The sequence below is a fragment of the Thalia democratica genome, chromosome 6 (assembly GCF_965202585.1).
Source record: "Thalia democratica chromosome 6, ktThaDemo2.hap1.1, whole genome shotgun sequence".
NCBI lineage: Eukaryota > Metazoa > Chordata > Thaliacea > Salpida > Salpidae > Thalia > Thalia democratica.
In genome coordinates, this window is record NC_139170.1 from 64,070,737 (window position 1) to 64,128,463 (window position 57,727).

At 23.6% G+C, this 57,727-nt stretch overlaps 3 protein-coding genes across 3 annotated transcripts; all 3 read left to right on the forward strand.

Moving 5' to 3' along the window:
- Nucleotides 1-23,238: 23,238 nt before the first annotated feature.
- On the forward strand, nt 23,239-24,079 carry LOC145839310 (uncharacterized). Its single transcript, XM_082946904.1, has 2 exons — nt 23,239-23,253; nt 23,318-24,079. The coding sequence occupies exons 1-2, from the start codon at nt 23,239-23,241 to the stop codon at nt 24,077-24,079; spliced, it is 777 nt and encodes a 258-aa protein (XP_082803030.1).
- Nucleotides 24,080-37,968: 13,889 nt separating this feature from the next.
- On the forward strand, nt 37,969-38,775 carry LOC145839311 (uncharacterized). The gene has a single exon (XM_082946905.1). The coding sequence runs from the start codon at nt 37,969-37,971 to the stop codon at nt 38,773-38,775; it is 807 nt and encodes a 268-aa protein (XP_082803031.1).
- Nucleotides 38,776-49,369: 10,594 nt separating this feature from the next.
- LOC145839312 (uncharacterized) lies at nt 49,370-50,176 on the forward strand. Its single transcript, XM_082946906.1, has one exon. The coding sequence runs from the start codon at nt 49,370-49,372 to the stop codon at nt 50,174-50,176; it is 807 nt and encodes a 268-aa protein (XP_082803032.1).
- The last annotated feature ends 7,551 nt before the right edge of the window (nt 50,177-57,727 follow it).

Sequence of the window (57,727 nt, forward strand, 5' to 3'; positions counted from 1 at the left end):
CTTAAAACTGGTACTAAACTTAATATTTTCATGTTATTTTAGGTTTAAAATCTAATTTGTTCGTATTAATCATAAGACTAATGATTTTTTCAAAGAAATATTTCAAACTTGAGAATCAAATTAATTATACATGGCAATAACTTACACAAGACTAAGGTATATAAACCTGAAAGATTTACGGTAGTTTTGCAGATATATCACGTGTGTTTGAGAAAATAAAATTCTTAACGAAATCAACGTACAATGAAGAATTCTGACAATTATATTTGTTTCCAAATCAGTATTAAAAGTTTTAAACCTAAATTGTTAGTATATATTTTAAGACTAATAATTTTTCAATGAAAAATTTCAAGTTTGGTAATTTAATTAAACTATACATGGCAATAACCTGAACAAGACTAAGGTATATAGACCTGAGAAGTTCACGGTAATTTTGAAACTACCTTTTATTACAGATATATCACGTTTGTTTGAGAAAAAAATAAAATTCTTAACGAGATCAACGTACAATGAAGAATTCATTGTATTTATAAAAAGAATAGCTCCTTTATAAAAAAAGCAATATCGGACAAACTTCCAAATAATTTAAAACTGGGAACGAATTTTCTTTACGAATTATTAAAAGTGAAACCTCAAATTAAGACAAACGCTTCTTTAAAATTCTGAATGGCTTCAAAATAATAAAAAAATAAACATTAAGCAAATAATTAGTGATATTTAGATTTAAAATTAATACTTCTTACAATATTTTTTTTTGACCTTGTCAAGTTAAAAGCTTTATCAAAATTAAAAAAAAAATCATAGTTCTCTATTATAGTTAAACTAACCATTTTGTTTCCTTTAATTTTATTTCAATTTTATTTATTGTTTACTTTATATGTTTTATCATTGTCATTTATCACTTAATTAGTTTATTTATTTTTTGTTTTGGAAAATAAATATTTATAATGTTTTGTTTTGCTTCTAGTATAAATTATTGACTCTAAGTAAGATAATATATTAATATTTCACAAACAAATTTATGATTTGTTACTTATTTGTACATCACTTAAAGTCAATAATGTTTAAGTTTCTATTTTCTTAATTTAGTGTCTATTTATTAACGATAACTTAAATTGTTTTTTGTTCCTGTTACAAACTTGTATGTTTTGTCTATACGTTTTGGCTAAAAACTATTTGAAACTAACATTATTTCCTAGTTAAAATAGCTGAATGTTTTTTTTTACATTTATACTAATTTGTTAATTATTACATTAATATAGAAATTACTTATACTTATAAAAATAAAGCATTATCGTAGATACTTACTTTAATTAATAAATATTTTAATAAATTATTATAAAAAGTAGTGCTCCTTCGTTTTAAAACGTTTGATTAAAGATATGAAAACATTTAGTTTAACTTAATTAAGAATTATTTTAGTCTGAAAATTTTGTGCGCAATTACCGAAAGCAAAATAATTAAGTTACACTAATAACTAACTTATTTTCTAAAACTAAGAAAATAAAATATCTAACTATAAATTGTTTATACATTTTAATTTAAGCAAAAAGCATCCTTGCTATATTCAATTATAAAATCTCGATGTATTTTTTATTATTACTTTATTAGATTCATAAGTTCTTATAGTTACAATAGTCAAACGAAAAACTAGTTATTAATTACTCTCGTAAATTTTGTAACTAGTGTTTTAAAATTACCTTATTTTTAGTTTTATAAATTTTTTATAAACATTAAAAGTATATTAATTCAAATTACTAAACAAACAATAATTAACGAGAACTAAAAATTTTACAAACGTTAAAGTTACTGCCACTAGTGCTTACGTACATTTTGAATTTAATTAAAAAATAACAACAAATATATAAATTAATGATTTTTATCGATTCCAAAGATTCTTTTTAGAATATGAACCTACAACATGGAACATATAAATTTACACACAAAAGTATAGCATTGTAGATCAGTATGATGTATATATATTTTGATACTTATTTACACATCACTAAACAAAAATTTTAAGTTTTTTTATATTAAATTATTAGATGAAAAAAAACCGCTTTCAAAAAAATATTTAGAATTGTGTTCAGATATTGTTGTAAGATACTTATAAACAATTGTTCTTTGAATTTGAGCTTAATTTTTAATTGCTGTTTCTTTATTTAACTCCTTACGATTGGTTCGTATATGTTAAACCAAATAAGTTATTATTAACCTAAAAGGAACAAACTTCAACACAAAAACACATACAATATATAAACATTTAATAAAAAGTTTCTATTTATGAGACTTCATGGCTTGTATTAACTTGAATACTTCTATTTAACAAAAAAGGTTATGAAAAAAGTATATATAAACAAAGTTTTAAGTTTTTATATTTTAAATGGATTTCTTTTTTTATAAGTGACTCTTTAAACATTTAAAAAGAAAAAAAAAAGCTAGTGCAACGTGGGATGATGCAAATCTGTAAACAGTATATAACACTATAGACTGTTTTTAAAGATCTTATAAACCGCAATCTAGCTTTTAGGAACAATGAGTCATTATTAGAGTACAAAATGCTAATAACAATAGTATTTAGAATTGTATTCAGATATTGACTTAAGATAGTCATGAACAATGCTTCTTTGTGTTTTACACTTTAGTTCTGATTGTTGTTCTTTACTTAACTCCTTATGATGAGTACGTACGTGATGATTACGACTAGCGGGATAAGTAAACCATTTTCCACATTCTGCACAACCATAAGGCTTTTCTCCTAAGTGAATTCTAAAGTGTTTGACTAAATCACTTTTCTGACTGAATTTTTTTTTTGCAAATATCACATTCATAAGCTTTTACTTTAGTATGGGTCAACATATGACGATTCAAATTAATTTTTTTTGAAAATTTCTTCTGACAGACTTCACACTGATGTTCTTTTATTCCAGTATGAACTAACATGTGTTTTTTTACATTACTTCTTAGTGTAAAACTTTTGTCACACAAGTCACATTTGAATGCTTTTTCTTTAGTATGAGTAACCATGTGGTTTTTCAAATGATGTTTATATGCAAATTCTTTTAAACAAACATGACATTGAAATTCTTTACTACCACTATGTACCAGCATATGTCTTGTTAAACTGCCTTTCTGAGCAAAACTTTTCTCACATTTTTCACACTTATAGGGCTTTTCTCCCGTATGAACTCATTGGTGAACTGTAAAGTTTGACTTACATTTAAAATTTTTCTTGCAAACATCATAATTGAAACACTTAGCATTAAAGTTACTTCCAGACGATCCATTATTAATCATAGTTGGTAATAAAATACTTATAAGAACTAAAGGTAAATATTTTTTATTTATTTATTGATATTTACTTTTAGTTGATAACATATGATAATGTCAACATAAAGATTAATCTAATTACATTTTAATTTTGTAACCTTTTAGAATTGAACATTAAAAAATAAGATGTTTTATTTTTTTTATAACTTTTTTATAATTTTTGCTCTAATTATGATTTGTAATATCTTTTGATGATTTATAAACATGTCATTTATCTAATTTTAAAATCACTAAATCTATAACTATATTCACTTCTTACAAACTCCACTTTGAATTTTTTTTTTACTAGTATAAACTAACATATGTTTTTTAACATATCCTTTTTGAGTAAAACTTCTGTCAAAAATGTCACATTTAAAGTTTTTATTTTTAGTATGAGTGACAATGTGCTGTTTCAATACTTGCTTATACGCAAATTTTTTCTAACAAACCATATACTTAAAGTCTTTTTTATCACAGTGTACCAACATTTGTTTTATTAAATTAATTTTGTAATTAAAAGTTTTATTGCAATCATCACAGTTGTATGGTATATCTTTACTATGAATTCTTTTGTGACTAATCAAATAGTACTTACTTTGGAAATTAACTTGCAAATACCACAACTAATGCTTTTAGCCACCATTTTACTATACAGTTGACCAAAATTGTCCATAGATTTAAATAATCTAGCTGAACTTTTGTTAAATTAATTAACCTTAAAACTTAAATTGTGAAATATAATGTTTGTAATAACTTAATATCTGTTGTTTTTTCAGAAGCAATAGGCTAATGGAAAATATTTTATAGATATTGCTGTTTGCTTGTTTTTTATATGATGAATTTCTTTTATAGCTTCTAAACATAACAAGTAAAGTAATTGAAATAAAATTTGTTCTCTAATTTTTCAAAAATGACATAAATAAAATCTTTATAAAAATTTTTAAACAATTAAACTTACATAGATGTAATAATATTTTTTACTCAAAACGTTACTAATTATGTTAACTTTTTATAAGTGACTTTATTATACTAATTATAGTTATGAATTAAACAAAAACATTATATAATCAAAGAATTCTAATAAAAATAAATAACCTGGATATAGTTTTGTCTATCATTAGTTTGTCAACTATAGGCTACATTTTTTTTAGTATTCTAATTTAAGTTTAATTTTAGTAAGGTTTGTTATAAACTTTTTAAATTTTTATAAAACTTAAAATACATTGATATAACCAAAGTGGCCACTGGTTTTTGATAAATTTATTTCAGTTTTATTTTAGAATTTATTTAAAGTCTTTTAAAGTACACGTTATTAGGTCTACTTTTAGTTTAATTTTAAGTTCAAAGTAAAAGACTGTGTTAATTGGTAATGCAACATTGAAAAGATACTGTAAAGCTACTTTAAATGTGCTTTTAGATATAAAAAGTTTTGATAAAGATAAAAAGTTTTTGTCGATATTATAGACATATATCGTATTAAATTGAAATTCTATTACTTAAGTTCTATAAATAGTATTAAATTTTAGGTATTTTAGTAATATTTCTCATAATTTCAGGTTTTAAACTTTCTTTTAGATTTCTCAAATTCTAAGATTCAGGTTTAGTAGCCAACCTGTTAGCAGTGTGAAGCTTTGCTAAAATTTTATTCTCGAATTAAAATTATTTATTGTTTAAAATCAAGCTAAAAAATTATGTATATCATCATAAAACTAAAGATAACCAAATTATTTTAAAATTACTACAAACTAGTAAAAAGTAACAACCATGTGTCTTAGTTATTAACTTGTATAAAGATGTTTCAAAAACTTTATTAATTTTGTGGTTTAATTTTGGGAAAAAACAAAGAGACTTCTTTTTATTACTATCAATCTAGGGTTGATTAATCTAGGGATGACATTTTTAAGTATTTTGGCTAAAAGCAAAGCAACAAACTGTTTAAACAGAACGTTGAAAACCGATTATAAGTTTCGCAGAAAATTGTTTGTTGAGGAAAAAAATACATTTATATGTAAGACAAGAAACTGTTTAGACTCGAGCAACCTCTGTAAAATATTAAGAAAATTAGTTTAAACAAAAAACGATGATTAGTAAGATATTATCACTTATTGCGCTAAAATTTGCTAATATATTATTTTTTTTAATTAAAAGAAAAAAATTTATCTATAAGAAACATTACTTTTTGATAATTAAAAATTGAGCTCTATTAAAACAGATTCTAGCACATATTTTAGATATTTGTTGTGTTTAAACTTTTTGGCTTTGATTTTTTAATTTTACAAAAACTGACCATATCTAGTTTGTTAGTAATTAATTATAAAACTAATGACTTTTTCAAATAGATATTTCAATTTTGGTAATCAAATTAAACTATACATGACACTAACCTAAACAAGACTAAGGTATACAGACCTGAGAAGTTCCTAGTAGTTTTGAAACTACCATATATTGCAGATATATCACGTGTGTTTGAGAAAAAAATAAAAATTTTAACGAAATAAACGTACAATAAAGAATTCTGAGAATTACGTTCGTTTCGAAATTAGTATTAAAAGTGCAGTTGAAAGACCTAATACCATAATTAAATAAAAGTTGTATAGTATACAAACTAAACTGTTTCTGTAAAAGAAGCTATATTGGAAAACTTCCAAATAATTTAAAACTAGGATAGATTTATTTATACCTAAATATGTGTTGAAATTTTAAAAAGTAAATCCTAAAGTTAAGACAAACGCTACTAAAAAAATCAGAATAGCCGAAAATTAAATAAATAATAATCATTAAGCAAAAAGTTTATAATACCTAGATTCAAAATATTTTTTTTCGCAATATTTTTTTGACCTTGTCATATTAGAAGGTTTATCAAAATTAATAAAAATAAATGTATTTAAAGTTCTCTAATTGGTTTAACTAACTATTTTGTTTCCTTTAAGTTTATTTCAGTTTCATTTGTTGAATACTTTATAGTTATTTATATTCTCATTCATCACTTAATTAGTTTATTTACTCGTTTGTTTTTGAAGAAAAATGTTTATATAGTTGTGTTCAGCTCCTAATATAAATTACTGACTACAAGTAATAGAATATAATAATATTTTACTAAATTTTGAATTGTTACTTATTTGCACATCATTTAAAGTCAATATTGTTAATTTTATTAATTTTCATTATATGGTAGATAGTAGTATCTATTTACTAACGATAACTTAAATATTTTTTTGTTTTTGTTTCAAATTATATTTTCTGGCTAAAAATTAATTAACACTAACAATATTTCCTAGCTAAAAGAGCTTAATATTTTTTTTATACACTTATACTAGTTGGTTAATTATAACATTATTATAAAAACTACTTTAACTTATAATAATCAAGCATTATCGTAGATGGTTACATCATTTATAAATATTTTAATAGATTATAAAAAGTAATGCTTCATCATTTTAGTACGCTTGATTAAAGATATGAAAATCTTTAGTAGAACTTAGTTAACGGATATTTTAAATGGAAAATTTTGTGCGCAATAATCGAGAACAAACATAATTGATCTACATTAATAACTAAATTATTTTCTAAAACTAAGAAAACAAATTATGAAAGTATAAATTGTTTAAACATTACATTTTAAGCAAAAAAGTATCCTTGCTATATTTAAGTATAACATCTTGATAATTTTTTTAGTATTACTTTATTTGTTTTACAAGTTCTTATAGTTACAATAATCTAACAAAAAACTAGTTATTAATTAATCTCGTAAATTTTGTAACTAGTCTTTTGAAAACACCTAATATTTAGTTTTATTTGTTAATAAAAACAAATTAAACTTCTTGGTAATTTTTTATAAACATTAAAAGTATATAAGTTCAAATAACTAAACTAACAAAAATAAATAAATAAGAATTAAATCTTTTATAAAAATAAAAGTTACTGTCACTAGTGCTTACGTACCTTTTAAATTATATTATATAGAAAAAATCAAGTATATAAATTAATGATTTTTATCAATTCCAAAAAATTTATTTTAGAATATGAAACTACGATATGGAACATATCAAATTACAAACAAAAGTATATCATTGTAGATCAATATAATTGTATATTTATTTTGATACTCATTTATACATCACTTAAAAAAACTCAGTTTTCTCATATTTTTTCATTAGATGAAAAACAAACCGCTGATATTAAAGATATTTAGATTTGTGTTCAGATGTTGTTGTAAGATAGTCATAAACAATTGTTCATTGAATTTTGCACTTTAGTTTAGATATCTGTTTTTTATTTAACTCCTTATGATGAGTTCGTATACATTAGACCAAAAATAGTTATTAAATTTACAAAATAGTATTATTAAATTAAAATGAACAAACTTCAACACCAGCAAAAAAGAAATATAAATATTATCAAAAAAGTATTTTTTATAACAAACTTTTAAAGTTTTTTTTTTTTTTTATATGGAATTGTTTAAATACAACTAGTTCATTAAACACTTAAAAAATAATCAAAGCTAGTGCAAAGTAGGCTGATGCAAGTTTGTAAACAGTAATATACAAAACAATACACTACGAACTGTATTAAAAGATTTTATAAACCGCAAACTAGCTGCTAAGAACAGTTAAGAATACTTAGAATTGTATTCAGATATTGACTTAATGTAGTCATGAACAATACTTCTTTGTATTTTACACTTCAGTTCTGATTGTTGTTCCTTACTTAGTTCCTTTTGACAAGTACGGATATGCCTACTTCGACCAGAAGGATGAGTAAACCATTTTCCACATTTTGCACATCCATAAGGTTTTTCACCTAAGTGAATTCTAAAGTGCTGAACTAAATCACTCTTACGACTGAATTTATTCTTGCAAATATCACATTCGTGAGCTTTAACTTTAGTATGAGTCAACATATGTCGTTTCAAATTACCTTTTAATGAAAACTTTTTCAGACAGACTTCACATTGATGTTCTTTTAAGTTTAGACTATGGTTGATTCTGGTCAAAACAAATGTAATTTAAAAGTATTACTTGTGATGTTTGCAAAAAAACTTTAAAATCATAATCCTACCTGAAAATTCAAAAAGAATACATGCAGAAGAAAAACCATACAAGTGTGATATTTGTGACAAAAGATTCACAATTAAAAGTAACTTAACAAGTCATATGATGGCGCATATTGGTAAAAAAGAGTTTCAATGTCATGTTTGTCATAAGAAGTTTCCTCGAAAAAGTAATATGAAACGGCATATAGTTACTCACACTAAAGACAAACTTTTCAAATGTGATATTTGTGACAAAAGTTTCACTCGATAAAGTAGTGTAAAAAGACATATGTTAGTTCATACTCGTATAAAAAAACATCAGTGTGAAGTTTGTGAAAAAAAAGTTTCGCGTAAAGGTAATTTGAAACAGCATATGTTGACCCATACCAAATTAAAAGAACATGAATGTGATATTTTCAAGAAGAAGTTTTCACATAAAAGCAATTTAGTCAGACACTTTAGAATTCACTTGGGAGAAAAGCCTTATGGTTATTCAGGATGTGGAAAATGGTATTCTCAAGCTTCAAGTCAATATTATCATATTAAAACTCATCATAAGGAACTTAGTAAAGAAAAGCAACTAGAACTGAAGTGTAAAATACAAAAAAGCATTGTACATGACTACCTTAAAACAATAGCTGAATACAATTCTAAGTATTAAAATCAAGTCGAAACAATTAAATAAATCAATTGATGTACAATTTGAAATAATATAATTTATTATGTCTTTTGTTTGTTTAACCATTTGATTTGATGGGGAGGTGTTAAATTATGTAAAAACTCTCTTTTAAACTATAAAATATAAACTTTTAACACTAATCAATCTGTGTATATCTAAAAGTGAATAGATAGATTTCATATAAAGTGCGTAAGTTATATAATCTTTAATTGTTTATATTATAATAAAATTTAAAAACAGTGTAAATTGATTTTATTATGAATTTGCAGATTAAATGTAATCTTTTGAAACAAGAAAACTATATTTGATTTTAAGGAAAGTAAGTTATATGAAACATAAAAATAACCAATTTTGAAAAAGTTCTGTTTTTGTTTAACTTAAAAAACTTCTTTAAATGCGTTGGGTTTGTAAAACAACAATTTAATAAATATTACAAAATTTTTAGAATATAGTGACTAAGAGTTTTGTGTGATAGCAGTTATCTACAAGCTTCTACTCAGTGTATTAATGTTTTAACTGTTATTAAAGAAATTATAGTACTTTTTGATTTTAATCCTATTTTTCACGCCATTGTCTGGTTAACTTTACTTAAGCTTTATCTTTTGTTTTTAATAAACTGCATTTTTAAGTAAATAGTCATACTTACGCGGTAAATATTCTATAAAAAAATAAGTATAAGTTGGAATAACAAAATAAACAACATATTATTGATACAATAAATTTCAAATTTGCGTCTTCTAACCTGTTTATTTTAAAACAATGTTTAAAACCACAATTTCATGCTTGATATTATTTAAAGCACATTTCACAACCTTTGCTTGACAAGCTATATTTTGTTAGTGGGAAAAAATTGCCAGATGTTTTAATTCCAACAAAATGTTTAATATGTTTTTAACATTTAATAGGTAGTAAAAAAGTTTAACTATTTATGAGAATTAAGATAAATATTTTTTGGTTTGCAGAGAAGTGATTTAATTAATTTATTTAAAAAAAAAATGCTTATAAAAGCCTTTAATTTTACTTAATTTACTTTACTTCAACTACAATTTATCTTATAAAAAACTAAAGCAAATTCTTTTGTACGGTAAATTACTGAAGTGTAAAATTTAAAAAAAAGTATTGTCTATGACTAACTTAAGACAACTTCCAAGTACTAAGTTTTTATATGTTATGTTGTTGCAATTAAAAACAAAGTGAACAAGTTCTTTTTTTTTTAATATGTAACTTGAGTTCCGTAAACTAATAAAAGCTTACAGACCCAAAAAATTTACAAGTAAACCAGCAGTATAATTTAAACTAATTGAAATAAGAGTTAAAGTCCTACTACCAGTGATTTTTAAACTAAGTTTATAGTACATGATTTAAAAATGAAATTAGTTCAAAACCTAAGAAAAAATTTTAAAACTGTTTAACTTGGAAGTAACTTCAAAAAATATTTTTTTTGAAATTGATGATTTTACAGTAGATTTTTTTACTTGGTTGAGAATTAAAATGTTGATTCCAAGTAAACTACTTTAAAAATAATTATCAGGAATTCAAACAGAATTAAATATACTAAATATTAGGCGAGGTTTATAGACAAATCAAGTATTTAAATAGAACAACGAACATTATAAGCTTAAAAATTTTCTTCATTTAAACTGATTACTAAGTGTTCTCACATTATAATTTTTATTTATCAGAACAGAAAACATGAAAAATGTGTAATTTTTAATTTAATAATTAAACTAATAAAGGTTAGATTTGTTTAAACTAAAGGTAAAAACTTTTCTAGTCGGTAGGTCAAATTCACACAAAATAGAAATTTTCGGTTAGGTAAACGAAAAGATTTAGTAAGCTAAATAATTAAAAAAAGATTATATTAGAAAACAGTTATCGAAATGAATTTTTTAGACATAACTTTGTTTAAATAAAATATTTTATAACTATATTTTGTACTGAAAATAATTTAAAAAGAAGTTTCAAAAATCTTATTAGTTAAATGCTGAGTATGTTTTTTGTTAAATAACTATTATTTAAAAAAAATTATCTTATCTTGTAGAAAAATTTTAATAACTTTTAATAAAATACAAGCAAAAAACTAAACTCTAAAAACGGCATATAGCTAATTAAAGTTTGTTCAAAAAACGATTGAGATATCTTTGAAAACAGCAAAAATGATTTTTCACGAGTTGGAGAATTTATTTTAAAGTATAATGTTTGTCTTTTTAGAGTCGGTGTGATGTTCATTAGTTGTCTTTTTAGAGAAAACATTTCGGACTGATGTATATAAGTTGTCTATTCAGAAAAAAATTTTCGGTATAGTGTTCGTTAGTTGTCTTTTTAGAGTAACATTTCGGACTGATGTATACAAGTTATCTTTTTAGAGTAAAATTTTCGTAATGATGTTTTTTAGTTGTATTTTAAGAGTAACATTTCGGACTGATGTATATTGTTTGTTTTTCAGAAATACATTTTTGGTTTAAGGTTCGTTAGTTGTCTTTTGAGAGTAACATTTCGGACTGATGTATATAAGTTATCTTTTTAGGGTAACTATTTCGTTCTGGTGTTCATGAGTGTCTTTTCAGAGTAACATTTTTCGTCTGATATTCATTAATTGTATTTTTAGAGTAACATTTCGGACTGATGTATATTAGTTGTCTTTTCAGAGTAACATTTTCGTTCTGGTGTTCATGAGTTGTCTTTTCAAAGTAGCATTTTCGGTCTGATGTTCGTTAGTTATCTGCTACCACGTCCAGAAATCCATGTTTTGCTAAAATCAGCCAAAGGAACTGTAATGACTTTTAAACATAATTTGATTTTTAAATTTTCTAATTTTGGACAGAAATACAAAAACCTTAAACATTATTTTTAACATAGTATTTATCTAAAATTAAAATTTATCATTTATTACGATATTGATAGAACAAAAGCAAAATGCAGGTATTCTAAACCATAAAATAGTTGCTTGTTTTTTTTTGTTAAGTTGTCTAGAATCTAGACAACTTAACAAAAAAAACAAGCAACTATTTATCACCACTAATTATAAATATCAATATATAATATATATTGCAATTTATAATATACAATATTTAAATTGATTACTATGTACGTTGGTGTTTTTAAATGTTTTTGTGCACATTTAGATATAACTTACTGTGATAAATTTTTTACATGTTAAACAAAATACCTGAATTGTTAAGAATGAAGTTTTAGTTAATTACTGTGCTTTACATATATACACTATGAAAATCATTTGCGTTTACTTTATTTACTAAATAAGTATTGTTTATAAACAACCTTTTGAATCCAAGCACTTCTTTTTTCAGCTGAAAATTTGCTGATGCAATAAGAAATTATTAGGAATCTGATAGAAAATCACTTGAAATATGATAACTTATCCTTTTAACAATTTTAAATCAAAGCAATAAAGTCTTTTAAATGTTTTAAAATGATAAACATGGACTTAAAACGATATTAATCTATTTAAACTAAATCACCGAAACAAAATTCACAAAAATTTATTTTTGCTCAGCGGGCCACATTTGGTAGCTCGCGGGCCGCAGAAATTTCTCTCGCGGGCCGCATTCCATTCAAAAAAAAACGTGCTCGCGGGCCGCAGATTTACCCTTCGCGGGCCGCATTTGGCCCGCGGGCCGCAGTTTGCCGACCCCTGGTCTAGATAAAAATCAGACAAAAAACAAATGTTTTAGTTCATCGTAATATTTTGAAATTAACTCATCTTTTTTTAAATTCTTTTTTTAAGTTAGATATTGTACTCAATACGCTTTAATCTAAAAAACATACTTAGACTTTGTTTATTGTTAGATACTTTATTTCAAAAAAAAAAAAATGAAATTTAGTTTTTTTTTAGCCAGTATTTATTATGGCCATCATCAACAAAGTTGAAATGTTTCATGCCATCGATAATAAACATTGAACTTCACCGCACGACCAACAACAACGGTATCTTAGACAATCCCACGACCGGTTACGTCCTTTTTAGGACTCATCGGGCAGGCATAATTGCGAGAAACCGCTTTGTGATCTAACCAATATAATATATATTAAAATTAAAATTTAAAACTAAGTAATATATTCAAGAAAGTATTTCTTAGTTGTTTAATTCTTAAAGTGGTGTTAATGAATTTTTAAAACATCTATATTTTATAACATAAACTTAATAATGTTATGTTGTGTTTAAAATATTTATTATCATTAAAAATATTTTATAATTGAAATTTCTTAAGTAGTGTATCTAATTCAAAGTTTACTCCAAAATTTTATTTTAATGTTTTTCTAATATATTGTAATTGTTACGTTTATACTTGGTACTTGTTTTAGTTTATATACTTTTTAGGGGAACAGGTCAAAATTGCATGTAGACAAAATTACACAAGGTTAATAAATTGCACGAGGGAACTAATATGCACGATTTCAAAACTGAACGAGGGCACAATTATTTGCACCAAATATCATAAATAAATTTGTACCAAAGGTCAATTTTACACGAGTTACAAATTTTCACAGAACATCATTTTTGCACGAGAGTAAAAAAATAAAAAATAATTAATACAAAAACAAAAAAAAATGTTACTGACCGAAAATAAAGGTTAGAGGTGACAGTGATAGTACAAATTAAAAATAATCTTACATAAAATTGAATTACAAAATAAAAGTTACCGTTTTATGGTTAAGGTTAGGGTTAACAGGGATAATTAGAATAAAAAATTAATAAAAAAAAATTAACCAGTGCATAATTGTCTGCTTGTTGTAAAGTGTATTTGTTCAATTTTATCTCGATGCAATTTTATAACCTTCTCATGCAAAAGTGCCCTCGTGCAATTTTGTCCTTTCGTGCAATTTTGTATGCTCGTTTAATTTGACAGCTACCCATTTTTATATAGCTTGATACCACCATATTTATCGAGTTTAATGCAAGTTAGAAAAATATGCTTGTTGTACAAAAAAAAACTTTTTACTAAGATACAATACTAATTAAATAAGTTTTTATAACTGTAATACTGACATTCTAAATGTTTATTCGTTTTTAATTGCGTTACTTTTAAGTTATTGCAATTTTGCAACTATGCTAACAAACAGTTAAATAGTTTACATAAGGGTTGATTATATTAATTCAATCTTCAGACCACACTCTGAAGTATTTTGACTTGTGGTCTGATGATCGAATTAGCATTATCAACCCTTGTGTGTATTTATTAACGTTAGCTTGTCTCACGGCGTTCGAAATTCCAGGCTTCTGCTCTGCTGACTTTCGCCGATGTTTTTCTTGATTGTATTAACGAGCGTGTCAGCTGTCTTGCATAGTGGACAATGTATTGACAATGGATAATGTGAGTACCGAAGATTATATTTACTAATTATAATCAAAGATAGCGTTATAAAATACATAAAATTTTTCTTCAATTATTTAAATTTATTGTTTAAACTTATAGTTTACAAATATTTCTAACTTAAATTTTAAAAAAATTTAGATCATTTTCTATTATTCTTTTTCATGTTGGTGAAAATAATTTCACAAATAGTTCTAACTTAAATTTTAAAAATATTTAGATCATTTTCTATTATTATTTGTTTTTTATGTTGATATAACTTGTAACTTAACACGATCAAAAACATTGAATAGAAGAAAAATTATTTTAAACCTGTATTTTTTATAATTGTTTGGACAACTTTATTATTTGCTTATTGTTCATCTATTTTATAAATTGAGATTGCTTTTGTGTCAATTTGAAATGATACTTCTAAAAAATTAAACACACATTTAGGTATAAGTTCGATGATCCTGCTTTTAAAATGCCTTGGAGTTTGTTCGATGCTTTTTAACGAAAGTAACAATTGATTTTGTTTAATACAAAGCTTTTGTTTAAATTTGGTATTGGATCTTTCCACTACCTTTTTAATACCGGTTTCAAAATAAACTACCCATATTTTCTTTATTTTACGTTTACTTTGGTAAGACTTTTGTTTTTGAAATTAAAACATAATATATATCTCAAATAGCAGTTTTAAAAATACTAGGAACTTCTAAGGTGTGTCTTCTTTAAGCTTGTTTAAATTATTATTATAAAAGTTTTTTTTGATTAACAAATTTGAAATATTTCTTTAAATAATCATAAATTTTAGTATCAATACTAACAAATTATTTTTGAAAGCAAAATAACATGAATGAGTTAATTTAGTACCAATTTCAAAAAAATTTAAAAAAATAATTTAAATATCAATGTCGTTTTAGATTAGATGAATTGACATGTTTAGTTTTTGTAAAATAAAAAAATCAAAGCCGCAAAATTAAAAACAACAAATATTTTAAATTACGTATTATATGCTAAAAAATGTGCTAGAATCTGTTTACATAGAACTCAGGAATTAATTATCAAAAAGAAGATAAATTTTTGTCATGGATAATTTTTTTTTAAATATATAAAATATTGATAATATTTTCAACTAAGTAATAAGAATAAAAGCTACAATGTATAGTTTAGATATAAATCATATACTACTTCAAAGTTTGATTTTACAAACAAACAGACTCTTAATATAAACAGACTTAGTTATAAACTTTTAATGCCATCAAAACCAAGTTTGATTATTTGTAAAGATTACACAAGCAGATTTATTAAAATAAGTAAGAATACCTGTTCAAACATCGTTTTATGTTGAAACTAGTTTTCTTAATATTTTACTGGGGTTGTACCAGAAACCACTCTAAACAGCGTCCCTGACTTAAAATATAAACGTATCTTTTTATAAAATATCAATTTTGATGTCAATAACCAAAAAGTCCCTAACAAGATTAGAAATAACAATAACGAGTGTCTATATCTTAATTTTAAATTGTTACACGAAATCAATAAATTTTTAAAAAAATCTATTATACAAATAAATAACTAAGACACATGAGGGTTACTATTTACTAATTTTGTAGTAATTTAAACTAACAGGGTTATCTTTAGTTTTATGATAGTAAACAAAAATAATCTTTTCGGCTTTATTTTGAGAATAAAACATTTGCAAAAATTTTAAAATTACTGACTAAGGTATTCAATTTATTTATTTTTAGTTTGTTATGTCTAACAAACTTAACAAAAAATTTTTAAAACAACTACTTTTTTTATTAAACAGTTTTTATAAATGGAACGTAATTATTCAACAACTAAATATTTTTGTTAATTTAAATTAAGTACTTCAATCTCAGTTTTTTTATATTGATAAACATGACTTTTAGAATTTAAATTTTAAACTATGTGTGATTCTAATCAAAACAAAAGTAATGTGGTTGTTAAACGTGTTTCTTGTGATGTTTGCAAGAAAAATTTCACAACTAAATCCTACCTGAAAATTCACAAAAGAATACATACTGGAGAAAAGTCATACAAATGTGAAATTTGTCATAAAAGTTTTACTCAAAAAAGTGATTTAACGAGACACATACTGGTACATAGTAAAATAAAAGACTTTCAATGTCATGTTTGTGGAAAGTATTTTTCTGTGAAAAATAACTTAAAAAGACACTTAGTTATTCAAACTAAAGATAAGAAATTTAAATGTGATTTGTGTGACAAAAGTTTTACACAAAAATGTAGTGTAAAGAAACATATGTTAGTTCATACTGGAATAAAAGAACATCAGTGTGAAGTCTGTCAATGGAAGTTTTCACTAAATGGTAATTTGAAACAACATATGTTGACTCATACTAAAATAAAAGATCATGAATGTGATATTTGCAAGAAAAAGTTCAGTAAGAAAAGTGATTTAGTCGGACACTTTAGAATTCACTTAGGAGAAAAACCCTATGGATGTGCGGAATGCGGAAAATGGTTTACTCATCCTTCTGGTAGAAGTCAGCATATACGTATTTGTCATAAGGACCTAAGTAAGAAACAACAATCAGAACTAAAGTGTAAAATACAAAGAAGTATTGTTCATGACTACCTTAAGTCAATATCTGAATACAATTCTAAGTATTCTTAACTGTTCTTAGCAGCTAGTTTGCGGTTTATAAAATCTTTGAATACAGTTTGTAGTCTATTGTTTTGTACACTATTGTTTACAGATTTTCATAAGCCTAAAATATTAAAAAAAATTAAAAACTTTAAAAGTTTGTTATTTTTTATTTTTTGTAACATTTTTTGTTATAGAAGTTTATAAATTTACAAAGCTATGAAGTGTCCTAAATAGAATTTTTTTATATATTTTATTTTTTTGTTGGTGTTGAATGTTTTTTCTTTTAAATTAATAATACTTTTTTGTAAATTATGATATTTTTTTTGGTGTGAGTATACGAACTCATCATAAGGAGTTAAATAAAAAACAGCAATCGAAACTGAAGTGCAAAATTCAAACAAAAATTGTTTATGATTATCTTACAACAATGTTTGAACACAAATCTAAATATCTTTAATTTAAGCGGTTTGTTTTTCGTCTAATGAAATAATGGAAGAAAACAGTTTTTTAAGTGATGTATTAATGAGTATCAAAATATATATACCATTATACTGATCTATAATGATATACTTTTGTGTGTAAATTTATATATTCATTTGTAGTTTCATATCCTAAAAAAATATTTGAATCGTATTAAATCATAAATTTATATATTTGTTGTTATTTTTACAATTAAATTTAAAAGGTACGTAAGCACTAGTGACAGTAATTTTTATTTTTATAATAAATTTAATTCTTATTTATTATTTTTGGTTAAGTTATTTAAATTTATATATTTTAAAATTAATAAAAAATTACTAAGAAGTTAAGTTAATTTTTAGTAACAAATAAAACTAAAAGATAGATATTTTTAAAACACTATTTACAAAACTTACGAGAGTAATTCATTACTAGTTTTTCGTTAGATTATTGTACTTATAAGAACTTATAAAACTAATAAAGTAATAATTAATCAAAATGTTATTATTGAATATAACAAGGAAAATTTTCTTGCTTAAATTAAAATGCTTAAACAATTCATACTTAAAAAATGTATTATCTTAGTTTTAGAATATAAGTAAGTTAATAGTGTCGATCAACTTCTTTTTGCTTTAGGTTATTGCGCACAAAATTTTCCAATTGAAATATTTTTTTAACGATTTTACTTAATGTTTTCATATCTTTAATCAAATGTTTTAAAATGATGAAGCACTACTTTTTATAATTTATTTATTAAAATAATTATTAAATGATTTAAATATCTTCGATAATGCTTGATTATTACAATTATAATGAGTTTCTATAAAATGTTATAATTAATCAATTAGTATAAATGTATAAAAAAAGCATTCAGCTCTTTTAGCTTGGAAATATTGTTAGTGTTTATTAGATTTTGGCCAAAACATATAAGTTTAAAACAAAACAAAAAACTATTTAAGTTATCGTTAGTAAATAGATACTATCTAGCATATAATAAAAATAAAAATCTTTAGCAATATTAAGTTTAAGTGATGTGCAAATAAGTAACAATTCATAATTTTTTTTTGTGAAATATTAATATTTTTTATTACTTGTAATCAGTAATTTATACCAGGAGCTAAACAAAACTTTATTAACATTTTTCTTCAAAAACAACGAGTAAATAAACTAATTAAGTGATAAATGAGAATATAAATAACTATAAAGTATTCAACAAATGAAACTTAAATAAACTTAAAGGAAACAAAATAGTTAGTTAAACCAATTAGAGAACTTTAAATACATTTTTTTAATTTTGATAAACCTTCTAACTTGACAAGGTCAAAAAAATATTGCGAAAAAAAAATAATTTGAATGTAGGTATTATAAATTTTTTGCTAAATGATTATTATTTATTTAATTTTCGGCTATTCTGAATTTTTTAGTAGCGTTTGTCTTAACTTTAAAATTTACTTTTTAAAATTTTAACACATATTTAGGCAAAAAAAATCAATCCTAATTTTAAATTACTTGGAAGCTTGTCCGATTTAGCTTTATTTATAGAAGCAGTTTAATTTGTATACTATATAAATTTTACTTAATTCTGGTATTAGGCCTTTTAACTGCACTTTTAATACTGATTTCAAAACAAATATAATTCTCAGAGTAATTCATTGTACGTTTATTTTGTTAAGACTTTTATTTTTTTTCTCAAACACACGTGACATATCTCCAATATATGGTAGTTTAAAAACTATCTTGAACTTATCAGGTCTATATACCTCAGTATTGTTTAGGTTATTGCCATGTATAATTCAATTTAACTACCAAACTTGAAATTTTTCATTGAAAAAATTATAAGTCTTAAAATATATACTGACAAATTAGATTTAAAACCTGAAATAAAATGAAATAATTTAAGTTTAATACCAGTTTTAAATTTTTTTTTAAATATAACTGTTTTTATTAATGTCTTTTTGAGTAGCTGAACTGACCTAGTCAGTCTTTTAAATAAAATTAAGATCACAAAAACTAAGAACATTATATATTTAAAAGAATTTTAATAATTTAATTTTTTTTTTTTAAATTTCAATACTTTGACCTTTTTATGACATCATAATTAAGTTCAAAGATTTGTATAGACTATAGAAGTGAATTTACTAATAAAAGTGAGAATACTTGATTAAACATCGTTTTCGTTAATTTTTTTTTTATCATACTTTTACAGGGATCGCTTTAAAAACCAATCTAAACACGCCTTTCTTCAATATAAACATATATTTTTCATAAATGATCAATTTTCCGCAAAACTTTTATTCGGTTCCGAACATTCAGTTTAAGATTTTTTTTGATGTGCTGTAAGGAAAACATCTTTTGAAAGTCCCATTAATATTAATAAAGACAATTGTCTTTATTTTATTCTAAAATTTAACACAATATTAGTCAAAATTTTTAAACATCTGTTATACTAGTTAATAACTAAGACACTTGAAGGTTATATCCGTTCATAGTTTACCTTTTTGCTTGAACTACGTTAGCACAATTTTGTATAATCATTTTACACTAAATAGAACTTTTTTAAACCTAATGATCAAGTGTTTTATGTGGTAGCTTTTATTTAAAGCAGACAAAAGTCTTATTTAAACTAAAATTTTTAAAGTATTTTTTAAATTTCAAAAAGGTGAAATAAAACAAACTTCGTTGTTCAAAAAATATTTAATTCAGTAAAAATCATTTATATGTGCACTAATTGTAAAGAAAAATGTAATATAAAAAATGTTAAGCTTCTATGTTATAGCAACTAAATGTAAGTAAAAAATTAAAACGATTATTCATTAAATTGCTTACATTTTTTTTCTAACATTGTAGAGTTTTACGAATTCTTAAGAGAACTAAAAACTAAAAAGCAAATAAATGTAAGTGATAAATTAAAACGATTTTTTATTATATTGCTTACAGTTTTTTTCTTACATTGTAGAGTTTTACGAATTCTTTAGAGAAATAAAAAGTAAAGTTTCTAGCCTGTTTAGAGTATGAGTATACATTTTTAGAAGAATAAATTAAAATTTATTAACTTGTATAAAAGCATAACTTTACGTTTTAAATTTTTACATGTTTAAAGCTTTGTTTTAAATACGTCTTAGTTAATTAGTATATTTGTAACATTTAAAACCTAATTTACTAATCTTAATATTAGCTTTATAAATATTAGTGTCTAATTAAATTGTTTTAAATATATTAATAAAAGTATTATTTCTTTCATTCTAAGTTTTATTGATCAAATATCATCAAAAAAAATGCATGTTATTTATTTTGTAGTAATTACTAATGTTTTATTCAATTCTTGATAAAAAACAAGTATAAAAAAACACAGTCAGTTATAAGGTAGTATTTTAGTAATACTTTAAGTAAAAACTACAATTAAATATTTATTATTTAAAATAATTGGTTAAACTAAACTAGTAAATAATCGCTTGTGACTATAACATTGTAAAATTAAATAGCTTTATTTTTACGATTGACTTAAGATATGCAGCAGCTTAAAAAAAATAAATAAACGAATCTAATAGTTTTTAAGTATTTTTCAGCACTTAGTGCTACAATTAAACAACACGTTCTTTTATAACAAACTTTATTATTTCACATGTTTTATTGTTTAAGTTAAAAAAGTTAACAAAACTTTAATTAGTTAAGGTATAGCTATGCATGGTAATAATTAAAGTAAAAAGGATGTACAAAAATAAAGTTTTACTTGTGATGTTTTAAAATAAACATTCATAAGAAAATCCAGTTAGTCACAATTTATATTGAAAACAAAAAAAATTATTTCTTAAGATAACAACCGAACAGATATACTTGTAGTATTTTATTAGTCGTGTTATTTTGTTAAGATAAAGTTTTGATTTTCATACGTTTTAGTTTTTTAAAAATTTAAATGTGTACATTGTTTGCACATTTTAAGTTTTATGTACAGGTACTTATATTTTATATTAAGTTATATTTTATATTGGTTACTAAACTAAATTTATTGTCATAGAAAAATTAATATCTCCTTCATAAATATACTTTAGCACTTATATAAAATAAAAATAAAAATTCATTTTGAATTATTAATAAATTTGTTAACTACAACTAGTATTTTGACTAAAAAAAATTCCTTATATTGAGAAATTAAGAATTGAATAAGTTATCAATAAATACTATTCTATTTTATTTATAGATTCTTGTTTTATAGAAAGAGTAAGATAAATCAAAATACATTTAATATATCATTTTTCTCACTACACAGTTATACAATTATTTAAATTCAGCATTGTGCATTTATGTAATACACTACTGTGACCACATCTTGGCATAAGAACTATTTTACTGTCCACACTAAGTTAAATAAAGTAAAATATTTGTTCCTTCATATTTATAGTAACTACTCATAATCAAAATATCTAGTCATAACATTATTTAATGTTATTAATGTTAAGATCCAAAAAAAGTGTAGTTTTTCAAAACTAAAACCACTTATTTAACTGTTAAAAATTAAATTTACCAGTGTCTTTGCAAAGTTTTTATTTTCCCTTTAAAAATTTCTGATTACTTGATATCACTCTATATATTTGTGTCCTTCTTGTCATTTTTATATATACTTAAGAAGGTCTGATAATTTAGGAGAAACTGTGTCAGTTAAAGTAATAATCGTTGAATAAAATTTTAATAATTAAGCTCATAAGTGTTTAGCACTCTAATTCATACAGTTTTAGAAATAGTGGGTTTTTTAACAAAATTTATAATTTAAAGTGTAATTGTAGCATATATTAGAAAATAACAAGATGTTTTCAAAAAATGATTTCAAACTTACACGTTCATATACAGTAACATCTCGCTTGTTTACGCACATTGTGTCCACAGAAAAAAATGCGTAAAGATACGAGAGATCGTAAAGATACGAGAAGTACCAAATAAACTTACTATAATAGCTGCTTTTTGATATTGCTTCTAGTTTAAAGCAGACTGGGGACTTTCACACGTTTAACAATTTCTTTACTTTATTTAAAAATATGAAGACAGAAAATTAAACTATACATATGTTAAGAAAAAAAGGATTAAAATTTATATAAAATAATAATACTTGTAGAAAAAGTTTACTTGTTTTAATAACAAGTAGGTTTTATCTTTAACTTTTTTAAATTTGATTTATTTGATAGTTAATATTTATATCCTATTCTACTTAGAAAATTCAATTTATAATTAAGCACTCGTAACGATTAATAAATGGTCTGGTGTTTATATTAAAATTTGTTTTTATAGCCTATTACAACAATATTCTGTGGTAGATTTCTCCTTTTGAAAAAAAGTACATAAAATATAGAAAAATGTTTAGGATAAGATATAGAAAACTTAAAAAAAAGATATAGAGAGGAGAATTAGATTTAAAAATATATTTTAAATTAAAAATAAAGAATATACCTAGTTTGTGCAAAAGTTTTTATATTTTGAATTCTAAAATGCGTAACTAAACAAGAGTGCGTAAAGATGCGAGAGGTTACTGTAATAAGAAATTGTTTAATTTAGTTAAGTGAACAAGTTTGTAAAAAATTAAAATACTTTCATGAATCATAGAACAAGGAAAAAATCAGCAAGTGTTGTTTAATAAATAAAACGTGTTGTTTTTTCATGCATTTATCTATTGGTTACAAAATTACTAGATAATTAGATTAATCTTTATGTTGAAAATATCATAAACTAAAAGCTAAGATTAAATATGTACCCTTGTTAAACATTGAATATTCACCAGCAATTCTTACTTGAAGGTTTTGTTTACTAACTATGGACAATAATGGACGTGCTAGAAGTAATTTAAGTGATTAAGTATAAATTGTGATGTTTGCAATAAAAGTTTCAAATATAAATCACAGCTTACAATTCATCAAAAAGCTCATACGGAAGATAAACCATACAAATGTGAAAATTGTAGTAAACATTTTGCTAGGAAAAGCAACTTGAAAAATCACATGTTGATACATAGTGGTATAAAAGATTTCCAATGTTCAATTTGTAGTAAACGTTTTGCTTTAAAAAGCAGTTTAACAAGGCACATGTTGGTGCATAGTGGTAAGAAAGACTTTCAGTGTGATCTTTGTAGCAAAAGATTTACTCAAAAGTCTACTTTAACTTGTCATATGTTAGTACATAGTGGAAAGAAAGAATTTCAATGTATAGTTTGTTTGAAAGAATTTGCATTTAAACATGCATTAAAACAGCACATGGTTACTCATACTAAAGAAAGAGCATTCAATTGTGATGTATGTGACAAACGTTTTACAAGTATAGGTAGTGTAAAGACACACATGTTAGTTCATACTGGAATAAAAGATTTTCAATGTGAAGTTTGTAGAAAGAATTTTGCACTAAAAAGTATTTTAAAACGTCATATGGTGACACATACTAAAGTAAAAGATCATGAGTGTGATATTTGCAAGAAGAAGTTTTCACAGAAAATTCATTTAGTTGAACACTTTAGAATTCACTTAGGAGAAAAACCTTATGGATGTGCAGAATGTGGAGAATGGTTTACTCAAGCTTCTAATCGTAATACGCATATAAAAACTCACCATAAGGATTATGGTTCAGATTGTTGTACTCTACCACTTCAGTTCAGATTGTTGTACTCTACTTAAGTGTAAAATTCATAGAACAATTGTTTATGACTATCTTAAGTCAACATCTGAAAACAATTCTAAATATCTTTGATGTTAGCGGTTTGTTTTTTATTAAATAAATAGATTTAGAATAATAAGATTACATATTAAATTATGTATAAATGAGTATCAAAAAAACTTTATACTAATCTATAATTACTTATTTTTGTGTATATTTTAATATGTTTAATGTCATATTTGCGTACTCTAAAAATATAACTAGAATCTATTGAAGTTATTATTTCCTTTATTCGTTGTTTACTTTATAAATATAATTGAAAGGTTTGTACGCTTCAGAGGTAGTTATTATTACTTTTATAAAACTTTATATTTTCTTAATTATTTTATTGTTCGTTTACTTATTTGAGTTTATATTTGTTTGACAATAAAATGAATTTGATAACAAATTTAGTTTTTTTTTTTAATCAAATAAAGATAAAAATAATTGAATTAAAAAACACTAATTAAAACTAAAGAGAATAATTTTTAAATAGTTTCTCAGTTAATCATAATCATTAATCAGCTATCATAAGTGTAATAAGTATTACAACTACTTAAGAATAAATACAAATAACTTGAAATAATTATAGTTAAGAAGTTTGCTGCTTTACTTAACGATAATTATTGAGTTTTATAACTATAAATTTGAATTTTGATTAAGTTAAAATTTTTCTAATAATAATTTATTTTACGTAATATTGAAAAAATAATTAGTGTAATTTTTTTTGATAGTTACTCGAACAATACAACTTTATTATGTAAAACTTATTTATAAAGAAATTACACATGATAGCTTTAATTTAGATAATTAACAACTATTTTATATGCTAGGTAAAAAATTTATATTTTAAACTAAAAAAGAATTTAACATTTAGCCCAAATTTTTTTATGTTCTAAAAAAAAATTATATTAAAAAAATTGTTTTATGGTAGCATTACACTATCTTTTAAATGTTATACCAATTAACAAGGTGTTTTACTTAAACTTTATTTTAAACTAAAACTAGACCTGAAAACGTATATTTTCAAAAACTGGGAAGAAATTTGGAATATCTCGAATAAAATTCTGAAAAATCAGTTGCAACCCTGTTTGTGTTCGTTTATATTTTACCTTTTTTCTTTGAACTACGTTAGCAAAAAACTATATAAACATTTTATACTAAAGAGAAATTTAAGTAAAAAAAAGCGTTATAAAAGTAAGTTGAATGACAACTTAACAAACCAGTAACATTTTTTAATAAGTATATGGTTGACAAAAAGACCTCTTGATCTTCTAATCATACAACATATGCTTATATCAACTATCTACAGCTAAAACATTAATTTTTTACAGTTAAAAATTAAATTTTTAAGCTTATAAAAATAACTGTATAGTCTATTGTAAGTAATCATCGTATATTACAACGCTATTATTTTAAAATAAACTATACATAAATTTTATTTTTATTTAAAAAGCGATCTTTTATCTTTAAGTACAACACAAACTGGTTTGCTTTCCTCAAAAATACATTAAAGGAAAAAAAAAATTATAAAAGAACTTTAGTCATACTTATAACGTGGCATAAGTTTAAAAACTGTACAAATTAAAGTGCTAAATACATAAGACCTTAAATATTAAAGTTTTGATCAAAAATTTTTACTTTAGCTTGTTACTTAATAGCTCTGAAGATTCTTTAGGAGAAACAGTGGTAGCTAAAGTAACAATTATTGAATAATAACTTAATTTCTCAAAGTTACTAAACGCAGATTAGGGAAACATAATAAAGATTAAAAGATACAGCATAACTGTGTTAAATTTATAACACCATAAATTTAATTTTATAATTAAGAGAACTGCGAAATTTTCTGAAAAAAAAATTGCAACTTAATATGATATTGAATGTTTTTGAAATAATTCAGCTGTTTTTTGACATATTTGTATAGTTAAATTTTTTTTGTAATAACTAAGGTGTTTAGTTTATTTAAACATATTTAGATGGTGGTTTATTATGCCCTACTTGAATCTTGAAATTTTTAATGTCCTGACTAAACGACAACAATCTCTAAAAGTTAGAAAAATTTAAATTTTGATTAATTTTGTAATGAAGTAAAAATGAAATTTGTTTGCTTTCTAACCTATTTGGCAGTTGTATTCACACTTGAGTTGTAACAATAATAAAAAAAGTTGTCAGCAATAAATAAGTGCTTCCTGTCCAGTTTATTATCTCACATCTTAAAAAATTGTGCAAATATTAGTCTGCCTACGTCAGAGTACAATAAAAAAATAATTTAGACAAAATGAAATAAAAAAAGTTTGAAAAAAATAAAAATTTACTAATAATTAAAATTAAATTTTTATATATTGCTTATTTAAGAATTTAAAAGTTATCATTTTTCAATATGTGTGTCGTAGTACAAATATTTATAGAAAGTAAATAAATGCAATTTTTTTGATGAACTAAATTGTAGTTGTTAAAACAGCTTTAATCTTATAAAACAAAATGTTTTTAAGTAAATTTGAGAATTATAATTATTTCTCTGCAACTTGATATAAACTTAGGGTTTAGCAGTAAAATAAACTCAAAAATGTAAGTTTTGTTAATAGTAACTTCATCTGAAATAAATTTTTATGTACACAACTTTTGCTATATATTATTGTTTATTGTATATTATAGTTTTTTAGCTTAAAACATTTCAAATGATTTTGACCTAGTCTTGTCAAAATTAATCAACAAGTAACCAATAAATAATATTACAAAAAAATCTGTTACTAAAAACCAGTTTTAGTAAGTTGTTAACCAAATTTTTATTATATGTTTTGGTTTTAAGAAAACAAATAGAGAGATCTCATTTGAGGCATTGCTTAAATAAAAATGTATTTAATAGTAATAAGCATTGTTTTCGGAAGTGCGGGAAGTGGAGTTACCCGTAATACAGGTTTTGTGCATGCTTTTTAATTTTTGTAGCTATAATTTAATATAACTTAGCTTGATTAAAATGCATCTTAACTTAAGCCCGCTTACTACTATTAAATAAATGTTTATTTAAGCAATGCCTACTTTGAAAATCAACTAGAAGAAAATAGAAAGCTACACATTTTTTTTCTTTTTTACTATTATCATTTGTGTTGGTGTTTGATTTTTAAACTTAACTAAAATTTAAACTTTGCCAAAAGTTTAAATTTAGTATTATATTTTTACTTGTTTTGTTTTTAGGTATAAAAAGTTGTTTTCACTATAAGTTTTTATATAAAGCATTTGAGGGGATTTTAAATTTTAATAGCGACTAAAAGCAGAAGATTGTTTAAATTTTCAATAATTACGTCACGATTAAAATAAGCTACACCAAATTCAACTAAATTTTAAGCTCACTTCATTAATTACAGTTTTGCTTAAGCAAAGTTTACTCTGTAAATTAACTAGAAGAAAAAAGAAAGCTACATACAGCTTTTATTGTTATTATTATTGTTGTTATATTGATTTTAAAACTTGGCTAAAGTTTAAACTTCACCTAAAACTCAGTCTTAACATTAAAATTCGATTTGTTTAGTTTCTTAAGTAAAAACTATAAGTAAAAATTTAGTTTTATCCTAATTCAATTGTTTAAATGCTATTTTCCATGACTGTCACATATCTTTTTTAAATTTATTTAAGCACTGACGAGGTCTTTGACCGAAACTTAGTTTGTAAAAAAAATTTTTGAAAAAATAAATCAAATCAAATTTTTATTTCATAAATCAATGAAATATTTATTTACTACCATTTTACAATCAGATACATTGTTTTGGTTTGTTTTTAGCTTTAATTTGTGAAGTTTAACAAACTTAATTAAAACTTTTCACACCTACCAATTCTTTATTAAATAATTTTTTCTATTGAAAGTTATCATTAAACAATTAGTTTGTTTTATTTTGAATAAAGTTTATTAATCTTAGTTATTTTATACACTATTGAACATATTTTGTTTTTTTTAATATATTTTTTAGCACTTAAGTTTGATTGATGTGTGATTCTGGTCAAAACAAAAGTAATATGCATGTTGAAAGTGTTTCTTGTGATTTTTGCAAGAAGACTTGTTTGAAAGTTCATAAAAGAATTCATACTGGAGAAAAGCCATATAAATGTGATGTTTGTGACAAGAAATTTATCATTAAAGGTAGCTTAACAAGTCATAAGCTAGTGCATAGTGGTAAAAAAGACTTCCAATGTTATGTTTGTCATAAGAAGTTTGCTCATAAGTCTAATTTGAAATCACATTTAGTTACTCACACCAAAGATAAACTTTTTAAATGTGATATATGTGACAAAGGTTTTGCTCAAAAAAGTCATGAAAAACACACATGTTAGTTCATAATGGAATAAAAGAACATCAGTGTGAAGTTTGCGAAAAAAAGTTTTCTCGAAAAGGTGATTTGAAAAAACACATGTTGACTCATACTAAATTAAAAGCTTATGAATGTGATATTTGCAAGAACAAATTCAGTCATAAAAGCCATTTAGTAACACACTTTAGAATTCATTTAGGAGAAAAGCCTTATGGTTGTGCAAAATGCGGAACATGGTTTACTGACAGTTCTCATCGTTGTAAGCATATACGAACTTGTCATAAGGAACTAAGTAAAGAACAACAATCAAAGCTGAAATGTAAAATACAAAAAACTATTGTTTATGACTACCTTAACACAATAGCTGAATACAATTCAAAGTATAGAAATCAAGTCGAAACAATTGCATAACTCTATTGATGTATAATTTAAAATCATATAATTTATAATGTTACACTAATTTATAATGCTCTAGTTTGTTTTACTATTTGACTTGTTAGAGGTGTTTATTTATGTAAAAGCTCACTTTTTAAAATATAAAATATAGACTTTTAACACTTATAAGTCTGTATATAAATTAATGTTGAATAGAGAGTTTCAATATAAAGGCATATAAGTTGTATAATCTGTTGTTGTATAAGGTATAATAAACTTTAAAAACAGTAACAGTTTTTAATATTAAATTTGCTGATTAAATGTAATCTTCTGCAACTAGAAAAATGGATTTGATTTGAAGGAAAGTTAGTTTTATGATATATTAAAATATACCACTAAGTTTTTGATTAACTGAAAGATAACTTTTTTAAATTAAAAAGCTTAACGACTTTTAGAATGTTCATAATCGTTTGTTTGGTAACTGCTAATGAAATGTAATGAATTTCATTAAACTTAAACGTTATGAAATGTTTTTTTTTTTTAAATGTGTGTTGGACTCAGTGAAATCAACAAAAAAGTTTTGGCTAGTTTTATTGCTGACCATGCTGAACTAATCAATTAATTTAAAGTTATATTGCTTTATCTTTTAAAGTTTTATTTACATTTTTGCTGTTGTTTTAGGTTATGTATTTTACATTTGAGTTTATTAACTAGGCATTTATTTACGTAACATGGTGATTTTTACGATGTATTTATATTTTAAATAAAAAATATTTATAAAGTAGCGGTCAAAAGTCTTATTAAAACTAACTTCTAAAATCATCAAAAAATAAGTGAAATAAACAATATGTTAATGTTCAAAAAATATTTTAATTGAGATAAAAGCCATATAAATGCATTTATTGTCAAAATAATGTCATATATAAATTTTAAGCTCCTATATTGTAACAACTAAATGTAAACAAATAATTAATTTAATCTTTCAATATATTGCTTACAACTTTTACTGCACTGGAGAGTTTAGAAATTATTTAAAAAAAACATTAGTGAAGTCTATCCAGTTTAGTATAAGAGCATAAACATGTAGTCAACTAAATTATAATTTAATAACTTGTATTTAAGATAATTTTACAAATTAAAAATCAACACGTCTAAAAATTCCTTATAAAATATGTCTTAGTATATAAGAATGTAGCATATTTGTGTCCATATAAGTGTACTAATTGTGAAAAAAATTGTTGCATACAATTTTTAAACTTTTGTATTGTAGCAACTAAATGTTAAAAAAGGTGAACGATTTTTCAACAATTTGCATACAATTTCTTATTCTATATAGAGTTTAAAAAAGTAATTAAAAAAAAGCTTAATCATTTTTTTATCCAGTTTAGAATATAAGTATATAAACTAATTTTAATAATTTTATAAGAATGTAAATTGTATATATTATAGTTATATTATTTTAACGAATTAAAATTTATTTAATAAAAATTTGTTAAAAGCATTTTTCTGTGATATTAAAATTGGTATTAATAACTTTTTGTAATATTTTAAAACGAAAACTACTATTTGAATCTTTAAAAAATAACTATTTTGCAGAACTAAATAGTATTTATAATGTAAATCTAAGAAGTGTATATTAAACTAGTGTTTAATAAAGGTAAATATATTTTTAAAAAAATCCTATATAGATCACTTTTAATTAACTAATCTTTAGTGAAATCGAAATATACAGATTTACATTTAACTTAAACTTCATTGTATATGAGTTTTAATTCAAATTTTTTGTTTAACTTTGGGTTATAAAAACTATAAACATTTGTTAATTTAATGCAAAAAGTATATTGTTTATTTATACAGCGCTACCTTTTTCATTAAGACAGTTTTTTTTAAATGAATACTTAGATTATTTAGTGAGTAAGACAAATAAATTGCTTCTTTCAATAATAGTAGACAGACTCAATGATGAATGTTGTGGTAAAATAATTTCGAAAAAAGTTTTTGACAACTTAGTCTATTTCTTAAAAAAGGCTTAATTTTAAATACAACATTTCACCTTTATTTAAGTATTGCTCAGTTATAACCCGCGTAAAAATTAATGAACTATAGTTAGTATTTTATTATTAACAAATATACATTTTACTTTTAATATATAATTTTGAAATCTTTTAAACTGAACTCATAGCTTTATACGGGTATTGCTCAGCTACAACACGCGCACAAATTCACCACGATCAAATCTGATATGTCAACCTGATTTATGATATTTGTGACAAAAGTTTTAGTACAAAAAGCAATGTGAAAAGTCACATATTAGTTTATACTAAAATAAAAGAACATCAGTGTGAAGTTTGGGAGAAGAAGTTTTTTCAAAAAAAAAAAATTAAAACAACATTAGGTGACTCATACTAAACTAAAACTTTATGAATATGACATTTACATGAAGAAGTTTTCTCAGAACGGAGATTTAGTTTCAACACTTTAGAATTCATTTAAAAAAAAACATTTGGTTGTGCAGAACCATTTGGTTGTGGTTCATTGTTTGTACTATTCGAGATAATCATGTACGTACTTGTCATAGACAAATATGTAAAGAAACCGTCAGAACTGAAGTGTAGAATTCAAACAATCATTGTTCATGACCATTTTAAAACAACTCCTGAATACAATTCTATTTATTATTAGCAGTCTGTTTTGAAATTAAGATTAACGGTGAACTTAATTAGTTCTTTTTTATAAATAATTTTAATTATTACTATTTATATACACACCAGTTTTTGAGGCTCTAAAAATAACAAACAAAAGTAGAGCCTCAAAAACTAGTGTGTATATAAATAGTAATAATTAAAATTATTTATAAAAAAGAACTAGTTAAGTTTACCGCTAATCTTAATTTCACAACAGACTGCTAATAATAAATAGAATTAGTGAGTCCGGTACATCACTAAAAATAACAAACAAAAGTAGTGATGTACCGGACTCACTATCCGGGTCCGGGTCCGGCCGGGTATTGCCATTTTTGTCTGATATCCGGATCCGGCCGGATTCTGATTTGAAAAAAAAGTCCGGATCCGGGTCCGGCCGGATCCTAACAGAGATCCGGCTGGACCCGGATCTAGTTAGTAAAAAAGAGCATAATGAAAAGTATTTTTTCAAAAACAAACCCTGTGTAATTTAAAAAGAGTCATTTGCGTCAGTAAAAATTAAACACCTACCGTGATTGGCTCATTTTGTACACGTGACTAATTTACATTTGTTTACATTAAAACTATGAAATAAACATTTCAGTAATGCAACTCTTTACATATGTTGTAAATTTAAAAACTTTGGAATGAATACTTGCAGTATTTACTGTTTAAAATTGAGCTCAAAAAATATTTAGAGTTAATAAGGTTGAATGTACGAGCCAATGAGAATCATATGACAAAATGTTTCAAACTAAATACTGATGCAACAAAACATCAGAACATGACAGGCAGATAATATGTAAGCAGTTAGTTAGTTTGGTGTGCAACTTGAAGCAACAAAATATCTTGAACTTTTTTGTGAATGCTTAAGTAAGTAGTGTTTTGTTTTAAAAGTGAATATTTCAACTGGTGTTTAACTGTTTAAATATTTAAGCCAGGTTTGTAGTTAATAGTTTATTAAAATTTTTACAGTTTCTTGTTTACTAAAAGATTTATTTAGTTTTTAGTTTATTGTTTTAAGTATTTTGTTATAGATTTAAAAAGCTACTAGTTTTTAAAGTGTTACTAAAGTAACTAATAATTTTGTATATGCTAGTATTTCTTGTTGTGTTTTATATAAAAGATTCATAACTCAAAACTGTCGTGTCTGATTATAAAAAGTAGTCTCAGTTAGAATTTAGTATTTATTAAATATTAATTATATAAGGTAGGATTTAATTATGATGGGTAGTACTAATAAGTTAATGTACCAGAATCAGTCCACAACTTTACTACTAAATTTTCAATCTTTGCTAGCTGTTCTACTGACTATTAGATTAAAGTAATTTTCTCAGTTTTTAAAAAACCTCATTCTGACTCAGGCTAGTTTATACTCACTCTAGCTAATTTTATTGACTTTAACAGTGGAAACCCTGCTAGTTTGAAAATTTTTAGGAATTTTAGAAAATTTCGGACTGCCTCGGGCTAGTTTAGATTTTTATAAAAACTCAGGCAAGCTTTCATTTAGATTTTGAATGAGTTTGAGCTTATCCAGTTTTAAATATTTTATAATTTTGTAGTGCATTTTATTCAAGAAATTGATTTTAGATATTTAATTGTAAATAACACCTAAATTTCTAAACTTTGTGGCTAGCTGTTCTACTTATTATTAAATTAAAGTTCTTTTTTTAAAAACCTCATTCTGATTCAGGCTAGTTTATACTAGTGATCTACCGGACTCACTATCCGGGTCCAGCCGGATATTGCTATTTTTGTCTGATATCCGGATCCGGCCGGATTATAATTTGAAAAAAAGGTCCGGATCCGGTTCCGGCCGGATTCTAAATTGAAAAAAAGTCCGGATCCGGTTCCGGCCAGACTCTAATTTGAAAAAAAAGTTCGGATCCGGTTCCGGCCGGATTCTAATTTGAATAAAAATTCCGAATCCGGGTCCGGTACATCACTAGTTATTTTACATGATGAAGCTTATTAAATATTAAAAATATTCTTTTTAGCTATGAGTATATAAGTGTTTTATTGTTATATCTATTTTCAGAAAATTATACAAAAAAAAATTATCCTAAATATACGTAAACTATTAAGACTGCTATTTTGTATATATTAGATATTATTTATTTTAAACTGTTAAAATTTGAAAAATTAGGAATTTTTCAAAAACATTTTTTTACAACATAAAAATTAAAGTTTAAAAAGGGAATCAAACATTTTTTTGTCATATTTTAAAACAAAACAACAATTTTATTTATTTATAATATTAAATTATTGTGAATAACTTTATAACTTTTATAATGTAAATTTAAGAACCGTTTGTTTTGTTAATTCATTTAAGTGATAAACTTCAAAAAAGTCTTATCATTAATTTTTTTGATCCATTTTGAAGTGAATAATTAATTATTAGCAACTTAAATGGATAGAATATTCTTTTTAAGAAACAGCATTAAAAACGAATTATAACCGAATTAGCATATACTGAAACTTAATTACAAAAAAGTTTTAGTTGACATTTTTGGTAGTACATAGGGCTATATAAACTATAGTTTTTTGTTAGTTTAATGCAAAAATATTTTATTAATATATATAGCGTTAGTCTTTCGGTTATTGCAAAGTTTAGTAGTTTAAAAATCTGATCGCATTGGACAGTGAGTGTTTGAAATAATTTGCTTATTTTAACAATAGCAAACAGTCCTCATGATGAATTTTGTAGTGAAATAATTTAAGAAAAACTTTTTAAGTTGACAAATTTTTAGGCTTTCAAATTTTTGAAATCTTGCAATTATAAGTTAAGCTATTTTAAAATTTATGTTGATTTTATTTTCCTTTCGAGTATTTTTTTAACCGTAGTATATTTTAACTGATAAAAATTAAATTTTACTGAAGTTTAAAGTTAGCCTCAATGTTTAAACTAATTGTTTTTAAATACTAATAAAAAACATTGTTTCCCATAGTTGACAAACTAATGAACTAAAAACTTTATAGTATGTTATATTATAGAAAGTATTTTAAACTTATTTATATTCCATTTGTAAATAATTACGTAAAATTACTTATTTTATTTTATATTACATTACACAAATCTCTTCAAAACTATACAAAAATTTTTGTCATGTGGTAAATGTTTAATATATTTTAAAATAATTTGTTTACTAAACAACTTAAAAAATAACTTTAAATTATGATGGTTAATTAATTCTAATAAATACAAACTTCAGAGTTTAGCAAGTAAAACTGAAGTAAAGATGTTAATTATTATATTGTTAATGACTTTTCTTTTCCATTTAATGCAATTTGCGTATTTAACTCAGGTCTTACTTCCTCAATCAATACTGATTCCAGGTTGTAGAGTACGTTTTGTATAGTCATATATATGAATGGTCAAAATAAAAGCAAAAAAAAGTAAAAAAAAATGTTTGTGATGTTTGCAAGTAAACATTTAAAAGAAAAATAAAATCAATCACAATTTAAATAAAAACCAACAAAATATATTACAAGAGATTAACAACCGATCAGAAATACTAATTGTATTTAACTTATTCAAGATAAAGTTCGGAGTTTGGTTACGTTTTAGTTTTTAAAAAAGTTAAATTTGTACATTGCCTGCTCATTTTAAGTTTTAGAAACGGGTACTTAAAAAATTTTGTAAAATAAATGTATTATAAATTTATGTATAAATACAAAGTAAATTTTAATACTTTAAAATAAGTTTTGTAAGATATTAATGTATATTTGTTTTTAGTTATTTTATAAAAATTAAGTAAATTTATAACCATGAGTTAATAAATTGAAAACAACAAAGCTTAATACAAAAGTTTGACAACAGACTAGAAACACCATATTTATTGAAATTAATTAAGTTGAAGTTAAATATCTCTGGTTTAACTTAAGTTTTCGAAAGGGGTTAAATGTGTATTTTGTTTACATATTTAAAGTTTCAGTTTCAATTTCAAATCTATTTCATATTGATAATTTGATAAATAACTAATGAAAATTGACTGTTGTTTAAAATTAGTTAGATTATTTTAGAAAATTTTGACTAGTTTTTATTTTAACCTATATATATGATGACGAAATAATTAAGATAACACCAAAAAAGATAATTTGTAATTAAAGTAAATATTTGAAAAAATATTTAGTTCCTAAGGTTGTGAAGCTTTGTTGTGAAGTTATAGTTTATACTGGTTACTATACTAGGTTTATTGTCATTTAAAAGATTTTATTTTCTTCACAAACATACTTTAGCACTTATATAAAATAAAAACTCCTTTAAAATTATTAATATATTTGTTAACAACGACAAGTAAAATATTTTGATCAAGTAAAAGACCTTATATTGAAAAAATTATAATTGAATATGTTATGAATTAAGAAATACTATTTAACTTTATTTACAGATTCCTGTGTTATAGAGAACTTATGATAAATTAAAATACTTTGAGGCTAAACAAAAATTTCTAGAGAGCTTCTCACTTAATTAGCCTTTATACAATTAAGATAAAAGTTATATTGAGTTTATTACTTATTTTTTGTAACCTATATAAAATTAGTTTACTAATTACCTAACCAACTAATTATTCATTTAAAATTATATAAAGTGCTTGTCCATTGAAACTTGTTAGTTTGTTTACTTGTGATTATCGCTTTAGCGTGAAACATTTGTTAAATAACAAACTCTATATAACTTTTGTCTTAATTGTATTTTTTAGCTATAATAATTTACCGTGTTTCGTATTTTTAAATTTTATAAATTTTAATACAAAAATTAATTTGAAAGTAACAAACAGCTAGAATACGTATACTATAAAGAATTTTCTGCTCCGACTACTATAAATTGACAACGTTAATTTATTCCTAATTTTAGGTTTGATTGTACAATATCCTTTTTTTAAAATCGATTGTATTGCTTATTTTGCAAAATCTTGTTATAAGTTATTATCAGAATTGTACTTTGCAAGTAAACTTTTAATATTCAAAGAAAAATACAACTTCTATATAACAATTTATCTTATAAAACTACTTCGTAACATTATCAAAAAAAAAGTGTACTTTATGGATAGATATGAATTAAATGATAAAACCTTATGTTTCCTTTATAAATTTTTAAAAATATATATAAAAAGAAGAGTTAAAAACAACTCTCACAATACCTTGTGAGAATAATAAGTTTCAATAATAAGTATATTAGTCACTAAATTATACAATTTATATATATACAAATTTGAGAGTTTTATAAAAATCCTTAGAATTTTTTCTAAGCAAATGCTTATATTAATTTTTATAATTAAATATTTTTAGAAGAATATTTTGAGACAAGTTATTTTTATGGTAACACTAAAAGTCTAATTATATTTATTAAAATTATGATTTATTCTACTAAAATGATGGTTTTGTACTTTGACTTCATTGGTTTAAGATAGTTTGTCTATATTTTGAACTCATTCACTTATTAATAAGTACAGTAGTTTATTAATAATTAAAAAACAAATTAAATTGACTTAATAAAATAATGCTCTTAATACTTATTTTGTATGTTAAAGTAAGTATTTTAAATTTATTTTTAAAACTAGGTTAAAAAATAATTGATAATTAACATTTTTAAAGTTAAAAAAAATACACGTCGTGTTGTGAGTAGTTAAATTCTAACTGCAATTAGTATATAATATTTACAAAAGAGTAAACATATGTAGTTTTGAAATTCTAAATGCAGTTTATAAATTCTAAACTGGTTTTACTCCAACAATAACTTTAGAAAATTATTATTCATAATTTATCACTAACTTCTACAGTAGTTTTTTTACTTATATATGCTTAACTTTAGAACTAAATGGATTTTAATTAAGTATTTTACTTCTAACTAATACTTTAATGTTCTAAAAAATTTAACAAACTTAAATGTTTTAACTTAATTTTATCATCATTATATTATAGTTTGAACTTACGTTTTTTGTTTTAATAACTAGGATTAGAAAACTTGAATTTATTTGTTTATATTTTGATATATATTTGAAATTAATACGAATTAAATCTAACAGTGTGAAACATATTCTACTAAAAACTTATTTGAGATGTTTTGTTAAGAAAACTTCAACAGTGTTATAAAAGAAAACAAATTGAATCTATTAAATAAACTAATTATAATAAAAAAGTTGTATCTTCTATATTTCAATATACTTGATGTCTAGTCATTTATTGTCTAAATTTTTAAAAGTTAACAACCGTTAGTGTATAATTTACGAGAAAAATTCAAACAATTGTTATATACTTATAAATTTAAGTATGAAGAATTGCCTGAAATAATATTTTATAAAAATAGAATATAGGTTAATAATCATTAAAAAGTATTTATAAACAATAAGCAAAGAATAAAATTGTTTCATTAAAAAGCTTATTAAGGTTATATTTTGTGTAGTATGCTATTTGAAATTCGATGACTGACTAAATGAACATTGTAATGTATTTAACTAATTTATCTTTTACATTAAATAGTTTTATACTATGATTAAAACTTTAACTATGGATAAATATGAACCTACCAAAGATAGTCTAACTCCTAAAAGTTTTGAATGTGATGTTTGTAAAAAAAGCTTTAAATATATATCAAGTTTAATTAGACACAAAAGAGTTCATACAGGAGAAAAACCATACAAGTGTGATGTTTGTGATAAAAGTTTTACAGCTAATCATAATTTGGTTGTTCACAAAAAAGTTCATACAGGAGAAAAGCTATTCAAATGTGATAGTTGTGACAGAAGTTTTGCTCGAAAAGGAATCTTAACAACTCACATGTTAATACATAGTGGTATAAAAGAATTTCAATGTTTTGTTTGTTTAAGAAAACTTTCAACAAAAGCTGCACTTAAACAGCACATGGTTACTCACACTAAAGAAAAGTTATTTAAATGTTATTTGTGTGAAAGAAGTTTCGCTCAAAAAGGTAGTCTTACGAAACATGAGCTAGTTCATACTGGAATAAAAGAACATCAGTGTGAAATTTGTGAAAAGAAATTTTCACTAAAATGTAATTTGTTCCGTCATATGTTGACCCATACTAAAGTTAAAGCTTATGAATGTGATATATGCAAGAAGAAATTTTCTGATAAAAGTCATTTAGTCAAACACTTTAGAATTCACTTAGGAGAGAAACCTTATGGTTGTGCAGAGTGTGGAAAATGGTTTACTCAAGCTTCTAACCGAAATACACATATACGTACTCATCATAAAAAACTAAATGCAGTGCAACAATCAGAACTGAAGTGTAAAATACAAAGAAGTATTGTTTATGATTACCTTAAAAGAATATCTAAATACAATTCTAGATAAAATTATATTGATGTTGGTTAGTTATTTAACTGAAAGATTGTTGAAAAGGTACCAATAACTTGTTTGAGCTAAATTAATTTATTAAAACTCTCATCTTTAAAGCTATATTGTTATAATTTTTTTTTTGCTTTATATTATATGTGGATTAAAAACTATTCACGATTTTATAATTTTAACCAATGTTGCAGTTTTAAGCCGAGCTATAATGTTTTGTTTAATTGTTTTATATATTTGGTGTGTTGTTTTTTTTTTGTTTAAACTGTTATTTATAATCTAAAAAAGAACAGACTTTTGTTAATAGAAATTTTTTAAAAAACTATGTTAAACAGGTATGCGAACTATAAAGAAAATATTTGTATTACATTGTATATAAAAATTTTATGTATAAATTTTCTTTATAAATATATAAAATTTTATATATTGTTTTAACTTTAATGCATTTTTATTTATACTAGCTTTGTTTAACTATTAGGTTTAACTTTAATCTATTTTTGGTAATAAACTAGTATGATTTTTAGCATTTTGTTTATCTAAATAAAAGTTTATTCAAAATAATACTTGAATCATTTAATGCCAGTTTTATATGCCTTATTTTCTATATGAATATAAACGTGCTTTGTAGTTTGAAGGTAGTATAGTAAATAAGGAAAACATACGTAAATGCCAGTCTGAGACAGCAAAAATTGTTAAGAAGTTTTTGATTTTGTTCTCTTATCCTTAACCCACATTACCCAAAAATATTAAAAAATAACAATAACTTTAGTAATTGAAATATGAGATTACACAAAAAAAGCTGTTTGCCGTCTTCGCAAATAATTAATTCAGACTGACTTAGTACACTAGCGAATCAAGACTAATTAAAATTTAACTAAGATTATATATTGATTTTAAATTATATATACTTTTTGTTCAACTTAAATTAATTGAATTCATTACTAAAATAAGTTTGAAACTTATAATCGTCATCTTTCTGAGAAAATTAAACTAAATTGATAATTGTTATAACTTGAAACCCCTTCATCTAAATCAGCAGTTACGAATCAAAAAAAAAAACACTATGTTTAGCAAATTTGACTAATAGAATTTATAAGTTTATTCTTACAGTTTGTTGAACGACTAATAAGACGCTCATAATTAGAAGGTATAGGATATGGTGTACGAAAAACTTCTCAGTTATCAAGTCACACACCAGTTAATACCTTCTTACTTCTTGTCCAGGACTGGGTCTTATTTTGTCTAATAACAAATAAAAATAACAATTTTATAATCAAGAATTATGATTTTTGATATTACACGATTAACCTAGATTGTAAGTACTTCTATATATAAATATCTATTGAATTTTAAATTTGAGGTTTATTAAATTAATTGGTTAATAACAGTAAATATTTTTACCGAACTCTAAATCTAAAAGAAAAAACTTGAGTCTTTTTTCTATTACATTATTTACAAGTAAATTTATTTTTACGACATGACTTTGCAGAATACGTCTCAGCAGAATTAATTTTAGAGCACATTTTAAAATAATTGATGTAAGGACTTTAATTTTGTTTGTTCTTTGTAAGTGATTTGTTACAATTCATTTAAAACAGATATTTAGTATACTAAAATTGAGTTTACCGCTGCGAGATATCGTTCATACATCGTTAAAAATATTTTAACATAAACAACTTAAGCACAATTGCAAAAAATAAAAACTATAGAAAACTTCATAAGCTTTTCAAAAATAACAAGATTTTACACATTAGAACTTAGATGTTTAGAAATTAACTTGCAAAATGTGTGACAAAATCTACAAAGTTAGTATTTTTTTAGTTATAAAGAACATTTTTTTTAAAGTGTATAAAAGTTTTTTCAAACAAATGTAAAACTTATAAGTAAAAAATTAAAACAATTACTCAAAAAACTAATACCGTTGTTATAAAAGTTTACTTATGAACACCTTAAAGTTACTTACAAGCTCTTAAAATGCACATATTTGCGAAAGAAACTTTAAAAAGTATAGAAATTATGTTGCTATCTTTCTACAATGTACATAGTTGAAACCTATACTTAAAAAAAAAAAACTAATAGAAACAAAAAATGTTCAAAATAGTATATCTATAATAAAAAAATCATACTATATTTGGTTACAATAATTATCATGATTAATGTGAAATTCATTTGAAATTTCTTCACAAAATGTTGGAATTATAATTTGTAAAATGAATGTTTTATAAGTTATTCTCGACGACTTGAATTAAAGTTAAATTAAATTTATAGTTTTATAAATATTGTTTTTAATAAGTTTCGACAACAGTAATAAAAAAATCATTCATAAAGAACACGACGTAACCTAAAGTAAAATATTTTACTAAAATTTTATTTAGAGCTTTAGTTGCATGTGATATATGATTTAATTTTTTACATTGATCTACTAAAGTTTTCCAAATATTCGAAGTTGTTCTTTAAACATAATTTTTGTAAATAAATAATGTTTATTACGTACAATTATTAAAAATTGCCAACTAGGTACGAACTGCCGTTCAGTAATAGCCGAAAATGCGATGTCAGATACCAAATCAAAATAAACTTGCTTTTTTAAAGATTTAAAGCTAGCCTGAATTGTCCTCGTTAGCCTAAGTGACATGATAATGTGGTAACCACAGCTGATATATACAAGCAAAAAAAGTAAAACGTCAACTTATAAAATTCTTAAGCATTTTTAATCCAGTAGTGTCAATATTGACTATGTTTTGACTAATATTTACTATCCAATCAATCACAACTTACAATAAAAAGAATTAAAACAAAAAGATTAACAACTGATCAGAAATACCAGTTGTATTTAACTTATTTAAGATAAAATTTGGATTCTTGTCAGGTTTTTTTTTTTAAAGGTTAAACTTGTACATTTTAAGTTATAGATACGGGTACTTAAGAAATTTTTTAATAAATGTGTGTATTTGTTTGATTATTTTTAAGAAAATAAACTAAATTTTTAATCATGAATAAGTAAATTGAAATCTACAAAGCTTATACAAAAGTTTAACAACAGATTAGAAACACCAGATTTATTTAAATTATTTAATTTTAAGTTTAATATCTCTGGTTTAACTAAAGTTTTTAAAAAGTCGATAAATGTGTATATTACTAACATGTTTTAAATTTCACATGTAAGTTCAACTCAATTTCATTTTGTTAATTAGATAGATAACTAGTTTAGATTGATCGTTGTATAAAGTTAGTTCAACTATTTTTAAAAAAATTGGCTGATTTTTAATATAACTTATATGCATGGTGACCAAATAGTTGAGTAAAAACAAGAAAAAGGTGTGATAGTATAAAAAGTTTTTGGTACATAAGGTTGTTAAGTTAATATATTTCTTATAAAGCTATAGTTTATATTGCTTGCTATACTAGATTTATTGTCATAAAAATGGTTTGCTTTTCCAATTATACTTTAGTACTTACATAAAGTAAAATTAAAAATTTCTTTATAATTATTAATAAACTTGTTAAGTACAACTTTTACTAATATTTTAAACAAATAGAAGAACACTTTTTTTAAAATGTTCAGAGCTGAATAAATAAATAATTAATTATTGAATTTTTTTTTATTGAACCTGTGTTGTAGAGAAACTAGGATAAATTAAGATACATTTAGTTTATTTTTACTTACTACAAAGTGAGATATTTTTTTTTTACATTTCCTTCTTTGTGAAACACTATTGTGACCATAAATGGGCATGAAAATTATTTCACTGTGTACACATAGTTTAATAAAGGAAAATATTTGTATCACTATGTTTAGAGTAACTACAAACAATCAAAATATCTTTTTTTAATATTAATTCAAATTATTAATGTTCAGATGCCTACAAAAAATTGTTTTTTAACAGTTTATATTTAAAAATCTATTTTTGGCTTGTTTTAAACAATTACAAAATGTGTCCCAAAAGTGGTTTTAAACTTACAAATTCATAAGTTTAGTAATTCTAAACTTAAATAAATGAACTTTTTTGTGAAATAATAAAATATATTTATTAATCGTAGAACAAAGGAATAAATATAAAAATTAATATTTCTCAAAAAAACATGTTAATTTTTCATGATTTTATCTAAAATGTTCCAAAATTAAAAGATTATTAGATTAATCTGTACCTTGACATTATCATACGTTATTAGCTAAAAGTAAAACGACTTTATTGACATTAATTGTTTACCTTCAATTCTTAAAAGGTTTTGTTTACTAACTATGGACAATAATAGACCAATTGGGAATAATCTAAGTGGTAAATGTTTTATTTGTGATGATTGCAAGAAAAGTTTCAAAAATAAGTTACGTTTTACAATTCACCAAAGAGTTCATACGGAAGAAAATCCGTACAAATGTGAACATTGTAATAAAATTTTTAAGCAGAAATGCAGTTTAACAAGACATATGTTGTTACATAGCGGAAAGTAAGATTTTCAATGTATTGTTTGTTTGAAGGAATTTGCACGAAAAAGTGATTTAAATCGACACATGGTTACCCACACTCTAGAAAAAGACTTCAACTGTGACCAGTGTGATAAAAATTTTACTAAGAAGAGTAGTGTAAAGAGTCATATGTTACTTCACACTGGAAAGGAAATATATACTGGAATGAAAGAATATTAATGTGAAGTTTGTAAAAAGAAATTTTCTAGGAAAAATAGTTTGAAACGTCATATCTTGACTCATTCCAAAATAAAAGCTCATGAATGTGATATTTGCATGAAGAAATTTTCAGAAAAAAGTAGTTTAGTCAGACATTTTAGAATTCACTTAGGAGAAAAACCTTATGGTTGTGCAGAATGTGGAAAATGGTATACTTACAATTCTACTCTTAATAGTCACATACGGACTCATCATAAGGAACTAAGTAAAGAACAACAAACAGATCTAAAGTGTAAAATTCAAAGAACAATAGTTCATGAATATCTTAAGTCAATATCTGAATACAACTCTAAGTAGTTTATATTTAGGATTTTTTTACTGATGAAATGAGATTAAGCTCTCTCTGATGTAAACACTTGTCTAACAACCTATAAATTTTCACACTAACCTAGGATATTTTAGGTTAGTTTATAACTATATATGTTTGTTTTTTAACTTTAAAATTACAAATGTCCTTTATAATCTGAATGAAGAAAATTCTTATATCTATAACATTGCAACTTATTGATATCATTGCTGTATAATTTTATATAAAATGATACATTGTTTATTTTTTATTGATTTTGTTATTTAATTAGATTTTTCTTGAATAATAAATTTATCTTAGATTTGAAGCTTAGTTTATTATAGGCAATGAATTAAAGTAAATTAAGTTTTTTTTTGTTAACAACATAATGTAAATTTAAAGCCTTAAAGATATTGATCTAAACCCAGTTTGTTTATAATCTATTTTATAAGGGAGTCCTTACTAAAATTTAAATAAGTTAAAAGATTGGTATATGTTTAATATATAATTAGATTGTTTTTATTAAAGTTAATTTGAAAAAATTAGTTTAAATTGAGTTTGATTATTTATTACTAATAGAAATACAAATAGTTTTTTAGTTGTCAAAAGTCTGTTTCACTTAACTCTTCAACTACACTGAATCTTGAAGTCGTAAAAACTTAAAAATGTTCTTAACTATTATTTTAGCATATAATTTTATTAGTTTGAAAAGCAGCATTATACCAATTGAATATAAAAATTAACTAGTAAGTGTCTTAATTTACACGTATATGTGAAGTTATTTAAATATTCTCGATGACCTAAATTAAAGGTTTTACTATATTTTTAGTTTTATAAAATCTTCTTTTTAATAAGTATTAATAATAATAAAAAACACAACTTAACTTATTGATAACTAACACAACAAATTTGTAAAGAACACAACCTAACTTAAAAAGATTTTTTTTTTATAAAATTTAATTTCTAGTTGCAAGTGTTATTGTTTACTATATTTATGTAATAAAGTTTGCTAAGAAATTAATGTTGGTTTTATAACATATTTTTTAAAAATGATATGTTTATTATGTACAGTAACCTGCCAACAAAGTACGAACTGCAGGTATGGTACGCACTTTTTAGCCGACAAATGTGGTGTTCAGAAATCAAATCACAATAAACTAGATTTTTAAATAATTTAAAGCTAGCATGATCTGTCCTGCTTAGCCTAAGTGACCTGAAATTGTGGTAAACTAGATAAATACATACAAAAAAAATAAGTAAAAGGTCAACTTATAAAAATTCTTAAGTGCGTATTTAAAATCTATTACTGCAAATATCGACTTTGAAAATAACAGTATACTTCCTCCCAAGAGCACAACATTATTTTATTGTTTTGTTTTCTAGCAAAACTACCAGTAAAATACAAATACTGCCAAATAATAAGTAATCATGAATAAAATTTAGATTAACAAACCCAATTTACAAAAGCTATTATCAATAATTTCATATATATTTAGTTTATTATATATATGTGTTGTGTAAAATTTACAATCACTTGTTCAATTCAAATCTCACTAATCTCACTAATTCTCACTAATCTATTTTTACGTAAAAACTTCCTTTTGCAAATATCACATTTATAAGTTTTTACTTTAGTATGAGTCAACGTATGAATTTTCATATTACTTTTCTGAGAAAACTTCTTCTCACAAACTTCACATTGATGCATTGGTTGTGCAGAATGTGGAAAATGGTTTACTAAATCTACTAATCGCAATTCACATATACGTACTTGTCATAAGGAGCTGAGTAAAGAACAACAATCAGAATTAAAGTACAAAATACAAAGAAGTATTGTTCATGACTACCTTGATACAATTTCTGAATACAATTCTAATTACTGTTAGCAGATCATTTGTTGTGAAATTAAGTTTGTCGGAAGTATTTTGATAACTCTTTTTTATGAAAATTTTTATTAACACCATTTATAATTTTCACTAATATCTGTGACTCTATTTTTTTTACTATTTATTATGATGGAGTTATTTAAATATTAAAAAAATATACTTTAAAAGCTGTGATATTGAACAATCTTATTCTTTAATCTCTTTTTATAATTATTTATTAATATTTTTTTTTAAATATACGTAATCTATTAAGATTTCGATTGTGTATATATTGTACATACGATAATTTTTAAACAATTCAATTGTGATATATTTTGAGTTTGTTAAAAAATAACTTTTAAAAAGGGAGCAATTTTTTTATCATAATTAAAAAATTTTGTTTTTATTTTTGTAATAACTTGAAATAAAATATTTCTTTTTTATTTTATATTTAATACTATATTATTGTAAATCATAACGTTTTAACTTAATTTAAGCTTTATAAGTGCATAAGAAATGATTTTTTTAAAGAACCTTTTGTTAAATTGTTATTTATTGATACTGATGAATTAAAAAAAGTAGTTAAATTAGTTCGTTTCTTTAAAATTCACTTCAAATAAGTACTTGTTGGTTCAAAGGATATGATCTAATCAGCATTAAACGATATTATAACAGAGTTTGAGTTTTAATTTACATTATTCGTATTATATTGGGCTATGAAGAAGTTAGTGAGTGCACTAAATGATTTGTTTATTTTAATAATAGTAAAACAAACCCCTTAATGAATTTTGTTTCAAACTAATTTTGAAAATATGTTTTAAGTTGATAAACTCTAAATATTTTGTTATTAACAACATATTTAAATTGTCATTTAAAATAAGTTAAATTTTTAGAGTAGTGCTTTTACCTTTATTCGCAAATTATTCAGTTATAACCCGCGCTCAAATCATACCTTATTAAAACTGAGAAATACTTACCGACCAAGGGTAAGAGTTAGGACTGACAATAAGAGTAAAAATGAATATGTAAAAAAAAAAAATGTTATGGAGTGCTGCAGTTGGTAATTTTAGAATAAATGTTTTATAACGTATTCGGTTAGCTAAAAACTTGTATTGAGCGTCTTAATAAAAGTTTTGGTTGTTTCACAAGTTGATCTTGTTTATAAACAATTTGAATTTAATTTTCAAATTATTTGTTAAAATTTTATTCAACAATTGCTACATTAACTAAAACTGTTTCTCCTAAAAGAATCTTAAGATCTTTTTAAGTTACAATAAAATAACACGAAGCACAAAAATATATAATAAGATCAAGTAATGAGAAACTTATCAATTAGTAATTAATCCGCATTGTAGTTATGTACTTAAGTAAATATAAGAGAAATTAATTATTTTGAAAATAAAATTTAAAAAAAAATTGTCAAAATAGTAATTAATATTTAAGCTGACAATAATAATAATAATAATAAAACTTAGGGTGTTGTAACCAATCTAAAACATTTTTACAACAATAACTGGTTTTAAAATAGGGACACATGAAAGTAAGTTCTTTTATTATTTATTAATGACTATTAAGTGTCTTACATATAACTCTGTCCCGTTCGGCAATGGCTATTTTTAAATTCAGATTTAAATCATTGAGCTCTTATGTTTTAAACATTCTAATTCATATAGTTTCTAACTTATGTGATAAATTGTTTGTAGATTTTTTTAAAACATATTCATTTGTCTGTATTGTGTAGCTCTATTTACATAAGCTTGAAATTATTTTTTAAGTTACTTTCATCTAAATTCAGTTTGAATGCATCTTCAAGTAACTTTTGTAACTTGTGCGATAAAAGTTTTACTGTTGAACAATTATTAAAGGCTGGTGTAGACATGGTAGTACATACTGGTGTAAAAGAAAATCAGTGTAAAATTTGTGAGAAAAATTTAATTTTAGAAATTATAACTTGAGCGTGGTTAACTAATTAAAGCTTACACAGCCAAAATTTTTACAAGAAACAAGACAGTATAGTTTGAATTAATTAAAAAATTGTTTTAAATACTACTACCGGGGATAGTTTTGACACTAAAAACAGTGTTTTATACAAAGTCTGAAGTTCAAAATTGTAAAATAAAGTTATTTCAAAAGCCTAGCATCAATTCTAAAATTGTTCAACTTGCAGGTAACTTCAAAATTTTTTGACTTGGTTACTTTGCAGTAGATTTGTCTAGTTGGTTGTTAATAAAAATTTAGATTCAAAGTTAATAGTTTTTTTTACAGTTATCTTGAATTTAAAGAGAAATAAATATACTTTCTATTAAACGAAGTTTTGAAATGAATTCAGTAGCTAATTACAACAACTAACATTATTAAGTCAAAAATGTTCTTGATTCAGATTGGTTAATAAGTATTCCTGCATTGCAAATTGTTGTTTACAAGAAAGCACAACATTAAAAAACTAACATTTAATGATATAATAAGACTAATACAGTTTAAGTTTGTTTAAATCAGGGATAAAAGTTTTTCTAGTCAGTCAAAATCACTCAAAATAGCATTTCTCGGATAGGCAAACAAAATGTTTGAGTTAGCCAATTAATTAAAATAATCATATTTAAAAAAAACAGTTATTATAATAAATTTGTTTGCTAGAATAAAGTTTTTAAAACCTGCTACTATGTACAGGAAATCATTTGATTAATAGTTCTTTGTATTTAAAAGATTTATGCCATAAGTTTAACAGTTCGTGATTTATATATAGTGAAATAATTCTGAAACAATTCTATGTTATTTATAAAATAAATAATCTAAATTACTGCTAAAAACATCAGTCATAAAAATATATGATATACACATTTTGCTTTATAATTGTATTATTTTGTTTATACGTGTAAAAGGCATAGTTATGTTTCAATTCTTAAATGAAATAAAGATAATAGCTTTATTTTGAGAAACTTTATTAAGTAACTAACAAATATTTTATACTTAGTAATCACAAGATATTTTAGTTGTAGACTTACCTTTTTTGAACAAAATATAATATTTGCAATTGAAGAGATATTTTGTAAGCTTTTAGCTATACTTACATTACAATTCTTATCTGCTTTCGCAATAATCACAAGTAAATAAACATAAGTATAAACAAAAATAAAAGTAGTAAAAACGTTCATTTCAAAATAACTAGTTTTTGAAAATATAAGTAAGTATACTTTTATAATAAAATTATTAATATAGTTATACAACTAAGTTACATAATTCTGAAAAATAATGATTACATAGTTTTTCTATTAAAAATGAATATCATTTTTGTTATGCTTAAGTGAGGTGAAAAAATAAATCATATTGCATTTATTAAATAAACTAACATAACCATTAAAAATATGTGTTTTTTAATAAAATATATTTTCATTGACTAGTCCAGTGTGTTGAGATAAGTTTTGTAGTAATTTATTATGCCAATTTTCAAAAGTTAATGACCGTTTATGAATAAACTAAGAAACATTTTTGTATAACTTTTATATATTTGCAAACTATAAATCAAGAATTTTTTATTGTAGTAGAATTTAATAGGCTAATAATCATCATAAAATTTTTATAAACAATGAACAATAAACAGACAATAGTAAAATTTGGTTTATTAAAAACCTATTGTAGCTAAATCATTTGATATATAAATTTTTTGTGCTATTTGAAATTGGATAAGAAACTTGATAAACATCTTGTTATATTGCTTTATATTTAATTTTCACATTAAATAGCTTTTTTCTAACAATTTTAACGATGGATAAACATGGACCTACAAATGTTATTCTAAATGCTAAAAGTATTAGTTGTGATGTTTGTGAGAAAAGTTTTAAACATAAATCAAGTTTTATCACACACAAAAGAGTTCATTCCGGAGAAAAACCATTCAAGTGTGATATTTGTGATAAAAGTTTTACAGCTAAACATAATTTGATTGTTCACAAAAGAGTTCATACAGGAGAAAAACCTTTCAAATGTGATAGTTGTGACAAGAGTTTTGCTGGAAAAGGAAACTTAACAAAACATATGCTGGTACATAGTGGTAAGAAAGAATTTCAATGCTATGTTTGTTTGAATGAATTCGCATATAAGCAGGTTTTAAAACAACACATGGTTACTCATACTAAAGAAAAAGCTTTCAAATGCAATATATGTGACAAATCTTTTACCCTAAAGCATCATGTTAAGACACATATGTTAGTTCACACTGGAATAAAAGAACATCAATGTGAAATTTGTGAGAAGAAGTTTTCTCAAAAAAGTGATTTAAACCGACATATGTTGATTCATACCAAAGTAAAAGCTCATGAGTGTGATATTTGCAAGAAGAAGTTTTCACACAAAAGTGCCTTAGTCAGACACTTCAGAATTCACTTAGGTGAAAAACCTTATGGTTGTGCAGAATGTGGAAAATGGTTTACGCAACCTTCTGGTCGAAATTATCATTTACGTACTTGTCATAAGGAACTTCGTAAAGAACAACAATCAGAACTGAAGTGTAAAATACAAAAAAGTATTGTTTATGACTACCTTAAGACAATCTCTGATTACAATTCTAAGTAGCCTTGTTTTTAGCTGTTTGTTGTTTATTAAAATGCAGCTAAAAACTTCAAAGATTTCTTGTTGTTGTATAAAACTATTTATAATGCAATTTAAATTTTGAATTAAAAAAATGACACTTTAGTACGGTTTTTTGCGGTATATATTTTATAAATTGCATTTTTAATTAAAAAAAAAAATTAAGTTTGAAAATATAAACTACTTTAAAATTTTTAATTTTGTATTTGAAACTGTGTTGATAATATTTTAAAGTGTACCTCGCGTAGTAAGCTAAAGAATAGATTATATTAAAAATTGTATTTGATACTTATATATAAATAAGTATATTATTTAAATTTTCTATTTTCTTTTTTTTGTTGTAGAATGAAAAGTTTTATTTTAACTGTAATATAGTTTATTTTTAATAAATAGTTAAAATATAGATATATTTATGGAATTTTGTTTTAATAAATGTAAAATGTTAAAAACCTTCAGTGCATAACTTAGTTATTTTAAAATTGAATAATTTGATCTAGAATCACAATAATATTTTTAATTGTTAACGAGAAATTATAATTGTATTGTTTTATCTTTTTTCACCCTTATTAACTTAAACAAAATAAAATAGTGTCAATAGTTCTTCTAATTGAATAGTTTCTGCTTAAAGATTGTTCTTATTATCTGGTTAAATTTTAATATTAACTATAGACTCCTAGACGTACTTTAAGAAAACAAACGTGTTTGTTTTAAGTTTATGCTTTAATTAATTATTACGCAAAGAGTTTGAGTAAATTTTCATTATAACTTCTAGGAAATTACAAAAGATTTTACACTAAACATTGAACTAAAAAACTTTTAATATTTGAATGTACATCGAAGTTATATATAAATGCATAATTTTTTTATGCAATTCCTAATTCTAAATGTTTTTAAAAACTTACATTTCAACTGTAATTTTTAGTAAATTGATCCTTATTGTTTCATTAATACTTGTTGTCAATTTTTTAAAATACTTCCAACAAAAGAATTTAATTTAAAAACTATATTGAAGATTTTATTTAACTTTTGCTTTATAAATTTTTATACATAGATGCATCCGAAATGCACTATTCAATACAAATAGTTTTATTCTATAGTAATCTCACTCTTGAATACCGCACAAAAATTCGTTCTCAATAGGAATTGCGTACCTAATAAGTATCAGTTTTGTTGATGAAAATAAGTTCTTAAACATATAAATTATATATTATGTTAACTAAAAAAAACTTAAACATATAGTTGCACACACAGTTTATTAAGTTAATAGTGACATTATATAACAGAAATAGTCAATTTTTTTAGTCATAATAAGTTTTTAAATAAAATATAAAATGGAAAATTGTATAACTTTGATTATTAAGTAACTTTTTGAAATAAACATTTAATAAAAACGAATTTTGTTTAATACAAACATAAAAGTGATAAGTCTATCAGTTTTAAATCTTAACTGCCTCATAAAATATACTTAACAGCATATTTTTTTATTTTGTCTTAGATTTGTATGTACATACTTTAAGTTTATTATTATTTTCTAAACAATAACTTATTGACTAACATAAAAATTTAACAATTAAATCTTAAAGCCATATACCTAAAAATAATCTGTTGAATGAAAAACCAACCAAACTAATTATTCACAAAGCTTTCATCATTTATTAATATTATCACGAGTAGCATAGTGATATACCATGTAATACCAAAGTAATCAATTTCAAACGATTAAAATTGTTTACAAATAAAAATTTAGGTGGGTAGCTGTCAAATATACACAAGCGTTTAAATTACACATGGAAACAAAATTGCACGAAAATGCCTTTGCACGACGATATTTTTGCATGAGGGGATAAAATTGCACAATTACACTTTTTCACAAAGGGTCAATTTTGCACGAGCAGACATTTTTGCACGAAAACATATTTGCAAGGGTTAGTCTTTTTTAAATAATTTTTATTTTAATTTGGTTTTTTTTTTACTACTACGGTTATTCTAACCTTTAGTCGGTAATTTATTATTGTTTTTGTTAATTTTATTTTTTTCTATCACTGTTACTCCATACCGTTATCCTCGATTGGTTACTTTTTTATTCGTTTTTTATTAATTTATATTTACTAAATGCATTTAGTTTCATATACTCTCGTGCAAAAATGACCATCCGTGAACAATTGTTACTCGTGTAATTTGACCCTGTGTAAAAAATTTCCCTCGTGCAATTTTGTCCCCTCGTGCAAATTTTTCCTCGTACAATTTTAACTCGTTTCCATGTAGGTAGTTGATGTTTAATTTGTAAACATAAATAGTTTTGAACTTTTTTAAAACAACATATTATTAATTCTTACACGAATTTTTGTTCAAGCGTAGTTAATTAAATAAATTTTATATGAATAAGTTGATGACCTTTCTAGTTAGATAAATCATCTTTCTAGTTTAACAAAAAACTACATAAATTAAAAAGATTTAATTTTTGTTACTTGATAAAAAAATTTATCTTGACTCAGTATTAACTCAATTTGTTATGTTTCACAAAACTAAGAAAAGTTTGTTTGAATGTCGTCTACTTTAAAAATGATGTCAAAATTTAAGTAAACTAACTAAAATGCTTTAGTTTATACTACAAACAAGTTAATATTTTGCACATTGTTTATTATAAACAATCTAAATAAAATTTACTTGTTTAAAATAAAATAGTTTAAACGACTGTTTGATTAACTTTTATAAGTGATTTGAAATACTTCTTAGCTTTTAGTTCAATTTTTTTAGTAAACTGTACAAGAATACCTTTAAAAATTTAAAAAGTCTTCAAACTTAATAAATATGCTAGCAAAATATTTTAATATTTAATATGATATAATGAAAAAGCATACATATGCTACAGTTAAAAATACATTAATGTTAATTTTTTTAATATTTTTAGATAAACTTTCTGGGAAATAAATTGGCGAAAAAAATATATATAGAAGTTTTAAAACTTGTTTTAAAATACACGTTTCAAGTTTAATACATTTTGTTAAACTTATTGCACATAATTTTTACTATGATTATACTTATGTTATTTAAGAAATTAGCATAAAAGGTAATCTACGTTTGGCTTAAAAAACAAATAATTTAGAATAAAACTCTACCAGCAAGACTAAATAAATTTTGGCTTTATTCAAGTGGTGCTTCTTCTACCCTATCTAAACCTTTTATCTAACATATAACTTATATATTAACTAAACGAAAACTATTTCTCTAGTTAAACAAATTTAAATTTTGATCAAATTTATAATGAAAATAAAATGAGATTTTTTTATTTTTAAGCTACTTGGCACTTTTAATCACAATTAAATAAAAATTAAGAAAAATTGTTAGCATTTAAGAAATGCTTTTTGTGTAGTATATTATTAAATATCTTTGCAAAGTTCTTATAAATACTAGTGTTAATATTAGTTTGCCTACGACAGATATACAAAAAAAATTAAACCTGAAAATAAAAAGTAAAATAAGTGTTTAAAAACAAGAATTTTTATTCAGTAAAAGAAAACTTTTTATATGTATTTTTTACTTTAAGGTTTTTGAATATATATATTTTCGTACAACTATTAAATAAGATGTAACAAAGTGTTAAAATTTTTCAAGAAATAAAGTATAATTTTTAAAATAAGTTTTTATCATGTATAGAAAAAAGTTTTGAAGCAAATTTAAGCCTTATAATTATAATCTGAAAATAGATATTCATTTTTAAAATTAAAAGTTAAATAACGCTTAGAATGTAAATTTTGTTTACAATTCTGAAATAAAATTTTATATACACAAACTTTATTATATATCATTGTTTATTCAAGTTCTCAACTTTTTGAATTGATTATGACTAAAACATATAATTTTTAATTAAGAGGTAATCTAATAAGTAGTATAAGAAAAAGTTATTACGAAAAACCAGCATTAATACAGTGTAAAGTAATTTTTTATTTCATAAATGTTCATTTAGTACCACCTTATAATAAAAATACACCGTTTTTAACTTTAACTTGTTAAGTTTAACAAGATTAGATGAAAATTTTCAAAAAAAGCAAATTTTTTTACTAAAAAGTTTTTATTGATTATAAGTTATCATTAACAATTAGTTCTTTTTTTATTCCAACTTCATCTATCTCTGTTTTTTAACACTAGTAAACATAACTTTTAGCACTTTAGTTTGAACTATGGGTGATTCTGGTCAAAATAAAATTAATATGGTTGATAAAAATGTTACTTGTGAGGTTTGCAAGAAGACTTTTAAAACTAAATCCTACCTGAAATATCACAAAAGATTACATACAGGAGAAAAGCCATACAAGTGTGATTTTTGCGACAATAGATATATCATTAAAAATAGGTTAACAAGACACATGTTAGTACATAGTGGTAAAAAAGAATTTCAATGTCATGTTTGTAATAAAAGTTTTTCTCAGAAAAGTATTCTGACAACTCACATGTTGGTACACAGTGGTAAGAAAGACTTTCAATGTCATGTTTGTCATAAGAATTTTGCACTTAAACACAACTTAAACCAACATATGGTTACTCACACTAAAGATAAAATTTTCAAATGTGAAGTGTGTGACAAAAGTTTTGCTCAAAAAAGCCATGTAAAGACACATATGTTCGTCCATACTGAAAAAAGAGAACATCAGTGTGAAGTTTGCAAGAATAAATTTTCTCGAAAAGGTGGTTTAAAACGTCATATGTTGACTCATACCAAAGTAAAAGAACATGATTGCGATATTTGCATGAAGAAGTTTCAAATAAAAGGAAGTTTAGTTGAACACTTTAGAATTCACTTGGGAGAGAAACCTTATGGTTGTGCAGAATGTGGAAAATGGTTTACTAAAAGTTCTAATCGATGTGAGCATATACGTAATTGTCATAAGGAACTCAGTAAAGAAGAACAATCAAAACTGAAGTGTAAAATACAAAGAAGTATTGTTCATGACTACCTCAAGACAATATCCGAATACAATTCTAACTGTGGCTAGCATGTTTAGAAAGTTAGTTTGCCTTTAAAATACTTTAAAATACTTTAAAATACTATTTAAAGTTAGAAACTTTAAATAACGTTTTCTTGTGTATAGTTTTCATCTACTACTTAAATATATAATAACATTTGATTATCTTTTTATATGGTGGAGCTACTTGAATATTAAAAACTATATTATTTTAGCTATAAATATATAGAATTGTATTTGCTAGTTCTCATTTTATAAATTGCAGTAATAAAGTTTACATTAAATATTCGTCAACTATAAAGCCTAATTTGTATATAATTAAAATTTTCTTTTTTTTCTAAACAATTTGAATTTGATAAATTGTGAATTGTTAAAAATATTTTTATGTAACACTGAAATTAAAATATTTTTAAATGGAAATGTTTAATATTTTGAATAATTAATTTTATAATGTAAATATAAGAATCGTTTGTTAAATTGTTGTTTAATAAAGTAAATGACTTAAAAAAAAGTTTTATCATCAAAAATTATTTTGACCGCTTTGTAAATTAACTATCAAGTCTTTCTGATTTAATTGATAGACCATTTTTAAATAAACGATCAGCAATAAAAACAAATTAAGACAGATACATCTTTTACATAGATTTTATAGCATATGAGTTTTTATTTACATTTCTGTTGTTACATTAGGCTATAAAAACTATGATTATTTATGCAAAAAGTTTCTAGACGTTGGTTTTGACAAAATCTAACAGTTTTTAAAACTGTTTGCATGGGGTGAGTACACTAATTAATTCACTTCTTTAAATAATAGCAAATAGACCCCATAATGAATTTTGCGGTAATACAATTTTGAAAATAACTTCTTAGCTGATAATTCAAAAAAACTGTTTTGTCTTTAACAACTTAATAAAAACTTACAAAAAATAATTTTTTACTTAAGATAAGTTGAATCATTAAAACAATACTATACCTTTTTTCGCCATCGCTAAATTACAACCCACGCACAATTTCTTCTAAACTGATCAAATTTGAGGACTGCTTACCGACCAAAGGTAAAAGTTAGGAATGACAGTGAGAGTAAAAAATAAATACATGAACTAAATATAAAATAAATAGCTTAGAAATATAATTTTTGTTAGCTGTGTTGCAAGTGGTAGTTGAGCGTGGATGGGAATAATGAGTATACCCGTTTACTCATAATGTAAGACGTTTTAGAGCTAGTGACTTACTGTTGTATACCATGTTTGGTTAGTCAAAAACTTGAACTGAGTGTCCTAATAAAGTTTTTAGTTGTTTCATAGATTGATTTTGTTTGATTGGTTTGGTAAGTTATTTTTAAAATCATTTTAAACGATTGTTACATTAGCTGACAATGTTTCTTCTAAAAGGATCTTCAGAGCTTTTAAAGTAATAATGAAAAACACGAATCATACAAATATATAAAGTAAAATAAAATAGTGAGGAAGTAACTAATTGGTCTTTGTAATTATATACTTAAATAATCATAAGGGAAATTAATTAACTGGAGGGACACTGGCGCATGCGTGCCACCCAAAAAAAAGTAAAGAAGTAAAAAAAAGAATGCAATATCTTTATTTTTTATTCCTTATTTTTTCTGCTCAATTTGCCATTTTAAAAACAATGTTTATTTAGTATTCAAAAAGTTAAACGATATTTTGAAAACCAATTAGTGACAAGTTAGAAAAATTACCCAATATACTGATTCGGTGCGCAAACGAAAGTGCGCACCGATGTTGATGAAAAACTCCATAAGAAATTTTTTTATAATTTCAGTAACTTCATAAGAATTTAGACTCTGAACTAAAAGTACGCAACTAATTAGTGCACCTATGTAGTATAGCAGATTTTTCTACAAAAATTTAACAAATATACGTCACGACTAAAGAAAATTAAACATTTAACAAGTTTTTTGTTATGCTACAATAAATGTTAAAACTACTGCTAGTTTTCTGAACTTTATTTTTGTAAACATACAAGAAAAGCGTGTTTTGACACACTGTCAAAATTAACTATGAAACCCACTATTCATTTCCTCTCATGAGCACCACAATTATATTAACTCTTGTGTTTTCTACTAAGGCTACCAGTTTAAAAATAAAATTTATAATCTTTAACTTGCTTTTTTAAACGAACACAACTTAGCAAACGCATTATTGATAATTTCATAGTTATTTCTTCATTAAAAGTTAGTAAATAATTAAGTTTATTATGTTAAATTTAATCTCAATTTTTAATGCAATTGAAATTAAATATTGTTTGAGATATTTAGCTTATATTAAGTATGTATATCGGACAAAAAATAATATGACTTACAGTTGTTTACGATGCTATTGTTACTGAGCCAAAAATTAGGTTACTATCTGTAATTTTATTAATATTTCAATTTCTTCTACTTGCAAATTGCATAGTTGTGTCGTAAACTAGTTATGCTTACAAAGTACTTAACATGTAACCTGGCAGTACGAATCAAACTAAAAAAACTGATAGTTTAAATCTTAGTACCGAGATTTTTCACGCTAAAACCTTTTTTGTTCTTGTTACATTTAAT

Bases quoted from the DNA above. Each gene is read 5' to 3' on its own strand.
- LOC145839311 (XM_082946905.1), top strand. From the start codon at position 37,969: ATGGATAAATATGAACCTACCAAAGATAGTCTAACTCCTAAAAGTTTT.
- LOC145839312 (XM_082946906.1), top strand. From the start codon at position 49,370: ATGGATAAACATGGACCTACAAATGTTATTCTAAATGCTAAAAGTATT.